This window comes from Medicago sativa, chromosome 4, assembly GCF_051527215.1.
Source record: "Medicago sativa cultivar Bolivia chromosome 4, Bolivia_mono, whole genome shotgun sequence".
In the NCBI taxonomy this organism is placed as follows: domain Eukaryota; kingdom Viridiplantae; phylum Streptophyta; class Magnoliopsida; order Fabales; family Fabaceae; genus Medicago; species Medicago sativa.
Window position 1 is genome coordinate 12,008,955 of NC_140752.1, and position 70,779 is coordinate 12,079,733.

At 32.2% G+C, this 70,779-nt stretch overlaps 7 protein-coding genes, 2 non-coding genes and 1 pseudogene across 11 annotated transcripts; 3 read left to right on the forward strand and 7 right to left on the reverse strand.

Annotated features, from left to right (window-relative positions):
* The first annotated feature begins 7,779 nt into the window (after positions 1–7,779).
* On the forward strand, positions 7,780–9,035 carry PSRP4 (plastid-specific ribosomal protein 4). The gene is made up of 3 exons (XM_085758729.1): positions 7,780–7,981; positions 8,090–8,154; positions 8,802–9,035. The coding sequence occupies exons 1-3, from the start codon at positions 7,810–7,812 to the stop codon at positions 8,934–8,936; spliced, it is 372 nt and encodes a 123-aa protein (XP_085614855.1). The 5' UTR covers positions 7,780–7,809; the 3' UTR covers positions 8,937–9,035.
* A 3,692-nt stretch (positions 9,036–12,727) lies between these two features.
* On the forward strand, positions 12,728–17,292 carry LOC146926354 (Carbohydrate-binding-like fold). Of its 2 annotated transcripts, none has more exons than XM_085758731.1 (6): positions 12,728–13,060; positions 13,764–13,815; positions 13,908–14,068; positions 14,468–15,010; positions 16,072–16,251; positions 16,740–17,292. In XM_085758731.1, the coding sequence occupies exons 1-6, from the start codon at positions 12,851–12,853 to the stop codon at positions 16,959–16,961; spliced, it is 1,368 nt and encodes a 455-aa protein (XP_085614857.1). In that variant the 5' UTR covers positions 12,728–12,850; the 3' UTR covers positions 16,962–17,292. The 2 variants fall into 2 exon arrangements, with proteins under 2 accessions (XP_085614857.1, XP_085614858.1); XM_085758732.1 differs by having other exon boundaries at positions 16,072–16,210.
* A 3,075-nt stretch (positions 17,293–20,367) lies between these two features.
* Positions 20,368–23,055, reverse strand: LOC146926355 (chlorophyll a-b binding protein CP29.1, chloroplastic). Its single transcript, XM_085758733.1, has 3 exons — positions 22,847–23,055; positions 22,269–22,624; positions 20,368–20,861 (listed from the first exon to the last, which is right to left on the reverse strand). The coding sequence occupies exons 1-3, from the start codon at positions 22,995–22,997 to the stop codon at positions 20,499–20,501; spliced, it is 870 nt and encodes a 289-aa protein (XP_085614859.1). The 5' UTR covers positions 22,998–23,055; the 3' UTR covers positions 20,368–20,498.
* Positions 23,056–25,031: 1,976 nt separating this feature from the next.
* Positions 25,032–30,011, reverse strand: PDX2 (pyridoxine biosynthesis 2). Its single transcript, XM_085758734.1, has 7 exons — positions 29,917–30,011; positions 29,690–29,817; positions 28,929–29,016; positions 28,537–28,610; positions 27,624–27,815; positions 25,454–25,551; positions 25,032–25,364 (listed from the first exon to the last, which is right to left on the reverse strand). Exons 1-7 carry the CDS (start codon positions 29,969–29,971, stop codon positions 25,241–25,243), a joined length of 759 nt encoding a protein of 252 aa, XP_085614860.1. The 5' UTR covers positions 29,972–30,011; the 3' UTR covers positions 25,032–25,240.
* A 1,455-nt stretch (positions 30,012–31,466) lies between these two features.
* On the reverse strand, positions 31,467–35,414 carry LOC146926357 (E3 ubiquitin-protein ligase AIRP2-like). Its single transcript, XM_085758735.1, has 5 exons — positions 35,073–35,414; positions 33,848–33,998; positions 33,551–33,617; positions 32,917–33,151; positions 31,467–32,021 (listed from the first exon to the last, which is right to left on the reverse strand). Exons 1-5 carry the CDS (start codon positions 35,150–35,152, stop codon positions 31,814–31,816), a joined length of 741 nt encoding a protein of 246 aa, XP_085614861.1. The 5' UTR covers positions 35,153–35,414; the 3' UTR covers positions 31,467–31,813.
* A 3,965-nt stretch (positions 35,415–39,379) lies between these two features.
* Positions 39,380–39,452, reverse strand: TRNAA-AGC (transfer RNA alanine (anticodon AGC)). The gene has a single exon. It is a non-coding gene; the product is annotated as a tRNA-Ala (tRNA).
* A 1,203-nt stretch (positions 39,453–40,655) lies between these two features.
* On the reverse strand, positions 40,656–44,282 carry LOC146926359 (selT-like protein pseudogene; annotated as a pseudogene). Its single transcript, XR_015007930.1, has 3 exons — positions 44,253–44,282; positions 41,468–41,797; positions 40,656–40,994 (listed from the first exon to the last, which is right to left on the reverse strand). The product of XR_015007930.1 is annotated as a selT-like protein pseudogene (transcript).
* On the reverse strand, positions 44,225–44,297 carry TRNAA-AGC (transfer RNA alanine (anticodon AGC)). Its single transcript has one exon. It is a non-coding gene; the product is annotated as a tRNA-Ala (tRNA).
* Positions 44,298–45,583: 1,286 nt separating this feature from the next.
* Positions 45,584–49,702, reverse strand: LOC146926361 (selT-like protein). Its single transcript, XM_085758736.1, has 4 exons — positions 49,297–49,702; positions 49,067–49,155; positions 46,594–46,909; positions 45,584–45,916 (listed from the first exon to the last, which is right to left on the reverse strand). Exons 1-4 carry the CDS (start codon positions 49,468–49,470, stop codon positions 45,824–45,826), a joined length of 672 nt encoding a protein of 223 aa, XP_085614862.1. The 5' UTR covers positions 49,471–49,702; the 3' UTR covers positions 45,584–45,823.
* A 6,748-nt stretch (positions 49,703–56,450) lies between these two features.
* LOC146926362 (omega-3 fatty acid desaturase, chloroplastic-like) lies at positions 56,451–60,764 on the forward strand. The gene is made up of 8 exons (XM_085758739.1): positions 56,451–57,319; positions 57,871–57,960; positions 58,072–58,138; positions 58,440–58,532; positions 58,798–58,983; positions 59,088–59,168; positions 59,418–59,555; positions 60,201–60,764. Exons 1-8 carry the CDS (start codon positions 56,841–56,843, stop codon positions 60,384–60,386), a joined length of 1,320 nt encoding a protein of 439 aa, XP_085614865.1. The 5' UTR covers positions 56,451–56,840; the 3' UTR covers positions 60,387–60,764.
* Positions 60,765–70,779: the final 10,015 nt, after the last annotated feature.

Genomic DNA, 70,779 nt, shown 5'->3' on the forward strand with positions numbered 1-70,779 from the left:
ATGTATGAAAAAAAAAAACATTTGTTAGCATTGCGGTAAAATGGAGCTATGATTAAACTAAAATAAGCATTACAAATTAAGATATGTGAGGTTAAGTAAACAACTCAGAATAACAAAACAGCATGTGGGAAGGAGACTTCTCAAATATCATACTTTCACCAAGAGTGCATATTAGAGCTAATTTAAAATTAATTCAATGGAGTAAGAGATCCTAATGACTTATCATAACAATTTTTTCATGACTGTTTCTACGCCTTTCAATTGTCGATGCACTGTGAATCAGCCTTCACAGATCATTATTAATCTGATCTGGCCGGAACACAGCTTGCATAATTTACAGCAGTTGCACTTACATACAGCAAGCAATACACCAAATGTGCTAGTGCAGTAGTAGCACTTACATACAGCAGCAGAACTTTGTTTCACTAATCCGTTTATTATCGTTAATACTTTCTGCTGCAACGAACCGGTAATTTCCAAAAAAAACCCTCCTTGAGTACTCCTAAATGTGCTAGTGCATCTACTACTGAAAACAAATCCAATTCCCATACAGCAAATGGATAATTGCAAGGCCAGGGGCCAGCAAGAACAAAATAGCAATCATCCAAACTCACATAAATCCATAAACTACAATCAAGAAAATAACATAAGCACCATCTCCATGTTAATCTATAAATGCTACTGCTTTTATATATGTCAAGTGCCTTTTACATTATCCACCAAACAGAACTATCGTTAACAAAATTATAACTATGGTGCAGAAAAATAAAATTGTGTAATATATAATATTAATATACACTTCAATGTTCAAACTAAAATAACCTAGTAACTTCTTTTCAATTTTGTTTTTAATGTGATTCATAAGTAGTAACCTAGTAAATACTATATCAAACCTTCAAACTTTGAATTTGCAAGAGTATAGCAAAATAGGGAGAGTTTGAAGTTGATCGGATGACTCAGCAATGGTTTTATTTTTGCGGCTGATCGAACCTTCCTCACATTTGATCAGTGTTCCAAAGAAAACAAAATCTTTGTCTGAATCCATTTTATTTTCCTTCGTTCGGTGAAATGAAAATGTAATTAAAGTCAAGTGACCAAATAAGTTCTAGATGAAAGCTAACTTACATTTCATTCTAAAGAAAGCAATATAAACAGAGAAAATGCAGGACCATAAGCAAGAAAAGTAAAAATACTTAAATAATGACATTACATAAGATATGGGAAACCAAATATTGTTTACAGCCACAAAAGGAATTCAAGATCTTAAACATTTTTAGCAACAAATATAATTCAATTATTCGACCAACCAAACATAAATGCAGAAAACCTATCTAGTTATAAAAACAAATTTTTCTTTCCCTCAAAAAAAAAAAAAAACTCTTGGCTTACCCGACTTCTAGTAAAGCCTATATCTCTTGCTAACATATGATTTGTTTCAGAGTACTTGGACAAATACAAAAACAAAAACATAAAATTATAGTTAGCTTCATTAATACAATGTGCAAAACAAATGGTATACAAAATTGATACAAAGCTTTCGGGAATCAACTTTAATATGCAAATAAATCAATGGATAAACAACCAAGTTATACTAACCTATCTCATATGTAATAAGAATCTTCATTGTGAAATCACAATTAAAAAAAAAATGGGGTTAGAAACAATTCCTTACATGTAAATCCTTTGAGAAACCAAAGAACATTTCATTGGCAACACGCATATACGATTGGTCTTCTATATCGAACAATCACCCTTCTGGCGCCGTCTTCGGATTTTTGCGTTCAAGAGATTCAGTCAACTATCTCACCATTGTTTCCGACGCTAGTTTCATGCGACCATGCGACCTCTCTCAAAATGAAATTGAAGAAATAAAAAGATGATTAAACGATTGAAGAAAAAGGAAAGAGGGAAATCTGAAACCAATTGGTTTGGCCATGGGGAGGGCAGCAAGGTCGTGGGGAGAGAGAGAGAGAACTGACCGTGGCAGTAGCAATTGATTTTATGAGTTTCTTGTAATGATATGATGCCACAGACGGTGGCGGTCAAGTCGACGACAGTGAGAGATGACAGGAGAAATACGACCGTGAAAGTAGAAAAGACATGGAAAGAGAGTGGAATTTTCTTCATTGGCATGGAGAGAAAGTGAGAGAGATAGGTGTATTGCAATGAAGCCAGGCATAGAAGAGAGATTTAAAAAAAGGAGTGTCTTAGAATTCAGAAGGTTGTGGAAGATAGATGGGTACCTTGTATAAATCAATTTGTATTTGTTGTTGCATTGGAAAACAAAAAACGCATAGAAAAAGAAAACTTGTTAATGCAGGAGAGATAGGAAGTAATTTGAAATTCAAATTTGAAAGAGGGAGAGCGCCAATTTTTTAGGTTTAGGGTTAGGGAATTAGGGTAAGCATGTTTGCTAGGATTAGATATAAAGATACTTTAACTTAAAAGATAAAAAGAAAGTGGAACAAAAAATTGTTTGTGTGCTGGAAGTTTGAAAGGAAAATTAATGTTTTTGTCAAAGTATAGTTCCAAGGTAAGACAAGTAATAATCAAAGTCTTGAAAAGTTGAAATCCATAATTACTTACCCGATTTACTTTTAAACCTGGCTATTTCACCCATAAAGCTAACATTTGGACGGGTTTCTGCTCACCCCTACACAAAAGTGATCGAATCATCCCTAATAAACAAATATACAACACAAATATGATATTGAACCAACCCTAAAATGTAATGAAAAGAAAAAAATGATCTTGAATAGGATAAAAACAGTCGCCATAAGTGATGGTTCAACAGAATCCAAACTTGAAGCATCAAAAACTCGTTGCATAACCCAACATGCCTGCAAGTGCAAAACCAAATTGCCAAAAAAAGTAAACATGTGACATATTATGACAAATCATCAACAACTTCAAGAACAAAACACATGACGCACATTGTACTCGAATTAAGAAAACAAAAAATCAAACTCAACACACATGAGAATTAACTCACATAGACATCAACGCGCGCAACACTGGTCAATGAAAACCAACATGGTGATTGTTATACCCTAATTTTGGACCTAAAAAATACTTATCCAATTCTTCTTTTTCTTGCATTACAAGCTATTTGAACTGTCTCTGATCAATTGCATCTTTTTCTGCATTTTATTTCAATGTTATTTGCAAAATTTACATAGAAGGGTATTTTAGTCATTTCCTACGTCAAATTTCTCTCAGTCTTTCAATTTTGTTTGAGTCCTTTCAAGTAGTCTGAATAAATCTCTGTTCCATTCTATGTCAAAATCCATTTTAAAAAAAATTGCATTTGAATTCATTTTGAGTCAGTTTTGCCCCTAGGGGCATTTTAGTCTTTTCAAGTGTCAAGACTCTGTTCAAATCTTAAAAATTGTCTCTGAGTCTTTCAAGTTGGTTTAAATAAACTTTTGTTTCAAATCCCTGTTAAAAATCCATTTTAAAATCGCATCTGAGTCATTTTTAGTCATTTTAGCCCCAGGGGCATTTTGGTCATTTCACACGAAATTTTGGCAGAGAGAGGTTACTTTAAAGTACCTCATTTAGGCCATTGGTTCGTTTTAGTCCGTTTTGTCAGTTTTAATCGTTTCACTTTACGTTTAGTCAATTTTACCAATTTTAAATTCAATTTTATTTTATTTTTGCACTTTAGTCCTCAAAAGTCCCAAAAATTGCATTTAAGTCCTCTTTGCTAATTTCAAGTTTTATCCTTTAAGTTTTTTGTCTATTTCGTTTTTTTTCTTTTTAGTCTTCTTAAAATTTTATTTCCAGTTTAGTCCTTTAGTGTCCTTGCAGTATGGTCCTTTATTTGGTACATTTTGCAGAAAGGTCCCAAAGTCTAAAAAATTACAAATTGGTCCCCAGGAGTTTCAAAATTGCACAAAGGTCCTCAAAGTCAATTTCCAGCCAAGTCAGAATTAGTTACGGTCCAGAACAGGTGTCCAGGTCTCATTGGATCAGAGTTGACAAGCTGGCCTATAAATGCCAGCCAATTCATCACATGTGTCAGAATGTACCATTCACTCAGTGCCAAATCATCACAAACAGATTCACACTTTCTCTCTCCTTTCTGTTACGATCAAGAACACAGAAACACCAAGAACACAAGAACAATCACCAAACCCTAATTCTCCAGAATCACGAATGGAGCATAATTGAAGAAGTTCTTCACCGTTCTCAGAGACTCGAAGACGAGCCTTCATCATCGAACGGAATTCTTCTGCAATTCAAGCACCAATTCTCCACCAGAGGGAAAATTCGTACGATCACAGAGAAGTTTGGGGAGAGAAGAAGAAGGAACAAAGAAGATTCGAATCAGAGAAAGAGAAAGGGGAAATTCATTGATTCAGTTCAACAAATCACTCACCAGAAGCTCAGAGGAAATTCACGAAGATCCTCTTCGCATTCTCGCTTGAATCTCCAGGTAAAGTCTCAAAACCTTCTCGTTTTTGTTTCGAATCGTCATCGAAGGTTAATAAGCATAAATAAACGGTGAATCAAAGCAGAAATTCCAAAAAGATTCGAAAGATTTGAAACCGAAACCCTAGAAATGTAGTCTGTGAGGATTCACCGTTTATTTTGCAAATTCAAGCGCATAACCGTAATCAGTGAGAAAAATAGTGTAGATTAGGGTCTCAGTTCAAGGAGTTTCGAAAATTTTTGAAAACCCGAAGAACCGCAAGATTCAAACCTAGATCTGCTTTCATCAAGACCTTGTTTCAAAAAATCAGTATCAGAATCATAAAGAGGAGGCTAGAACGAGCATAACGGTGTAATTTGTTTTCAAAAAAAGAGGTCTCAGGTACGGCGGCGCCACCGGCAAGCCACCGTACCTGCACCGTTGTGCTCGTCGGAGAAGACGACGGTGTTCTAGAGAGAAGAGAAAGCCTTAGGTGTAGAGAGAGAAAGAGAGGTGAATTGTGAGGATTAAACCGGCCTCTAGTATATATAGGAGGTGAACCGGATCGGTTCACATAAACCAGTCTGGTTCACCCTTGGTTCAACCTTTTCTTTGATCTTGACCGTTTGATTCACTAGATGATGACGTGTATGGCCTAGATTTGTTCCTGTTGTGTACCTGATCTGTGTTACTATGCGCCTTGCAATTTCAGCCTTCAGATCTAGGGTTTTGATAGACTTGGATCAATCCAACGCCTCTGAGGCATCTGGATAGTCCAAGATCCATCTGTAGCCTTGGGCCTGGACTGGATTTTTTGTGCAGATTCTTTTCTTTTATGATTTCTTGCTATTCCTATACTGCCTTTTGCTATTTGAACCTTTTACGTGTCCAAAACTCTCCATAAAAATTCCAAATAATTTTCCATAGGTTCTTGATGATATTCTTGATGTTTTTATGACATTTTCACATAATAAAATTTGATAAAAAAAAAATATGTATAGTTTTCTTTCTTATTTTTGTTAGAATTAGTAATTTTCTTGCACTTTTTAGTCTAAAATTCCTAAAAAATTCATATAGTTTTCTTGATAGTTTTGTAGCATCTTGTGACAATTTTTACATATTAAAATTGGTTAAAAAATAAGGTATTAATTTTTCTACTATTTTTGTGATATTTTGTGCTAAAAATGAGTGAAACTTTGCTTGATTTCAATCCCAATTGCTTGATGAGCACTTGTGACCTATACCACTTGATTTCATAGGGTTTTAGCTACTGTTTGTGTTTAATATTGTTGCATAATGGTGAATTTTGGTTGGTTACTTAGCTTACAAGTTAGTTGTGTAGTTAAATAATGCAAATATGCTTAAAATTTGTTTTAAAATGCCAAGTAAATCATGTTGCCTTAATTCCCATTCCAAGGCTTGATTCTAAACCTTTAAAGATGTATTGGGATGTAAGAATTATAGGTCACTTGGTTCTTGCATTTTATGAACAAATTTTAGTCATGTTTGCACTCACTTTGCCTTTATTTTGGTTTGTTTTCTACCCTTCATATTCTAGTGTTTCTCTTGCCTTATTTCCTTTGATATTGTCATGTGTTACTAACTATTTCATTTCATGTCTCATATTCTCCATAAGCATTCACATTTCATTCCACATCCCATCTCTTTCTCCACTTTAATTTCTTGCATTTTAAGTTTCAATTTCATGCAAAAATTAGAATGTAAAGATTTAGGAATTCTTGTGGTATTTTACTTTCATGCTTTTAATTTCTTGGCAAAGAGGCCATAGAATGTATCTAGGGTATGATGTAAAGGACAATGGACTCTAATAATGTACACCGACACAAGCACCGACACATGCACACACATCACTTTAGATATAGCTAGAATATGCATGTTTAGATGTATGTCTAGGATTGTATGTTTAGATGAATGTTTAGGCTTTATACTTAGAAAAATCAATTTTCCAAAAAAATGTGAACAACATCACTCAAACTATTTTCTAAATAAACCTTGGGATCAAAATCCCATTGTATTTTCCTTTTTCATTTTCTTAATCAAATTTCAATGAAAATAATCATGTTTAGACCATATTTTGCAAATGACTAATTCCACCTCACAATTTTATAATCTCATGCCCTTGAGGTCTCTTTCTATTCTTCAAAATCCAATTTTCAAACTTAAAATCAACCAACAAAAACAAAAACATTTCGGAAGAGAACTACGGTGGATTTGATCCCTTAAACGGGTACGTAGGCAAGAAACAAAATTCCTTCAATTCAACTAAAATAAAAATTCCAAAACATTCTTCTCCCTCCAATTCTTCACTTAGAACACCTTTAGGTTTAAATAAACACTTTCAAAATAGCATTTAAAAGTAAAGCGCACGCGTAGAAATTAAAGACGGTTCCTATAGGATACTATAGTCGTTATGGGTGCCTAACACCTTCTCATAGCGAAAACAACTCCCGGACCTCGATTCTCAAGGGTTTTGCTTACTTTTTCCCTTCCCAAGAAAAAATAAGATATCACCGGTTGGAAAGGTTCAAACGTAATCAATGTTTGACACCCGAAAACCAAGATAAAACACTGATCACGACAATAAATGACAATGAACAACAAGCCAATATATGTGAACTATCAGATCCAACACAAAGTTGAAATAGAACGAAAACCTAAATAGGAGAATTAATTACAAGAGCAACTTAGGATCTTCGAAGTTAATTTGTCTTGAACGAAGAATCTAGGAACTTAGAAACACAAAAACTAAAGGCGGCTAAAAAGTTGAGCTAACTAGCAACAAACAAAGCCATTAAGATTCATAAATACATATGAGAACCCAACTTCATATCGAAGACACCATTTTGGATCAGGAACCAATCATTAAAGCGCGATAAAGAAAGAAACCAAAGTATGTCACGACAGTGGAGGGCGATCGCACCACCAGGCAGAGGATCTACATCTCAACGAAAGAGTTTTGGATTGTAATGAAAAAGTGAAAAAGAAGGAGTGTGTGGCGGTAAAGAGTTGGGAGAAGAAGAAGAAGAAGACCCTCATCTCTTTCTAGAATTTTCTCAAATATGTTTTTTAGCTCAAAAGGAAAGTAATTTTCAAATATCTCAATTAAACATCCTTCAAAAAAAATATCTCAATTAAACAAATTAATTTGTGTTTAAGAAATTAATATTTCCTTTAAAAATGTATATATATATTTTGAAAAAAGAGGCAAATATTTGAAATTTCATGAAAAATGGACAATATTAAAAATCAACCATTGATGTGATTTACTAATTACATATTCATTCTAAACCATTGGATCTAAAAAAATCGCAGCACATATATTCCTCAATCAAACCAACCTTATCATAGTGTCTTTGTTATCTATCCTCTCAGTTATGGCCATGGCATCATCGCTGCTTCTAGCATCACCTTCCCCACTCTCTCTTCAACTCCACGCTTCCTCTTCTCACCTTTCCTTCTCTCAATCCCAATCTCTTCATTCACCAATCATCACTTCATCAGTCCCCACCCTCTCTTCAACCTTGTCGCTTTCACCAACCCCTTCTGGTAATTTTTTCTTTAAAAAAATGGAATTTTTGTTAAGAATTTGGTTTGTTGTGTTTGAATTTTGATAACCCATTTTTTTATTTTGGTTTTTTTTTTGTTTTCTTGTAGTGTATTGTGGCAGAGGTGATAGGAAAACTGCTAAGGGGAAACGGTTCAGCCATTCGTTTGGAAATGTAATGTTCTCTTTTTTAATTTTATACTTTTTGAATTTCACATTTATTGAATTTATTGAGTGTATGTTCGGTTAGGCATTGACAAGATTTGATTTTGATAGAATTGATTTTGATAGAGTTGATTTTAGTTAAAAGCAAGTTGAATGTACATTAATTCATGTTTGGATAAGTGATTCTTATTAATTCGTATAGTTTGAATTCTTATTAATTCATAAATGATGTATCCTTTTATAAAAGGATACGCATCGTCAGTGTAAACTAGTTTTACACCTGCATGAAGCATTTGGTAGTTATTTTTCAAAAGTGGTTATAAAATAGGCTTACATGGCAATATTATGATTTCTTATTAGACAAGTGTAAAACTGTTTTACACTGTTAGTGTATATCCATTTAACTCATATGTTTCTGGTCTCTAGTACCGACTTTGTAGTCCATGAAGAGGGACTAAAAACATGTAGTTTTCTAATTTGTAGGACTGAGAAGTAAATACTGAGAATAAAAAACAAAATTCGAGATTATTTCATGGACTAAAAACATATTTAATCATTATTATTGTTTGTTGAGGATTTTTGTTGAAATTTTTGTGGATGTTGTGTTTTTCCTAGTTCTAATGTTATTTTGTAAAATATGTTATTTGATGTTATCAGGCAAGGCCAAGGAACAAGAACAAGGGAACAGGACCACCAAGGATTTATGCTCCACCAGATGCTACCAAGAAAGAGAAGCTTGAAGATAAGGAAGTGATTAAGATTGAAATTAACGAATCCCTCTTTTCTAGTTAGTTGATTTTAGTGTTGCATTGTAATTTTTTGAGTCTTTCATGATTTATAGTTTGAATTATGGATTCCATTTGCAATATACTATTTGGATTTTGCTTGTTATCCTTATTTGAGTTCACTTTGCAACCTTATTTTAGTCTCTATTATGTAAGCTCTTGCTTTATCATATTGAGAGTGGGATTGGAGACACTCTTATAGTCAAGGTTTAAAATCCTGGTCACAGTGTAGGCAAAATGTCGGTCCAATATTTGTCATGATGTGGTTGGGGAGACATCAAAAACCTCGATGTCATGAATTTTTCTCCTTAGGATTTGTGCTGTTGTAGATGTCTATCAACCAACTAAAGTTTCTTCCTATGGGAAAGAAAAGTTTGAGATGTTTGTAGAGTGATAGCATTCAATAATGTTGGAAATGTCATGTTTGCTGAATTAAACCTTTGCTTCTGGCTTCTGCAACGTGTATGCTGTTGTTACACAGTCACTCTTATGCGCTGAATTGCAGGCATATGTTGAATAGTTTTCCATTATGTTAGATTGTGTTAAATTAAAAGTAGTATAGAGACCTGGTGAAGTTATTTGCATTATACTTTTAGAGTGTTGTTTGATTCATGTTGTCAACCCCACAAGACTTTGGTTGTTATTGTCTTCTTAGAATAGTTTAAGACATGCAACTTGGGTTATCATCACTATTGAAGATTAAGAGCAAAAGATCAGGCAGATTTAAATGCACCAGAAATTGTTGCATCTGTCTTTATCCTCTTTGTTAGCTTCATCTTCATGTTGTTTGTCACCTCATCATATTACGACAGTAGAAGTTTGTTGCTGTTTATGAAGAGAAAAAACACATATTTGTGTAGGTTATTTGAACTGGATAATGCTGGTTTGGCAAAACATTTTGAGTATTTTAGAGCCTACTCAGAGTGTGAATTCCAGGATTCCTAGACAGTGATTAAGGTGATTGCATCCACCCATTTGTCGAGAACTGGAAGAGAAGGTCGATTAGCCTCAAAGGAAGTTATATATGATTCGAGCTTTGGTTTGAGTTTGTGTTCCAGTTTGGAAGTTCATAACAATGTTTGGAGCTATAGTCTGCTTTTGCTCAAACCACGTTGAAATGTCCATTTTTCATGCCAACAACTATTATCACCTAAAATGTTATACTTTTGCAAATGACAATTATCTGATACAACTTACAAGTCTTCCAGGGATACTTCTTTTTTGAATTGTTATGTCTAATTTGTTTACATCAAAAGTCAATAAGAATTTGTTAATGAATCATGAGTAACTCATGATATAGAATGGTGAATTAACTTTTTAGCCCTGGAATATACACATTTTTAGGTTTTATTTTTTAATTAGTGGGTTTATGCCTGAAAATAGGAAACAGTTCGCTTGGTTTTGTTTTTTTGATTTAGTTCATGTGATATTTATTCATGTTAAAATTTTAGGGATTAAACTTAACATGGTTTATATATTACAATAACTAATTGCAACATACACAAATATTTAGAGAGGCTAAAAACAATAAAGACTAAAATCATATTCTCTCATGTTTCGTGGACTACCTCTCAAAAAAAAAAAAATGTTTCGTGGACTAAAGCAGAAGGAGAATCTAGTATAATACTGAAAATAAATAGAGTTATTTAAATCTATATAGAAAATATCATTACTGCATTATGATATTTAAGTATAAATACTCACACCAAACACTTGAATGGCCATGCAAATAGTTTGTCTACCTTTCGTGTGCCTAGCTAAGGCTGCTCTACCTTCATACACAAAAATCAAATGAGAGTAAATCAAAAAGAAAAGAAAATTTAGAAATTGAAAATGAATCTCGGAATTTTGTTATGTTTTATTAGAAATTAGAGTTGTAGAAACTACTTAATTGAGGAAAGTATTCAACCACAAAGAGTCTGTCCAATGATTCTTTCAAAGGGTGCTTGACTTGAACCCAATGGCTCAATTGAGATTCATGATTCTCTATTGGAACAAATAACTAAAGCTTTGATTAATTCAAATGAAAGAAGAAATCAGTGAACGTCCAGTGTCAACATGGGCGGATCTGGGATTAAATTATTAGTGGGGCTAATTTTTTTTTCTTCAAAAAAGTATGACTAAAATTTTGACGAAATAAATTATACAAATAATAACATTTGTATTAATCGTAACAAATCGTCAATCATTTTGTTCCTTGTGTGGTAAAGTTGTTTATATTTTAGTGAATTTAACTTTTCAATAATAATTTAAATGACATCATAAAAATGATAAAATAATTTAAATAAATTCGGAGTAAAAAATCTCAATCCAAAAATGGGTCTTCCCTTTATATATTTTTTTTATAGATTAGATAATGCATGACATAAGTTGCAAAATAAAATCTTAATATATATATATATATATATATATATATATATATATATATATATTCATATATAATTTATATTGTTTATATTATTATCTGAAAAAATTAAGAAAATTGCAAACGAGAGTAGAGTTGAACTTGAAAAAAATTAAGAAAAAAAAAATTAAGAAAATTGCAAACGAGAGTAGAGTTGAACTTGAAAAAAATTAAGAAAAAGTGCAGAAAGCGAGAGTTGAACCTGAGACCTGAGACATTCAAAGTTTGTACTCAAAACCCACACCACCAAGCCACAGCTGTTGAATTGCTAATGTTATGAAATAGAAGATATATATTATTTAAGATTGGCTTTGTATAAAAAAAAACAGTATGGGCTGGGCCTGGGCTGGTGTGGCTATTGCCACACCCTGCCTTGCTCAGGTCCGCCCCTGAGTGTCAAGGATAATCTGATGTAGAGGGTAATTGGTAAGATGGTAAGGATGACATGATTCCAAAAGCTAAATGTGTGTTTATTGTCCGGGTGAAATAAAAGTTATGGTCATTTTTTATTAACCCTCCGGTTTTCAAAGGAAAGAGATTATGATAATCTGAAGTTCGGTTGCAAAGTAAGTAAAGTCTCACAAAAATTTGTTCTTCTCAGGAATCAAACTCAGACCTGTTGAACAATTCGTTTTTGATGAAGTTCATCAATCATTTGAGTCTGTTTGCTCAGTTAAAGCTATTGTTTATTCATACATTGAGTTAAGATTTGTAAAATATGAATTCCACCATATATATAAATATAAATATATGAAACATTTATGCATCCTAAAACCTACCATAGAATCAAAATTGGTGTTTTAATTGACTTATTTAAACTTATCTACAACATAAGTATTTGTTTATGAGAGATTATGCAAATAACTTTTGAATCATTGCAATTTTTACAAAAACTATCAATTTTAACTCCAACAATATCTTATCACCATAATTTTGTAAAACCTACCGTAATTCTAAACATACTCCCTCCGGTCACTATTATAAGCAAATTTTGACTTTTTAGGTTCATTCAATAAATGATGTATGTGATTTATATTGTAGACCACATACATCATTTATTGAATGAATCTAAAAAGTAGAAATTTGCTTATAATAGTGACCGGAGGGAGTACAAATTAAAAAAAGATTATGACCATATTTCATAATTAATTTCCAACAAAACTAACACACATGGATTTCATATGAAAAATTGAACCAACATTTTCAAATCTTGTATCACAAAACCTAAATTATCCGTGAATTGCACAAGTTTTCTGAGTATCTAAAAGACACATACTTCTAGATACATTTACCTTATTCAATCGGTGCATGACATATATATATAGTATTATATTATCCAAAATCTAATAGGTTCCACCAATATAAAAAGGACCCCACATAACCTCTCAAAAACCACCAGCATCAGATAGATTCTGCAACATCATTCACAAAACAACAAAATCTAACCAAACATCATTGTGTTGTGTCTCAAGTACCTGTGTTGTGTTGTGTTGTGTTGCAGATCAAACTTCACTGTGATGAAACCCTTTACAAGTTTTAGTTCTAAGCCTATAGTTCATAAGCTAGGATCTTTGTCTCCTAGTGTTGCTTTTCATGTTTCTGATAAACCCTTTTCTTGTTTCACTCTTTCCTTCAGAAATGAACAAAAAAGTTCCATTTTTTGTCTCTTGAAGCTTGTACAAAACAAGGGTATTTGCCCTTTGCATGCTGTGCCATCTGAACATCAGGTTTATTTCTTTCTGCTTATTTTTTCCCCAATTTGTGTTCTTTATTTGAGTTTGATAAATGGGTTGTATTTATTTGCTAGTTTTTTTGTTTCCATGAGTTTGTTCCTTTTGGTTTTAATCTATGATGCTTAATAATTATCACTTTTTATATAGTTATGTATAGATAGATCTTGAAGTTGATGCTTACAATTTGATTTTAATGTTATACTTTTTGGTTATGAATGAGTAATTCTTGACATGATTGATGATGCCACTTCAACAACAAAGAACAAAAAAAAATCTTTCTCCCTTTTAAGAAACTTTTGAAGTTATTCTCTTTTCCATCCATGTCAATGATTGAGTATAACTGTTTTGAAATTTTTCTTTTCGTATTTATGTAGAATTCAAGAGGATATGAGTCAAAATTAATTGGTTTTTCTGTTTTTAGTGGAGTGAAAGTTGTTAAAGAAGTGATTATCTGATTGTTGTATATACATTAAGGGTCTATTTGGAATGAATTATTTGAGCTTATTTACTCACATAGGCACTTGTAAGATTGTTTAAGTGAACTAATGGAAACAGCTATTGACATCTTTGTAAGCTGTTTTCAACTTATTTGTGTAAGCTCGCTATGATAGTTTATGAAAACAGCTTATAGCTTACGCAAAATAGCTTGATTTTGGTATATTTGATGAGAGATTCTTGTTCTGCATAAATGTTACAGGAGGTAGAGTTGGAAATTGTTGAGCCTCAAGTTCAACAAAGCGAACTAACAAGTAGGTTTTAATGGTCTATTATTATTCTTTTTCTTCTGCATGTCTTCCTTTAGGACTCAAATCCCTAAAATTTTAATTTGTGTGTTGTGCAGATGAAACAAAGTTTGTTCGTGTTGAATTTCAGCTACTAAAAGATTGCGACTTTGGGGAACAGTTTCTAATAGTTGGAGATGATCCTAAGCTTGGTTTATGGAACCCTTTAGATGCATTACCATTGACATGGTCTGATGGCCATATATGGACTGTTGAGCTGGTATAGTAATACTATTCAAATCATTAAGATATTGTTTGGTGGAAAACATTTTTAAGGCTCGAAATCGTTATTGTTACCAAATTGCCAGTTACGTTGTTTTCACTTTTTTTATTTTGTTTCCAAAATGTTCTCGAAACCTGGCTGGAGCAGTCCTTGGCTAGACTTCACCTCCCGACCGAACTCTGGATTACCAGAGCCCTTTCCGATGGAAACCAGAGTTTTAAGACCAAAAGAGTCTTGTTTTCACCGTTAAATCTTTGAAATTAAGAAACAAAATGATAACAGTGTGACAATTTTGTAATTTAAAAGTGAAAGAACAGAGAAAATTCAAACTGAAAAATGTTTTTAGAAAGCAGACCGTTATGTAGTGGTTGTTTATATTTTTCATCATGTGTTCAGGATATGCCGGCTGGAAAATCAATCCTATACAAGTTTATACTAAAAGGAAAAGAAGGTGATATTATTTGGCAACCGGGGTCGGATCGAGTAATCCAAACATGGGAAACTATGAACAGAATAATTGTTCTTGAGGATTGGGAGAATGCAGAACTTCAGAAAATAATAGAGGAGGATACACTTTCTCAACCAAATGAAGAACCTCCGGTTCTACCAGAGAAGCCAATGGCTATGTTTGCCGAAAATATAGGTTCCTCGGAGGATCTCACAGAAAGTAAAAGTCAAACAACGAATAAAACGAATGTTGTTCGAAAGAGTGACAAATCTGAAGATGGTTTTCAAAATGATCCTGCAGCGTTAAAGAATAAAAAAGGGACGATTGTGGAGGGAAGCTTAATCGATTTTGAAGGAGGTCCTGTTCTTGTACCTGGCCTAATACCGTTGACTGAAGAAGAAGCTGGTCCAAGTGAAGTTGTTGAAGAAGAAAAGACCGTGGTAGAGCCATCAGTTGAACCTTTTGAAACTCAGGATCAGAATATACCAGAGGTAACCGCTTGATGAGTGTGCCGCTCCTTTTCAAATTGTTTGATTCCGTTTCTTTAAAAGCTCATTCGGGTTTGCAATCCACTTAGAGAAGAACTAATTAGGTAGTTATCTGAAGCACCTTGTTTTGTTTGTATCATCATCTATGTTTATCATCAATGAAGTGAGTTTTGTTCAAATCCAACGCTCATCATCACCTTGTTTCGTACATATATAATCAATGCATCTTACGGCCAAAAGAAAAGGGGAAACATTGCTTCCAAATTGATTGTTATCATTAATTAAACATATCTTAACCACTATAATGAGTTCATTAATAATTATGCTAAACAAATAATTAAGCTATTATTGTGAGAGATGTTACCATGAACTTTTGGCTGTTGAATGACACAAGCCATAACAACACACAATTTATTTTAATCTGAAATAAGCTGGCAATGTTCTAAGTCATGGATGCAGTCGCGATCCTTGATATTGCGGAAAATCGCAGTCAAGTGTGGTTGATGCATGCAACCTCAGTTGTGGTCGCAAAGACTTTAAAAACTTTGATGTTGCAACCCAGATCACGGCCGCAAACCTTTTTGTTAAAACCCTGCAGACCTGTTACAAAAACTTAACAAACATTCCATCTAGCATTACTAAGTGTCTGTTTGGAACCAATTGCGGTGGCGCTGTGATTTTGTTAAAGCTCAAAAGTGTAGCTTTTGCCAAAATCACCCTGAGTCGCCATGATTGTGTCAAATTCACCGCCAATCCAAACAAGCACTAAAATTATATGCAAACGTAACAATGCCATACAAATTTTCTCATTTTATAATACATAAACTATTCAACATTGAGTAAAATGTATCTGATGTGTTTTCATCGATAAGCTTCTGATGAAAAAACAACAGGGCTTCACTTGTAGGCTTTAGTTAGGCTCAATATGTTTTACCAGTAATCATTTAAACCAATGTGTAAACTTGCACATTTTTTTAATATATGGTGCAGCTGTTAAATAGTTGATGCTATTGTTAATGTCTCTTTAATGTTGTTTTTCATGTGCTTCAACTGAAAATGCTCAGTTAAGCAAGGAGCAAGAATCAAATGATGAAACTGCACAAGAGATAAGTTCAACAATCAATGATGATCTAAATTTGCATGAAGAACAGTTTCATTTGGCATCAACAATGGAAGAAGGGTCAAACTCAGAGCCAATTCATGGTAATGCCTTGCGAAATGACATCCAGTGGGGCTTCAAAACGGTAAAGAAGTTTATAACGAAATTTAGATTGTTTTGATGTCAAATGTGGTTGATGTATGCAACCTCAATTGTGGTTTGCGTTGCGGTTGCAAAGACATCAAAACCATTGATGTTGCTGCTCAGATTTTGGACATCTTTTTTTAAAACCCTAGACTTGTTGCAAAGACTCAATGATCATTCTATCTAGCAGTGCTAAGATTAGATTCAAATGTGACAATACTATACAAGTTTCCCCGTTTTATTTACAAGAACTCTTCACCATTGACTAGAATATATCTGATGTGTTTTCTGCAATAAACTTCCTGTGATATACCGTTAGGGCTTCACCAGCTTTGTAGGGTTGAGTTAGGCTCGATAGTTTTTACCATTAATTATTTAAAGCAATGAGTAAACTTGCACATGTTTTAACATATGATATTAAAAAGTCGATGCTAGTCTTAATGGCTCTTTAATGTTGTTTTTTCATGTGCTTCAACTGAAAATGTTCAGTTGAGCAAGGATCAAGAATCAGATGACGACGCACCACAAGAGAAAAGTACAAGTACTACAATCAATGAGGAACTGAATTCACATGAAGAGCAGTTTCATTTGGCACCAACAATGGAAGAAGAATCTAACTCAGAGCCAATTCATGGTAATGCCTTGCGAAATGACATCGAATGGGGCCGCGAAACGGTAAAGAAGTTTCTAACAAAATTTGGATTGCTTTGATGTCTCCTTTTTACAGAACCACTAGGAGAAAGTTCTTCATTGAAAATGATCATGAGTTCTGTGATTGTTCTCGTCTTTTTGCCTAAATTTTTATTGGCCTGGGAAAGATGGATAAGAGCTCAAAGTGTTTCATGGTGATGCATGGCTATTGTTTGTTGAATTCATGCTATCTTTTGAAGATAATAATGTTTGTTGTATATTATGCTGTCTTGTTACATGGATTGTATTATTCTTTCAGTTTTGGCTACTTCTGTATAGTGATATTAAATTACATAGATTGTGTATGGATCCACTTATCTTTTAGTATAAGTACTTACGAAAGTGTTTGAAAGATCTTACAGATATAGCTTATAACTAAGGTTATTAAAGAAAATATATATCTGAATCGAACCGAAGTGAATGGTTCCGAAAAAAGTAACAGTTTGCAAACTGAACTGAACCGGTTCGGCTTGGTTCTATTTGTGAATGTGTTTTGTTTTTTGTTTTTTTGTTTTTTACAAATAATCCTAATATTTGATTTGACTTGGTTTTTCATTTACTTTTCAACAGTCCATGGTATCAGTTAAAAATAGCAATTTCGTACAATTCAGTTAAAAAAATCAGTTTGGTTCGAAAAAGTACATTTTGATTTTATAAAACATAGTTTTCAGTCAGTTTGGAATCACAAAATCGGTGCACTGAACTACAATTCAGTTTGGTTCGGTTCATTTCCATGAGTTATGGTAACAGTTCGATTTGGTTCGGTTTTCTTTCTAACGAAACCATGAAAGGCTATACTTATAACATGTATATATGTTATCTGTAGCTACCAACAAAGTTTGAATTTCCTTTCAACAAAAAATTTGATAAAATAAAGTTTGAATTTAGCAGAAGGAGCTAGACTGCACAACATGACAAACCAAGATTAGAATCTCGGCCGAAAAATGTATCCACCATGTTGTGATGTGTCGAGGACACGTATGCCTAATGTCTTTACATTTTAGATAAAGACGTGGTATCCAAATTCACTTGTGGTTGATTTTAGCCTGACGCATCGATACATTCGAGTGTAAGTTCCCGATGTCTCTACTCAGTACAATGCTAGTAGCTTTTTAAATTAGAATAATTTGCGTTTATTGAGGAGTTTTGAGTAACATGTTATCTTAACGTTGATATGTGAACTCTAGCTCTCCAAGGAAGTTGTGTAATGAATACAAATGATAATCAAAGTTCATAGTTATCAAGACTGCTTTGGAATGTTAAATAGACATGAGATGTGAATTGTTGTGAAGTTAACAACGTACGGCAGTGGGTGTCATATGTAACATGCATCTCCATGCTAAAATTGGAACTTGGGAGCCTCATAAATGAATAAGGGTAGTGTTAACTTGTGCCCTAAGGGCACATGTTAAGAAACCCAAAAGAAGAAATATTCTTTAAAATTTTGTGCATTCAATTCATTAAAAAGTTAAATATTAAATGCAATGCACCTATTCCAACAAACTCTTTCTATATTTGATTCATTAACTTGTGCCTTAAGGCACAAGTTAACATTCCCCAATGAATAAATACCAGTACTAGTACATTTTTAAATGACTTTTGTCATCAAACCTAGTAGCATGAAGTCATCTAACGTGCCTCAGAATTTGTTTCATTTATGAGGATAGATGTCAATTTCTACCCGGACATACTCCCTCCGGTCACTATTATAAGCAAATTTTGACTTTTTAGATTCATTCAATAAATGATGTATGTGGTCTACTCCACATACATCATTTATTGAATGAATCTAAAAAGTAGAAATTTGCTTATAATAGTGACCGGAGGGAGTATCTCTCTAGAGACTGTCTGCTTGGGGCCCACATGTAGGGATTTTTCTCATGTCTGAGATTGAGAAATATTTAGAAGATAAAAAATTAATTTTTTTAATTTTAAAAATATTACAACAATTTATGTTGAATTTGAAAAATTCTTATTTACTCTTTAAAGTCTCTCTTCAACGCAATCTTTAAGTTTCCACATATTAGATGAATTTTGTATTACAAATAAAAAATAAATTGTCTAAAATCTCATTTCAAAATCTAATATCTCACCAATATTACAATAAAACTATGAATGTATAGATCGTAAATAATGCTATAATAATTTTAAATATGTATTATTATTTAATTAAATTCAAAAGTTAATGAGTAATCCAAATAAATTATACATCCCTGTTTTTCTTTCAAGTAGCTAGGGTTAGAATTCACGTTTTAAGATGAATAAGGTTCTAACATCGACATCTACATATAACAATGTATTGTCTCTATCAACCGAGTTATGCTCATGGAAACATTATACAGTCCATGTTGAAAAATAATTTAAATTTATTATCTTTATAATTATAAATATTTTTAATCCAAATTTATCGACATCCGCTGTGGAGTCCTTGTGGGATCACCAGTATGAGTGTGTTTGGTTGTGTTGAGAAATTAAGAAGAGAGTCTCTTCAAACTAGTGCATCATTCATACACTTTAAATTTTCTTATTTAAAGAAAGAAATAAATAAATATATATGTGAAATACAGTAGTAGATTTAACGTGTTGATTAATATCAACATTTTTTGTATTAACCATTTAGTTCTTAAAGGAATAAGACTCTAATAGTCTGGAGTTCGATTGTGTGGTAAAGACCAATAATTGTTCCACTCAGTAATGGAATTCGGGTTCAAAATTTAATTTATATACATTGTTCCACAAATCACTTTTGTCATAAAAAACAAGGTTTAGGTTCATAATTCGTATCCAAACTACATTGTAGAGGAAGGAGGAAGACACAAGTCTCATTTAATTTAGATCAAATCAAAGGCAGCTAAGCTACCTCTCCCCTCTGGCTAGCATTGTTCTGTACGTGTTCACGTTGACATTGTAGAGATACTGATTTATTGTGAGCTTGGTGATCAAAGTTAATGCATGCTCCAAAAGTATTGCTAGAATTCTTTTTAAGGTGTTTAACTTATGAGATTTGTGATTAATAATTTAATCAGAAACTATTTTTTTACAAAAAACTTCTCTCATAACCCCAACACTTCGACCTAATGTTTAAAACCCATTTTGTTTGGGTAACAAGTTATCAACATAAGACTCCACAATGTTAGAGATGGCATGACTCACTATATCTTTAGATTAATCTAATGTTCCGACTCCTCCTTTTCCCACTTTATTGATTTCTTGCACGCCCTGTGCAGTTTGGATTATATAATTCAAACGACATAAACATTTCATAAAAACCTCCAAAACAAGTTAATACATTTTGGATTTTAGAATCCGAAAAAGGCGCGAGAAACTCAGAGTGAGAAAAGTAATGACCTAATGTTCCTCATTGACCTCAAATTTCATGCTTAGTCAACATTTATAGTAGAACACTTCCCATCCAGCAGAAAAAATATTAACCTTAACTGCTCCAATTCACATTAGGAATTTCACAAGTACTAATTAAACTAACCACAATGTTTACAAACCAATGCCAAATAGCATTTATATATATAGAGGTTGAACCATACATGAGTTAATCAAGAACTAAGAGGAAGAAAAGGTATCAATGATGGTAGTGTGAAGAGGATCACTCAAATGAGTAGCCCAATTGTTAAGTGGTCCTTTACCAGTAGCAGCAGCTTGAACAGCAAAACCAAGGAAAGCAACCATAGCAAGACGAGCATGTTTGATTTCAGCCAATTGAAGTGTTGCTTTCTTTTCTGGATCAGATGCTAAGCCAAGTGGGTCAAAGAATTTTCCACCTGGGTATAGTCTCTTTTCTGCATCAAGTTCAGCATTCCTCTGGAATTCAATGTATCCAATTACTAGAACTTCGATCCAGATTAGTGTTGTGATGGAGAATGGAAGTGGTTGTCCAAGATATGTTGATCCTTCTACTAGCTCAACCTGAAAAATCATACCAAAATTTCATAATTTAGTGAATGCACAAATTGATTCTTCGTTTCATTTTGTTCTAATTTGAGTTTTCTGTAAGGTAAAGTACATTTCTAACAAAAAGTTAAGAGCAAGATCCTCATATTATATGATGGGGAACAGTACCCATGAATCACAAACACTTTTCAGATTAGACATGTCCTAGTGTCGGGCACGTGTCGTGCCCGACACCAATACGACATCGACACTCATAGTTACACTAAATTATGTGATTTTCTCAAACTATTAAATATGTCGGCGTGTCAGTGTCCGTGTCGTGTCCGATATCCGTATCGTGTCCGTGCCTCATAGATGGTACCTTATATGATAATAGAAATGTGCTATGATAACACACTAATATTGAACATTTTTTTAATCTTCTTTTTTGTTCTTTACCAATATAATGTAAAATGAAAAATCAAAATAATCAAAATGCTTCAAGATATGGTAATTAGAAACACACCATAAAACCTATATTCTTTCAAATTATAATTTGTATGCATGGTTAGCGTATAAATGTTTTACACGTGTATTTTATCATTTGTTGTCACATCATTTAATTAGTATTATAAGTCATGTGTCTTTAAAATTATTAAATAAGGTGATACATATTATTGGATGATAGTATAAAATACTTTTACATTGATAGTATATAAATGTCAAACTTTTTTAATACAAAAAATGTCTTCCTGTTTATTTTAAGTTTTGAAATATCAAAACTTATAAATTTGAAATGTGATTAGAATGCAAAATTAATTTTAAATCAAAACTTATAAATTTGAAATGTGATTAGAATGCAAAATTAATTTTAAAACTTGTGAGAAACTATTTGATTTTTTTTTTTGTAGGCTTCAATTGATTTGATTTTAACTAGTAAACATTGTATTATTTTTATACTCTATACAAAACAAACATGAACCTAAAAAACAAAACAAATCTAAAAATTGTTCAGATTTCATGTTTTCCATAAAAAAACATAAAACATGCATGCATCTACAATAGAATCTAACCAACATAACATGTATAAATCATCAAACTCAAGCATGCATGCAATGCAACCAAACACATACTTTGAACTAAAGACATGTCTTCTGATAAATGATACTACCTCCGTCCCGGTATAATTGACCTACTTTGGTTTTTCACACAGATTAAGAAAAGTGTATAAATAAAGGGGAAAGTGAAATATATTGTATTGGGAATGATAAAAGTTGTATTGAAAATTGAAATGAGTCAGTTTTTTTGGGACACTTTTTTTTAGAAAATGGGGTCAGTTATTCCGGGACGGAGGGAGTAATTACTCAACAATAATAATACTAATACTTGATTAATAAACACTAAACAGCAAATTTATAAGAGATTTGACAGAACCAAACAAACCTTTCCAGCATCTTGCCATGTAACACCAGTAAGCCATTCAACAGTAAGAGCACCAAGAGTAGCAAGCATAGCCCATCTACCATGAATCAACTCACATTCCCTAAACCTCTGAAGTCCAAAAACCTCACTGTAAGGCTGAAATGGAGTTGATTTCACATCAGCAAACTCCGTCCTAGTTCCGATCACATCTCCGGCAAGATTCTTTGCTAAATTCTGATCAAGCGAGTCGAGATCAAATTGCAAATACTCTGCTGGTTTCCCCAAACCGAATGGATCAAATCCGTAATCTCCGACCAAACTTCCGTCTAGCCACTCCGGTGACTTTGCTCCGGGGTACCATAATGGACGATCAGTACCTGTTAGATATAATTAAAGATTCGTTAGAATTAATTTTATATTAAGTTAATTAGTTTCTAGTATTTTTTTTTTTCTTTCTACACAAGTTAGTTGCTAGTATGATATTCTAAAATAACTAATATAACCAACTATCAACTAATTATAACTAATAAAAAATAAACTAGTTATAACAAAATAATATTACAGTAATTCGAACAAATCTTTAATTATATCTAACGTACTGGGACTTGATCTCGATGGTTTCTTTGGTGCGGCTTTCTTCTTTCCGAAGCCAAATCGGGCTTGGATCCTACCCGAGTTGGATTGAACTTCGCGGAGGCGGGTGCCGATGAATGATGAAGTGGCTGCAGCGGTGGCAGCTGCGGCGGCCATTTGGTTTATGCTAATGTGAGCAGGGTGGTGAGAGTAGAAAATGGAGTGTGTTGTTTGTGAGTTTTTGAATTTGGGATGAGTGATAGTGTTGTATTTGATGTGGTGGTGATGAATTGGTGATTATGGATAATCTTTGGTTTGGTGTTTGTAGCCGTTGGATTAGGGAGAGTATCCATCTGAGGGTGATGAAGTGGGATAGCTTATCCTCTTGCTTATCTGGTGTTGGTGACATGGATTTTGATGTGGACCTACTTTTTGTCCTTGATCGTGATTGCTCCGAGAGAACTTGTGGCTGTGGTTCATTGATTATATGCAGAATTGTTAATATCTAATTCTTTTTGTGTGATTAATTATGTGTTATCAAGTCAAGATCGCTTAGCTAAGATAGTACGAGTTTCTTTTAGCTTAATCAAGGACCTGAGTTGCATGCAGCAATGTTAAAACTCTTAGCGAGTGTTTACCGCCCATTTGAGTTCCACAATGTTCGAGGAATTAGTCTCTGCAGTTGCGTGTGGAGAATACTCAGTTTACATCAGAAAATTATGTGTTATCTTTTTTTCCTTTTTCTCTAAAGAGTCTAACAGTCAACTATTTGTAGATATAAATCTGTTTGTTTTTTCAAAAAAATCTGTTTGTTTTTTCGTTTTTGAGGTGATATATTTCTGTTTCTTGTAGATATATAAAAAATAAAAATAAAAAAAAGGTAATTTTGATATCTAAAAATTTATATCAAAGATATTTTTTATGAGAAACTACTATGCACCTTCTCATTTTAAAGAACTTTTTAGAGTTCTTTAGATTCTCTTTAAAGAAAGTAACAAACAGATGAAAACTTTAATAAGTGGTTATTTTTGTAAAAATAAATAAATAAGAAAAAACCATAACAAATAGACTCTTAATCCTTAAATTTCACCGTAGTTTTTTAATATATCAAAATTACGAAAGCATTTTGTAATGTGCATTTTTTAAGTCAACTTGAATCTCGAATGCATGTTTCTTTACTTAGTTTGTTTATTAAATGTGTAATTCATAGTTAATTTGGTACAAGTTACTTGCAAAATGTGGTGAACTAACATTTTGAAAAAACTGATATACAGATTTACAGGCCAAAATGATTTTCTAATCATTTGAAAGTTGTAGTTGAAAGTGTTTTCTTTGCAAGGAAAAATACTTCATTAAGCAACACGAGAAACACAAGGAGGAGGAATATCCTCGGATACAAAACAAGCCAAGACTGGAGGAAAATCTTCAATCCAACCTGGTCAAAATAAATTTGGGTCTGCTTAACTAAAAATGGGTCACTGTTGTTATTTATTTTTTGAAGTATTATCATATTTCTACTAAAATGAGAAAAGAGATGGGAGCTTTTGCTTCAATTTCAAAACCAAATACTACAGTTTTCTGGAAAGTTCGTATCCCACCATCAACTAGCGGGAGAGAGGGGCAACTAAAGTCAGAGCAAAGCGTTATTTATATATAGATTGACCTAACATAAGTTATTAGCACCTAGAAGATTCAAACCTGAGACTCGGAGAATAATACACTCTGAGGTCAGGAACCTACGTCAAGAGGTCAACTTCTCTTCCGCTTTGAAAAGAGTTAAATTTCACGTTGACACCCTACCGGTAGTTTTTTTTTTTTTTTACTGAACATACCCTAGACGGAATCTAGCTAGCTTCTGGGACTGTTTCTATTCTTCATTTTTTTTCCTGCAAACACCCTACCAAAATCTAGCTTTCAGGTATATTTTGCTTCTTTTGAGCAACTTGGGGAGGAAGAACCATAATCCCAAGGTAAAGTGGTGCAAGTGAATCAATCCATCTAATCTTTCTTTTGGATCAAAACCACACATAACTCTTAAGTAGAGAGACCAAAAACGTAATTTGACCAATATAAATGACAAATAATTGATATTCATTGTTCAAATGTTCAATACACATTGCAGCTTGGACACTGCAGAAACAAATAAAAATGACACAGGTATAGCTATAAATTTATAATGATCGATTATCAATGGATTAAAAACAAATGAAATGCTGTAATGAATATTTTTGCAACACTTTTAAATGCAAATGCAATTATAAAGTAGATAGATAACTACAGAAAACACCAATATATACTATATCCCAAAAAGAATATTAAACTTTCTTCTAAGATCTAACGATTCTCAGGTAATGTTTCCAAAGGAAATTTTATAAATTAAAAAAACATCCATAATCGTTAAAGAAAGTCATAGTGTGGTCCTATTGAAAGATAGGAAGGTCGTTCTGTGATTGTAGCTTATTATTTGTACTCACTTCTGCTGGAACAACGCTACTCGAGGCCTCTTCTCGGGTCACATTTCCCATCTTCAAGAAATAACTATGCCTGCAAAAATATAACATTTGAAGTCCACTCCATATATCATATAACATTATAACTTGTAAGGTTCAAACGGCAAAAATCAAATAATCTACCATCGAGTATCAGCTGTCAATTCAGGATGAAAAGCAGTCGCCAGTATGTTCCCTTGTCGCACAGCAACTATAACTTTGCTTTTTTCATCCGCATTCTCCTGTCATACCATATATATTTAGAAACATATTATATGTCATGGTGAAAAATCGTCAATGCATAACTAAGTTATTATATCCAGTGGCAATAGGAAGTCAGTCCGTGTTACGTATATGGATTCTCTTCTGCCTCTAGTACAAAAAGACAAGTAGGAGAGCAGACATATGGATTCCGATCCACTCCTTCCAAATACTCTTTACATCCTCTCTATCACTCTCTAAACATTCTCTACTTTCTCTCTCTAACATCATTTGTCTTATTGAGAGGAAGGAGAGGATCCAAATCCCAGCAAAGAATGTTGGGAAGGAGGGTTACATAATGTAGAGAAATAGATGAATTATGAGAAAGATAAGAGACTGGAGACTAGAAAAACTATGATCAGGAAGATTGACTCCAAATCCAAGCATCCATCTTTTCAAGTTAAGAACTAAATAGCATAAATGTTCGATAGAGGATTACTATTAGACCATTTTTATAGTTAAGTGGTTTAAATACCGTACGTAACAGTGCATTATAACATTGATTTATATATCACCTGACCCAAACATAGATGTCCCTCAAGCAAACAAGTTTAGATTAAATGGTACATGTGGCTGCTACTGGGTAAACACTCCTCTAGACTCCAGTAAAATTCAGGTATACGTCCAAATCCATTCTTGCTAGTTTAAGAAATTAATTACAGCATATATATACTACATTGGAAAAACAGTTTTCCAATTCTTCAACGAGGGAACTAAACTTATCATCTTTCCATAGAAAACATAGTAACCACTAGGCAGAACAAAATTCAAAATTATTGTCACCTTGCGCTAATCCTATAAACTTGTGATTCTGCTACACGTATATGATGGCATTCATTTATTCTAACAGTCAAAACATGTTACATAGAATGCCAAAAAGATATAGTCAATCACCTGCCCATGTTCCGATCGATGTCAGTATAGACAACTAAGCCTAATAGTGAAGTATATCAGTAGCTCATTATTTATATGAATATGAGACCAACATATAAGACTGGAAATTTACAAGGTAACAGTAAACATTTTTATGGGCTGCTTTCTCAAAAATAAGGAACTTTTCCAAGGAGAATAAGTATATATACAAAACAGGAAATTTCCACAATAGGACATCCAGGCAAATAAAGATCAAAACATTGTATCCTTAAAATAATTTATCTAAACATTGTATCCTAAAAATAATTTATCTATAACAAAATTCCATTTTTCTACACACTCTTTTCATTTGCTCGGATAATACTCTATAATCCCAATAGCAACTTGGAAGTTGGAAGCAATACAGCCCGTGGCTTTATTAGCAGTATATGCTAGAGGTAATAAGCATGAGTAAAAAAAAACCAACTCGGCAAGCCTGGTTAGTTAATGTGTTAGAGAAGTAGTTGTATTTGTTGGTTAGCTCACTAACTGCAATAGCAGAGGTAGGAAATATATATATGGAGATAACTGAGACAAGTCAACTGATCAGTTATTTTTGGGTGGAATAGATCAGCCTCAGGAAGTTGTGAGATCATTATTACTCTTTCTAACCTGGATTGTCCTTCAATTCAGGGAGAAATGGGGTAAAAACAATGAAATTTACATCTTTTCCTTTATTCTTCTTTTAATTTCTAGAATAATCCCCTCCTACCAGGGCTTAATATCAACCCTTGTGGATATCACACTAACGATTAACGAACATAACATAACAACTGGTTTACAAGCCTCCTATCCCTAGTTCATTCTTTATGCTGTCAACAAGCCCGAGAAGGACATTATCAAAATAAAGTTCCAGCATGTATTCAACCGTGCTCTGTGCATAATGTTTTCATTAATCTTATCATCAGACAAACTATTTAAATTCTAAAAGCCCTGAAACAAATCACCATTTACAACCTATTACTTCAATTCACAAACAGTCCATACTATTAATAAAATATAAGATGGTGAAATATTTACTATTTAGTGACAACTGATAAAAAAACCTGAGAAGTTATAAAATTACAAAACCGAACTCTACTGATCTTAAATTCGCAAAGGGGGAGCTAATAGTTTTCTATAGACCATGTCAAAAACTAACCTTTTTATCTTCAACAGAGGAATCAGAACTCGCCACTCTGACAGAAGGTACAGGATAATCAGCTAGGACTTGAACTTCTGGCCCTACGTCAATAATTGCTGGGGCACGAATAAAAACTCCACGGAATGTTTCAGGACCACCTTCCTTGGAGACGAGCTCAGGTACTGCAAGCTCCGTTTCAAAGCTTTGAATCTGAGTAAACATGTCATTTGGTTACATCCAAAATTATATCCTCTCCCGGAATTTCATTTAGAACAATAATATTATATATACATCCATAGAAGAACTCTGTGAATAATTCTTCCTATGACCTATAGTGGACTGGATGTACAGAAGCAAACCCATCCTTCACATAGCCTCTTCTAAGTTCTGATACGATTGAAATTTGCAAGAATGATTGATCAATTTTTTTATAATTAAAGTCTGATAATAACAATAATAATAACCCAAGACCTCATAGATGAGATGCACGGGTTTGTTCTAACTTAAACAAGGCCCCAGGTTCGAACCCGAACTTGTGCATACAACTGCGCTAAAAATCTTAATGAGTGTTTTCCGCCCACTTAGGTCCCACAAAGTTCGAGAGATTAGTCTCCGCTGCTGCGTGCGGAGGATATTCGGTTTACACATAAACAAATACTGCTAATAACTAACAAAAGGGATCCTAAATGATAAGATATTTACTAACAAGGAAAGAGATATTGGACTTAACCAATAAAAGGATAACGTTTAATATTTATTCAATCAATAAATCAAAGGATTATGTTTATTATTATAATCAAACCTATAAATGAAACAAAATAAAACAATTAAAGTAAAAAAGAATAAGAGAAAAGGAAATAAAATATAAAGCTGGTTGTGGTCTCTAATATTACTACCCCACAAAAGAAGCCACGTCAAATACATGAATTACCTGGCTGCCAAAGAAATTCCTGTGCACAGTGCAATCAAGTCCACCAACAAGTTCTTGTCCACCAGTCTTCTGTCCTGAAATCATGTTTGTCATTTGAAGTTTTTGAACAATCGTTAGATTTTTGTGTGACGGGTAAAATAAGACAAACATGTTTAATATTTCTCAAACCCAACCTAAGGGTGGAAAAGAGAAGAGAGAAACAAGGTTTCAAATTGAGGCCACAGTCGCACTTGAAATTACGTAATAATCCATGATATTTGTAGGCAGTTACAAATACGGCAGATGCGACCACAATTACAATATGCAGACACGGAGAACCCAAAATCCACGATGTTGTGGCTGTAACCGTGATTGCTAACCACAAATTAAAACATTGCAGAGAAACAACCCACCTGTAGCTTTATCGGCCAGGAAAATTAGTCCTGCACAGGTTCCCCAAACTGGCTTTCCCATTTGCACAAACTCTCGCAAGGCCGGAAACTGATAAATTGAAACATTCAGCATTAGATTATGATCATATGCCAGAATCATGACCTGATTTGATGATCATAAAATCACAATATTTGCGTATAAAAGTTACAATAATTATGTCCCGACACTGCAAACATACTTTACATATATACATTTAGTGATATTTAACTATTTTGTCGGACATACCGAAACATCCACCATAATATTCGACTATTTTGTCATATATACTGAAACAACCACCATAGTATTTAATTACTTTGTCGTATATGCAGAAACACCCGCCATATGATAAAATATAAGTAATAACCTACCTAAAGTAAGTCTATACTTGTCTGCATAATTACTAATTATTAAATTCTAATAAAATTAGTTCCTAAGAAATATTATATCACTCATATTAGAGCATGCTAGGTTTTCAATTCATCGTGCACGATTATCATTTATCGGTGAAAATGAGTCATACTCAAGAAAATGACAACTAATTTGACTGACAAAATGATTTCCTATTCATCATGCAAGATTATGAAATGATAAAAAAATCATGTATGATTAAGTAAAATAGTACTAATGACGATGACGATTTTACAACCACATATGAAAATACATCCAGTGAAGTTACAAGAGGTAAATCAAGTAAATTGATTATTTACGCTATAAATAAATAAGCTGAGAGTGTATATACCAGATTGAAATATTCAGCGAGTTTAGCCATAGTGGTGCTTTCACCACCAGGGATGATTAAGGAATTAATGGTGAGAAGCTGTTCTGGTTTTCGAATCTCAACTCCTTTCACACCCAATCTTCTTAAAACTGCAATAATAGACACAGAAAAATGTTAGTAAAAGTGAATGAAGAAGGAATGAGAAAATTGAAATAACAGAAAAGAAAGAGTGAAAGTGAATAACATGCCTGCTATGTGTTCGTTGAAAGAACCTTGTAAAGCGAGAACACCAACCACCGCCATATTGTGGAGAGTGAGTGTTTATGTTTGGTCCTCTCGTTTTGGTTTCAGCATGCGTTGTGTTGTTGTTACTATTATACTCGAGTGGGAATCATCACCCTCCATTTTTTTATTGACGTGATTGGGCTGCTGCCTCGTAAATGCTCTCAAAATCATAGGTTGGTGATATTAGTGTCATTGTCAAACATATAGGTTTAGCAAACCTAATTGAAATCATACTCTATGCGGTCAAAAGTTTTGACCTTTATTCACTGCTGTCAATAAATTCATACTATTGGAGCCGTTCAATTAAGATCGGATGTTAAAACTTAATCTTGATATTTTTTTATTTTAAAATAAAAAGTAATATTTCTTTTCTATAACCAAGGTATTGAGATCAGACAACCACTAATGTTTTCGACTATGTAAGTAAATCGATGATTGTTGTGGATCTAATTTCCAAAAGTTTACCTTGTTCATTCTTACGCGAAAAGAAAAAAAAAGTTTCGGCACATCAACAGTTGTTAGATCAAGATTAGACACTATAGATTTTGATACGATTATAAATTTGTTTTAAAATTAAAATATCAAATTTGAAATATAGACAATTTGATCTTGATATGACAAAAGGATATGTTAAATCTATGAACGTTGCATACTTTTGACGGGAGGGACCTGGTCTTCTAAATTGAGGGTATACAACATAGATGAGATGAGATGAGTTGGATTGGGATTTTGGTCAAATCCAATACCTAACATAATCAAATTCATTTTGCTTAGATTGGATAAATAATCCCTATATTTTATGGAGAAAAATAAATCGATAGCAATTAATATCAATTTTCACCTCTTCCTAACAAAGTGTTTTAGGTGGACAGGAGGGTTTACACCAAAAAGAAAAAAACAATGTGTTTAAAAATTGAATCGATTGTTCAATCGGTTGAACTTTGAACCAAAACTCAGTACAATTTGATTATTTTAGTGTACGATTAGGGACAACTCTAAGACCATATTTAGAGGTGAGGGGAAAAAAGTTATTCCCAAGAAGACAACTCTAAGAACATATTTAAAGATGAGGGAAAAAAAAATTACTCCAAACATTGATAAACTACATGAATGAATAATCATTCGTCACCATAATTAGAATCCACATACCAATATGATTGATGAGGGTAACATGAGACTCAAACACTTTAAACAAATAGTAAGAGATTCGATCACTCACTCTTACGTGTAGAAATAATCTGGTTAGAAGAGGATAATTCACATTTGAGTCCAACAGGTTTTCCTCTGGATGTTAGCCATTGTTAAACATCCCTAATAACTTGTAGCTATAACATGATTATAAAATAAAATAAAAAAATTTACCCACCTTAATTACCAATATTCCACAGAATCATAAAAGGTAGTCCATATATCTTATAAGCAAGACTTCTGGCCTAAAGAAATATAATGGAGTTAAAATATCATGTGACTAAAAAGGCATCAAGTATTTGCAGTGTAAAATTCCAGCACACAGTGACAAATAAATTTGAAGTATAAATTAGCTTTCGCTAAATGTAAATAAAAAGTTTCAAGGACAAGTCTCACATAGGTAGCTCGACTAATGAGCTAACTAAGGGACATAAATGAATCTTGAGAAGGAGGTCGAGGGTTCAAGCCCTAAAAACCAACATTACCACTAACTTAATCACTAAGATTTGACTATCCGGAAAAAAAAAATAGTTTTTTTGAGGATAAGACATTTACAATCAAAGGTAACTTGAGAATGTACACTGATTAAATAGCCTGTTTAAACTCTTCTTGTTGACTGAAATCATGTATCTCGCCGGTGCTCATGCAGATCAGAATTCACTAAAATGGAAATCAGAAGTCTTGATGATAAGAGATTAATATTTGATCCGGTGAAATCAGAGGCAACTTGTCAATGCGCATAAATAACCTTTTTAAATTCTCCTTGTTGATTGATTCCAAATCATATATCTCCCTGTTGCTCATGTAGATCCAAAGGTCACCAGAGTTTACTCTTTTAAGACTGTCGCGGCAAAAAGGGCAAGATTGAGATCTTGTATGCCTAAAACAAACAGCAGAAACTTAAACCTTAGAAGTGCAAACAATGTCAGTAGAATACCTTTTCCAAATAGTCAATCACATTTCAAAAACATCTGAGATATAAATCAGAATCGTAATATTTATTCTCAGTTAAAAATATTTCCTTAGGATGAAATTATACATCTCTCAAGGGCTTAGGTGAGAAACTATTAGTGGATTGCAGAAAATCACGGTTTGTTCAAATTCCGCTACACAGCGTACCGTGGAACAATACTTTGTACTAAACAGTTATCGCCAAACAACAACAATTTGTTTGGATTCTGCTTCACCATTTGACAACAGTGTAGTCATTCCGACCGGTGGTGACTCGTTTTTTTCAATATTAAGTTCTATTCTAAGCCTAAAACAAATACAATCAGTTTGTTTCTGTTGTACTTTCAGATTTGTCCAAAATATTTTCGTATACATCAACGCATATGTATTAAATTACAATTCTAGATGGTTAAAATCTTAAATAGTTTTAAGGCTTGTTTGGATCAACTAACTTGGATTTATCGACTAGCATAAGCACTAGTGAAACTATTTGAGAGAGCTTACTAAAACAGCTTATGACATGTCCATAAGCTGTTTTTCAGCTTATCTCTCTAAAATCGTAAGGATAGCTTATGAACATAGCTTATAACTTATATGAAAACAGTTTGACTTTATTTTATCTTTTGTTATAGAAATAACTTATTCATAAGCACTTATATGATATAAACACTTATGTTATAAGCGCTTAATTAAACCATTTATCAAAACAACTTTTTCTCCATCACCAACTCAAATATGCACTGTTTTTGGGGAGATACTATACTAATATTGAAGAATACCCCTAACAAAATGTAACTACTTGTTGTAAGTCACAGTCTACTTACCAGTCATTATAGCATCTCATACACAAAGAATGGTAGCAATTGGGTAACACAACCTTGTTGTTCATCTCCATACAAATCGGACATTCTTCTTCTCTCTCTAAATCGATTTCAGATAGCTTTCCTTTTCCAATCACATCTTTAGACTTGTATTTTGTAGCACACAAATCTTTCTGTTTCCTCTCTTCTACATCAGTGATTCCTCTCTGAAGTTGTAATAAAGAGGGAAATATCACACCTGTTATGAAAAGCGTAAAAGCAATCGCATTTGAATTTCAAGTCATCGTTTTATAAAAGAATGCAAAAATATATGGCATGGATTCAAAATTGCCGGGGATAAACTGACATCAAGAGGACCTGGTTTGACTTAAGCTACAGCTCATTGTAAAAATTAATGTTCCTTTGCTAGCTCATCGTAATCAGAGTCTTTGATCTTAGTAGGGGGCTTAAGGTATCCTCACGGCTTAGGCCATTTAGGCCGTTATGAGACTTATACTCAAATCAAATCGACATCAGGACATTCAGATTTTTTACAGACGGGGTTGTGCTACCTCTCTAATGGATGACTCCAGGAATCAGTTTCAAGTTCTTTTCTTGGAAAAATTGAAAATTTATTTCGACATGACTAATCACTTACCATAAAACTCCTTTAGACTGGCTTTTCTTTCATATACGGACATTGTTGTCTTCCCATCCTCAAATGTCTGCAACAACTCCAACATTTTATTAAAAACTTGACAGTAAAATGACGGCATTGATACATCTATTTACATTGTTCCTCAAGTCGTAGCTCAAGTGGTCAACTTGAACAATGAAATGAGTTTGAGAAGAAAGTCCGGGGTTCAAACCCTAGCTATTAACAACTAATATCTGTCTTTCCGAAAAGAAAAGAAAAGAAAAAGGTGTATTCAAGATAGAGGTGTAGCAAATGTACCTTGTATACGAGAACTCTAAGCAATCCTAATGCTCCGGCAAGATGGCAATCAGTCCACTTAAACATAAAAAGGAGAAATTGAGCAGCTGGGCTATAAGATAATCTCATTTGAAAGCGAGCTCCATCAGTTTCACTTGGATAATCAGAAGCTCTATACCAATGAATATATGGCAACAAAAAAAAAATCATATTTTATTCAGAGATTGTCAACACTGAACTGAAGAGGGGACATTAACTTCTAACTAACAGGTTTATTTACTTCAAACCAGAATTTCACAGCATATGATATGCCCACAAATTTTAATAACCACACAAAAACTTCTTAATAGCATTTTCACAAAAGAAGACTGAATTCCCAAGTAAACTTATGTCATGTTGATATGTCACAACAACTAGAAATCTTGTGTATTAATGTTGAAGCAAAAGTTGTACCTATAACAGAAAAATAAAGCTAATGTTGAAAGTTACAGAACATGTATCATGAGCTTGCTTCAAAAGATAAAAGTGAAAAGTGATGAACCCCGTTTAAAGCACGACACAGACATGGACAACGGACAACGAATACCGACACTGGCAATAATTTAAGAAAATGGAAATGATTTTATCTAATAACAACTTCGCAAGTGTCAGTGTTGTGTCCGACACCAGCACGTTTCAGACACTTGGACACACCTTCAATTTGAAATGTGTGTTGTATCCAACACTGACGGACACGCACGCCTTTAATTTGATGTGTCAGTGCTGCATAGTCTGCCCCTAACACCATTGGTAAAAAAAACAGAAGCTACACTCTAGTCATCTTAATTAGATTTTCTTTACAGGCTACAGCAAAACGAAGTTAAATTACTATGGAGAACACCAGAAGATTTCATTGTTTTCGACGCTCGATCTTCAAAAAAAAAAACCTTAAAATACAGGTTGAAACTTTAAACATAGACATAAAGCCAAAATAAAAGGATCATGCTTTTTAAGGAAGAAAACACAACAAACATTTATCATCAAAAAAAACAAAACCAAAAAAAAAAACAATTTTTTTCCTGAAACCATAACACTACCTTGAATATGAACAAACAGAACACAGATTACTCCATATTTCAACAATCATAAAAGAAAAAAATGCAAAAAAAAAAAAAAATCTTTCTTGCTTCAAAACAAAGAAATTCAATATAATAACAAGAACAATAATTATACAAAAAAAAAAAAAAGGGAATTCAAGAAATTTTACAGTGTATTGGCAAATTGAATATCAGCTTCAAGAGCTTTAAGAGAATCCTTGAAAGACTTGCGCATCTCTCCCATCACCATAATCACTTTTTCTTCAACCAATAAAACTCAATGAAACCCTCTCATGACAAAATTCACTTCACTCAAAAACATGAACCGTTATTCTTTTTTGTTGCGAAAAATAAGCCACTAAGATAAAGCACTCAAAAGAAGAGAGAATTTTTGAGTGAGATTAGGAAGAGAAAAAAGTATAATAATAAAAAATTCTTTGAAGGGGTTTTGTGGGTTTTGGCTTGAAGCACACGTAACCCCTTTATGCATATCTCATCTATTATTTTATTGTAACTTGATTTATTACCTTATCTACCATTAATGTATGATTTTGTATTATTTTTCTTGGTAGAAGATTTTATATTATTTTGACTTGGAACATTTGTATTTTAATATTGAATGATATACTAATTTATATAATAATATATATTGATAAATAAAGTGTTCAAAGTAATTATTATAATGAAACAAAACTATTTGTAAAATATTAATGGAATTGTTTTTGAGTTTAAGTCTAAGGTGATATCTACTTTGGAATAGGACACCTATCCATTTATTCTAAAGAGTAATGATATTTTGACATCCATTTGATGACAACTTTGTTGACAACCTTGTTTTTCTCACTTCTTATTAGTCAAAAACAATGGAGAGAGAAAAAGGAAGAGAGAGGATAACAACATCATGTGAGTATGAGAGAGAAAGTTGTCCAAAAGTTGTCAAAAAGTGGTTGTCAAAATATCATTTCTCTATTCGAGTAATGATATTTTGACATCCATTTGATGACAACTTTGTTGACAACCTTGTTTTTCTCACTTCTTATTAGTCAAAAACAATGGAGAGAGAAAAAGGAAGAGAGAGGATAACAACATCATGTGAGTATGAGAGAGAAAGTTGTCCAAAAGTTGTCAAAAAGTGGTTGTCAAAATATCATTTCTCTATTCTAAATATCTCTAAACAAAGTATTTGTTGGATAAACTCAAAAAAGTATTTGTTATTAGTATGTTATTTTATTTTTTTTACAAAGCTAATCGAACAACAAAAACAGAAAAAAAGAAAAACTGATCTAGATCTTCCTAAAGAGGAATTCCGTAGCGTCTGTCCTGAGAAGGGGAAGGAGATCTTGAGGACAAGAAATATGCACTGCGAACTTAGCATTTGTCGAAGCTTTCAGCTTAGCCATGAAATATGCACATTGATTTCCTTTTCCTATGATGGATAATTGTTACTGGTATGTTGCTCAAAAAAAAAAATTGTTACTAGTATGTTATATGAGCTGGATTACAGTAAATCATCATAAATTACACTGCTAAAAAATTTAAATATTTTTTCAATCAAGTGATTGAGCTCAGTTAGTCAACGAGCTTCCCTAAAATGAATCGTTTGAGAGAAACCAAAAGGCTGACACAAAATTAAATATTTTTACAACAAATAATTTCTTTTTTAATAGTAAATGTTAGTATGTTAATTGTTAAAGAAATGTTAAAAACACTCTTTCCAGCACTCTCTCTAACACGGTGAGATTTAGCTTGGGAAAGGCAAGTTGTTTCCCATGGAAAAGGCTGGTTTTTAAGGACAGCTGGAGGTTGTCACCTGTTGAGTCCAAACAAAAAAAAACTGTAGCTTTCATATTTTAATATTGTCTATCCTTTTACTAATTCACCACCCCTTTTATCATGACAGCATAAACTACTTTTACTAACAATTTATTTTAATATACACCATCTTATTTTGTATCAGAATTCTTTTCTAACTCAGACATAAAACTGTAAGTTTGGTGAAGTTCTTCGTAGAAAAACCCAGCAAAGCCAAAAAACCAAATACTCTCCTACTATTGTTTAACGAAAGATTCCTTGAAAACATCAATTTTTCTTTCACTTGCTGAGAGAATTTCGACAATGGCAGTTGGAGAATTTCCTTAAAATTTGTTCAACCACACCCATCAGATCTAGAACAACTATTGTTTTTAGTCAAAGAAATGTATAGTTTTTCACAATATGTACGATTTACCCACTTAATATGTACAGTTAAAAAGGTTATGGTTCTATTGATGTGGTGATTTTCTAAATCTGTACATTTTCTTCTTGTTGTGGTTTTTTAGATCTGAACTTTTAGTAAGAAAAATTGGTGGAGATAATGAAGATTCCTTTGTAGAACACATGAAGATGAATAATTAATTTTTAATTAAAAAATATGTTAAATTAAGTTGACAAATCTTAATAATCGGGGTTTTTTTTTTTACTCATTCTTTTATTGGATGAAACTCATGTGTGTCTCACCACTTTATGTGGGATCTATTTTTAATATGTGACCCGCATAAATTTCATCCAATAAGAGGGCGGGTGTTAGAAAGAGAGTGTTCATAAGACTCCTCTAATTTTTATGTTCTTTTTGCCCGTTGTCAAAACTTAATGGTTGTTTGTTTTTTCGGTGAAATTAAAGTAAACTCACGTCTAGGCCACTGCCACATTTTGTAGCTTCTCTAGTTTCACATTGTACTCCCTCCGATCCTAAATATAAGAGAAAATTCTTTTTTCAGATACATTGAATAAATGATGTATTTAGTTCATATTATAGTCTAAATACATTAATTATTCAATGAACATAAAAAAAAAACTCTTATATTTAGGACCGGAGAAAGTACATGCTTTGAAACGCGAGAAATTGAACGCATAAGCTATTTCAAACATATACTTAACCATAAACCTCAATCTTCTAAATCTTAGCTCAAACCATTTGAAGTACTATAGAAAGTATGAATTAATGTACATTCGATTTTATTATCACATGATAAATTATATATAGACCTTAAAGAAATGTGATGTTACCCTTAAAAAAATTGATGTTATTTTAATAAAGAATGAGTCATTTGAAAGAATGTTGAATCCGAAATCTAATTATAAATAATTATCGATAAAATTTTACTACTTTTTTCCTTACTAAGATCCTTTCATGATAATCCAAGAGTTAAGATCAAAAGTTAAAAGGAAAAAAATAATACTTCAATTTTTCCCTAAAAAAGATAATAATAATACTTCAATTTCATAGGACAGAACTCCTATTAAAAAAAAAAAAAAAACATCAATATATTTCAGAATTATTGTAAGCTGCCGACAAGTCGACAATTACGCCCTCCAGATTTATATCCAAGAAAATAGTTACATCGTCACTTGGCTTTCAACGTGGCTGTTACTTTGTCCCATTACTCCAACTAATTAGCCTTTTTTTTTAATTTTGTTATTTATAATAATAATTTAGGATGAGGACGATACCAAAGTGCAAGGGAGGAAAGGTTTTGGGTTTAACTTTGTCCCATTTCTATTTCTTTAAAGGCGTTAGGTTGGAGGTGTTCAAACTCTTATAATAAAAAAAACAGAGGTGTTTTAAATTCAAGACGTCTCAGATTTGAGAATGTATTCTCACAAATATATTTTCTCATTTAATGGTGTAGATGTAACAATGAAAAAAAAAGGAGATAATTCCACGTGAGAGAAGAAGGATGACGTCTGAAACACATTTCAGTTTGGAGAAGACGTAGCTATTAAAAAAAAAAAAACTTGGATGTATTTTATTCTCATATTTTTGGGAACTAAACTTTTTTGGTACAAATATTTATGGAAACTAATGGGAACTTTATTCCTACCGTTTTCTTCGGACAAAAATCCATTCATTATAATATTTTATACACATGAATAAAATGCAGTAAACTTATAACAAACACAATTAGTTTAACACAATTGATAGAGATATTGTACAATACTCCCTCCGTTTCAAAAATAAGCAAAATTCAATTTTTAGGTTCATTCATTTAATGATGTATGTGGTTCATATTACGGACAACATACATCATTAAACGAATGAACCTAAAAAGTGAATTTTGCTTATATTTTAAAACGGATGGATTATATGTTAGAATCGGTCGAACTTCGTACACTTCACTCACTCACTTTAAGAAGTGAATTTCTAATCGGTTGACTACCCGACTAATTGATTAAAAAAAAACAAAGGAATGAATATTTTTATGATTATATTTCCTCGAATCAAGAAAAAAAAATTGACAAAATGATTTTAGCCAATGGGAGATGTAGAACTATAATCGACGAACAGGATTTTTCCATTTCGTACTATAAAAACAAAAGCACGAAAATACGAAACAAAACAATAACATGGCAGAGACTCGCTTTACCGTTTCGTGATAGAATGATGATAATAGTACGAAAATACGAAACCCAAAAAAATAGCAAAAAATGTAAAAAAATATGGAGATGCGGGGTATCGATCCCCGTACCTCTCGCATGCTAAGCGAGCGCTCTACCATCTGAGCTACATCCCCATGTTGTTAAATATCGCTATATATTTATATTTATATTTAATATTATTTAATGTATTATTTAATGTATAAGTTACCATTCTTACTATTATAATTATAATAGGATCAACAGGACAGTTTAGTTTTTGAAAACTGTGAAATAATTAGTTATCTTTTCAAATTTAAAGAATTCAATAATTTAGTTATTTCATCTAAATATCACTTTAAAAAATGTTCAGCAAAACTAAGGTAGAAAATATATTTATCTTGATTTGTCTTTTGTTGCATCAAGAGTCAAGACAAATATATACTGCTTTTAAAATTGTAGTGTTAAATTCATAAGAATAAAGATATTCTTCAAAATAAGCGACTAAATCATTATTCTACAAAAAATTTAGACAAATTCTAGTGTGATTATTGACAAAAACAAATCATGACTTTTAAAAATTTAAAATTCTTATTTACAGTAGTTATATATTTTGAACCGATTAATTTGGTCTCAAGGAGCTAAGGTGATCATAGATTTTTAATTTGAGAAAGTAACCACTTTCAAATTTCAATGATCAAAGTGCATACCCACAATTTCAAATACTAAACTGTTGTGCACACTAACTTCTTGTTATTGCTATCACTTATCAGCATCCTCATTTTACACTTAACAGATGGTTGTATGATAAAAATGAGACAGAATTAAATGGAACGATTATCCATCATGTATATACATTTTTTCCATCAGATTATGCTATCTTGCATAATTAAAGTATACACTTCAGGTCACAGTGTTAGACAGTGTCACATGATGAACCCAAAACATCTCAATTCTAGCAGCACGCTTAGCTGCATTGAGCCGTGATTATAAACTGCTTCAACCAACTTAAGTTTTAAATTGTAGTTTCCGATCCTAATTATGACCGCAACATAATCTGAAGTCATCAATATATTCAAAACGCACCGCGACAGCAAATATGGTCAAAGCTGTGTTTTTGCAGTTTTCTGTAAAAATCACATATCAAGATGTGACCACGACTGCAACTACAATTGAAAACCTTGTAACTCACAGCCAAAACACAATTGTAACAACAAAACAACAATTTAAAACCCTCTTAATCATGCAGAAATCTACATAACCGTATTTGTGGCTCAACCTCAACTCAAAATGGCCTCACAAGAACATTTTCTTTTTAAACTTTACTTTGTAAATAGAGGAACTGTGCAAATATGACTCTCTTCTGATAAACTTAATTCAAATCATCGTGTTTAGTTTCTCTGTGTTTGTCACTCGAGGAATAATGTCATACATCACTACTCTACGATAACTCGTTAACATTAGAAAGATAGAGAGGCTCAAAAACACAAAAGTTAGAACTTAAAAGAAGGGCTTGATCAGTATTCAATTCCTTACCTAACAGTGTACATAACAAATTACACAAACTAAATAAAAATTTGATTTCTGTATGGTCCATTTACTCTGCTTCAAAGCATGGGTGTATTACCGATTCTTCTGCCAATAAGTTCCTTCAACTCAAATTCGCCAGGGAATCTGTTCTCCTTCAGCTTGGAAAAAACCTATGAGATGCAAATCAACAAGAGGATAATGAAGTCATTAAAGATATTCAAAACTTTTATAGGTAGACCCAAGTGCAATTTACTCAAAATAAATGTTTCAATAGATCCATACGACTTTGGACTTGTTTCTATAAACAACTTAATTAATTGCTTATAGCGCAAGTGTTTTATGTATTAGCTATTTCTATATCAAAAGATAAAATAGATTCAAACTATCATCATAAGCTATCCTTATGAAAATAAGCTGAAAACAACATATGGGCATGTCATAAGTTGATTCCATAAGTTTTCTCAAATAGTCTCACAAGTGATTATGTCAGTAGATAAGCTCAAATAAACCAAACAGACCCAATTTAAAAATTCAGAGTTCCCTCACAGCATTTATTATTAATGTACACTGTCACATGTTAACACCATCATAAAAAAAAAAAAAATGACACCAAATCAATTGCCACCATTAACAAGGGACTTACCAATTCGCCATTGAAATATACTTCGAAAGCACCGGAACTCTGTAGGAAGGATTGAACAAAGTTTGAAAGAAGCCATATGCTAGCAATACTTCTGAATTTATTGGCACGCAAGGAATAGTACAATTGTGGTGGTGTCACTCCCAATCTCGGGAATATCTGGTCACCTGCGGTTATAGCTATAATAGCTCCAGTTTGCAACACTGGAACTACTTTGCTAAGAGCACGCTTCGGAAATGGAGGCGGATAGTTAGCCAAAACAACATTAATCCCAGGAAATAAAGATTCCAGAGTGTTTTTCACTGATACTGCATTTCCCCTGCAGAAAATGTCCTGGAAATTAAACAAGATATACTAAAGTTTGTTCTTACAAGCATTTGTTTTACTTGCAAATATAAGGGCTATACAAATGAAACAAGCTAAGGAAGAATGCAGCTAAAACAAGCTAAGTCTAGATTGAATCTGAAAACTTACAAGTTCAAATAATAGCTAAATTCTTGGTATTATGGATTATGGAAAGATTACTGTTGCCACTAACATACGTAACTTAGGACCAAAAATCAGACTTCTAAATAGGACCAATGGATGAGTGCATGGTTTGGCAAAAGATACTACGTTTGAAATGAAAAGCAAGGACCTATATACTTCAACAATGTTAGAATGAAAATGTTTGGTTCTTTGGACAGCACAAGCAGAAAGAGAATTATTTGTCCTTGAGATTTATTGATTATTAAAAGAAAAGGTACACGAGAGAATACTCTCCTCACACCAGATAACCAGTCAATACTAACAGTTTGCAAAAGATCCCTAAAACACAGAATAAAGTACATATATACAAAGGTATAACTAATTCCTATTGATCTATATTCCTAAACTTCTTCCTATGGTAGTATGGTAGACTTGCAAGGACCTCGTAGTTGGGTCATTAATGTTTTTTCTAACAGAAAATCAAAACTATATTTTCCATCTATTAGTATAAATAACCACTGGCTAACAAGACCTGACTCAAATAGAGACCGAGATAATAGAATGCCAATAGATGTTGTGCCTCATTTGGAGTGAGTTTAGATAAACAACTTAATGAGCTTATTTGATAAGAACTCATCATATAAGAACTAATATAAAAGTTGATAGTATCACTAAAAATCACTAAAAAAGCTATTTCTATAAACTCTACATAAGCTCTACATAATCACTAAAAAAGTTGATACTATGTAATGAGTATAAACTCTACATAAGCTATTTCTATAAACTATCACAAGGAGCTTAAAAGAGTAACTTAAAAAACTTTTAGACAAATTACAACCTATTATTAAAGCTCTTTCAAATATTTACATAATCACTTGTGTCGTAACATAAACCAGAATAAACTCGTTCAAATCAAACACCTCTTTGACAAATAATTAATACTAGATACAATTCAGATATGCACAACTTGTTTGAATTAATGTAGAATCCACACAAGTAGTAATATTTTTAATCATCTGGTTTTGACTTTTGCTCTTGTTTCCTTTCCGTTCTCCTTGATGATGTCTGAGAAGAAAAGAAAGAGTGGTAAACCAACGAGAAGGATTATTGTAAGCTGCCGACAAGTCGACAATTACGCCCTCCAGATTTATATCCAAGAAAATAGTTACATCGTCACTTGGCTTTCAACGTGGCTGTTACTTTGTCCCATTACTCCAACTAATTAGCCTTTTTTTTTAATTTTGTTATTTATAATAATAATTTAGGATGAGGACGATACCAAAGTGCAAGGGAGGAAAGGTTTTGGGTTTAAAATTTTAAATAACATTTACAAGTTACAACCCTATTACATTTCTATTTATTTAAAGGCGTTAGGTTGGAGGTGTTCAAACTCTTATAATAAAAAAAACAGAGGTGTTTTAAATTCAAGACGTCTCAGATTTGAGAATGTATTCTCACAAATAGATTTTCTCATTTAATGGTGTAGATGTAACAATGAAAAAAAAAAGGAGATAATTCCACGTGAGAGAAGAAGGATGACGTCCGAAACACATTTCAGTTTGGAGAAGACGTAGCTATTAAAAAAAAACTTGGATGTATTTTATTCTCATATTTTTGGGAACTAAACTTTTTTGGTACAAATATTTATGGAAACTAATGGGAACTTTATTCCCACCGTTTTCTTCGGACAAAAATCCATTCATTATAATATTTTATACACATGAATAAAATGCAGTAAACTTATAACAAACACAATTAGTTTAACACAATTGATAGAGATATTGTACAATACTCCCTCCGTTTCAAAAATAAGCAAAATTCAATTTTTAGGTTCATTCATTTAATGATGTATGTGGTTCATATTATGGACCACATACATCATTAAACGAATGAACTTAAAAAGTGAATTTTGCTTATATTTTAAAACGGATGGAGTATATGTTAGAATTGGTCGAACTTCGTACACTTCACTCACTCACTTTAAGAAGTGAATTTCTAATCGGTTGACTACATGACTAATTGATTAAAAAAAACAAAGGAATGAATATTTTTATGATTATATTTCCTCGAATCAAGAAAAAAAAAATTGACAAAATGATTTTAGCCAATGGGAGATGTAGAACTATAATCGACGAACAGGTTTTTTCCATTTCGTACTATAAAAACAAAAGCACGAAAATACGAAACAAAACAATAACATGGCAGAAACTCGCTTTACCGTTTCGTGATAAAATGATGATAATAGTACGAAAATACGAAACCCAAAAAAATAGCAAAAAATGTAAAAAAATATGGAGATGCGGGGTATCGATCCCCGTACCTCTCGCATGCTAAGCGAGCGCTCTACCATCTGAGCTACATCCCCATGTTGTTAAATATTGCTATATATTTATATTTAATATTATTTAATGTATTATTTAATGTATAAGTTACCATTCTTACTATTATAATTATAATAGGATCAACAGGACAGTTTAGTTTTTGAAAACTGTGAAATAATTAGTTATCTTTTCAAATTTAAAGAATTCAATAATTTAGTTATTTCATCTAAATATCACTTTAAAAAATGCTGTGAAATAATTAGTTATCTTTTCAAATTTAAAGAATTCAATAATTTAGTTATTTCATCTAAATATCACTTTAAAAAATGTTCAGCAAAACTAAGGTAGAAAATATATTTATCTTGATTTGTCTTTTGTTGCATCAAGAGTCAAAACAAATATATACTGCTTTTAAAATTGTAGTGTTAAATTCATAAGAATAAAGATATTCTTCAAAATAAGCGACTAAATCATTATTCTACAAAAAATTTAGACAAATTCTAGTGTGATTAATTATTGACAAAAACAAATCATGACTTTTAAAAATTTAAAATTCTTATTTACAGTAGTTATATATTTTGAACCGATTAATTTGGTCTCAAGGAGCTAAGGTGATCATAGATTTTTAATTTGAGAAAGTAACCACTTTCAAATTTCAATGATCAAAATGCATACCCACAATTTCAAATACTAAACTGTTGTGCACACTAACTTCTTGTTATTGCTATCACTTATCTGCCTCCTCATTTTACACTTAACGGATGGTTGTATGATAAAAATGAGACAGAATTAAATGGAACGATTATCCATCATGTATATACATTTTTTCCATCAGATTATGCTATCTTGCATAATTAAAGTATACACTTCAGGTCACAGTGTTAGACAGTGTCACATGATGAACCCAAAACATCTCAATTCTAGCAGCACGCTTAGCTGCATTGAGCCGTGATTATAAACTGCTTCAACCAACTTAAGTTTTAAATTGTAGTTTCCGATCCTAATTATGACCGCAACATAATCTGAAGTCATCAATATATTCAAAACGCACCGCGACAGCAAATATGGTCAAAGCTGTGTTTTTGCAGTTTTCTGTAAAAATCACATATCAAGATGTGACCACGACTGCAACTACAATTGAAAACCTTGTAACTCACAGCCAAAACACAATTGTAACAACAAAACAACAATTTAAAACCCTCTTAATCATGCAGAAATCTACATAACTGTATGTGGCTCAATCTCAACTCAAAATGGCCTCACAAGAACATTTTCTTTTTAAACTTTACTTTGTAAATAGAGGAACTGTGCAAATATGACTCTCTTCTAATAAACTTAATTCAAATCATCGTGTTTAGTTTCTCTGTGTTTGTCACTCGAGGAATAATGTCATACATCACTACTCTACGATAACTCGTTAACATTAGAAAGATAGAGAGGCTCAAAAACACAAAAGTTAGAACTTAAAAGAAGGGCTTGATCAGTATTCAATTCCTTACCTGACAGTGTACATAACAAATTACACAAACTAAATAAAAATTTGATTTCTGTATGGTCCATTTACTCTGCTTCAAAGCATGGGTGTATTACCGATTCTTCTGCCAATAAGTTCCTTCAACTCAAATTCGCCAGGGAATCTGTTCTCCTTCAGCTTGGAGAAAACCTATGAGATGCAAATCAACAAGAGGATAATGAAGTCATTAAAGATATTCAAAACTTTTATAGGTAGACCCAAGTGCAATTTACTCAAAATAAATGTTTCAATAGATCCATACGACTTTGGACTTGTTTCTATAAAAAAAAAAAAAGGGCAACCCGGTGCACTGAAGCTCCCGCATACGCAGGGTCCGGGAAGGGGTCCCACCATTTGGTGTATTGTACGCAGCCTTACCCTGTTTTTACACAAGAGGCTGTTTCCAGGACTTGAACCCGTGACCTTACAGTCACATGACAACAACTTTACCAGTTGCGCCAAGGTTACCCCTCCGGACTTGTTTCTATAAACAACTTAATTAATTGCTTATAGCGTAAGTGTTTTATGTATTAGCTATTTCTATATCAAAAGATAAAATAGATTCAAACTATCATCATAAGCTATCCTTATGAAAATAAGCTGAAAACAACATATGGGCATGTCATAAGTTGATTCCATAAGTTTTCTCAAATAGTCTCACAAGTGATTATGTCAGTAGATAAGCTCAAATAAACCAAACAGACCCAATTTAAAAATTCAGAGTTCCCTCACAGCATTTATTATTAATGTACACTGTCACATGTTAACACCATCATAAAAAAAAAAAATGACACCAAATCAATTGCCACCATTAACAAGGGACTTACCAATTCGCCATTGAAATATACTTCGAAAGCACCGGAACTCTGTAGGAAGGATTGAACAAAGTTTGAAAGAAGCCATATGCTAGCAATACTTCTGAATTTATTGGCACGCAAGGAATAGTATAATTGTGGTGGTGTCACTCCCAATCTCGGGAATATCTGGTCACCTGCGGTTATAGCTATAATAGCTCCAGTTTGCAACACTGGAACTACTTTGCTAAGAGCACGCTTCGGAAATGGAGGCGGATAGTTAGCCAAAACAACATTAATCCCAGGAAATAAAGATTCCAGAGTGTTTTTCACTGATACTGCATTTCCCCTGCAGAAAATGTCCTGGAAATTAAACAAGATATACTAAAGTTTGTTCTTACAAGCATTTGTTTTACTTGCAAATATAAGGGCTATACAAATGAAACAAGCTAAGGAAGAATGCAGCTAAAACAAGCTAAGTCTAGATTGAATCTGAAAACTTACAAGTTCAAATAATAGCTAAATTCTTGGTATTATGGATTATGGAAAGATTACTGTTGCCACTAACATACGTAACTTAGGACCAAAAATCAGACTTCTAAATAGGACCAATGGATGAGTGCATGGTTTGGCAAAAGATACTACGTTTGAAATGAAAAGCAAGGACCTATATACTTCAACAATGTTAGAATGAAAATGTTCGGTTCTTTGGACAGCACAAGCAGAAAGAGAATTATTTGTCCTTGAGATTTATTGATTATTAAAAGAAAAGGTACACAAGAGAGAATACTCTCCTCACACCAGATAACCAGTCAATGCTAACAGTTTGCAAAAGATCCCTAAAACACAGAATAAAGTACATATATACAAAGGTATAACTAATTCCTATTGATCTATATTCCTAAACTTCTTCCTATGGTAGTATGGTAGACTTGCAAGGACCTCGTAGTTGGGTCATTAATGTTTTTTCTAACAGAAAATCAAAACTATATTTTCCATCTATTAGTATAAATAACCACTGGCTAACAAGACCTGACTCAAATAGAGACCGAGATAATAGAATGCCAATAGATGTTGTGCCTCATTTGGAGTGAGTTTAGATAAACAACTTAATGAGCTTATTTGATAAGAACTCATCATATAAGAACTAATATAAAAGTTGATAGTATCACTAAAAATCACTAAAAAAGCTATTTCTATAAACTCTACATAAGCTCTACATAATCACTAAAAAAGTTGATACTATGTAATGAGTATAAACTCTACATAAGCTATTTCTATAAACTATCACAAGGAGCTTAAAAGAGTAACTTAAAAAACTTTTAGACAAATTACAACCTATTATTAAAGCTCTTTCAAATATTTACATAATCACTTGTGTCGTAACATAAACCAGAATAAACTCGTTCAAATCAAACACCTCTTTGACAAATAATTAATACTAGATACAATTCAGATATGCACAACTTGTTTGAATTAATGTAGAATCCACACAAGTAGTAATATTTTTAATCATCTGGTTTTGACTTTTGCTCTTGTTTCCTTTCCGTTCTCCTTCAGTTCCTTTTCAATACCAAAATAATAGTAATATTAAACAATTCTTCCGACAGGTTCTATGTCTATGATGAACCAGTATTTAAAAATTACTAAAAACTCTTAACGGCAATCTAACACCTCTTAGAAGTAAAAGCTCACAAATCACAATCCTCTTCGATCTTAAGGGCCGAGACAATGATATGGTTGGAGTTGGTTTGACAAAAACAAAGAAAACATATATAGGTTTTCCCTTGTTTTTGTCGAACTGGCAATAATTAAGTTATCATCTCATCCGCAAAGACAACGAGGACCCGTGAGTTTCTATGATATGTCCCTAAACGAGCTACAACTAAGGAACTATGAAAATTACAGATTCTAAATTAAGAAAGAGAAAGAATAGAAACTATCTAAGAAAATTAAAGGCATTCTTCACTCACATTGGTTGCCTAAACATGAGACTATGTAATGCTTATATAAGTTGATGCATACACATGGTAAGATAACTACATCAGCCACACAATAAAAATGCTACCAAACAAACTAATAGAAAGTGCCTAAAAGATCCCTGATAGGATCATGGAGGCTAAGGGTGTGTTTGTGAGTTGGATTTTGTCTGGTTTTGGAGGAGAAGACTTTGGAGGGCTAGGTCTATATTTTAAAATATCAAATACACCCCCCCTTCAAAGCCCTCCCCTCCAAAAACCAACTTGCAAACACACCCTAAAAGAATAATGATTATTGGGCATTTGGGTGCATTGTCCTATCCCTTTTTTAAATTAAGAACCCTAATTTCATAGTTTTCTTAGTGATAGCTTAAAAGATCCTAACATTCTACTACCAAAAGACGAAGTTCGTCATCATTGAAATTTCAAACAATACCAACTAAACTCACATATATTACCTAAAGAAACATTGAACTCAATTAAAGAATTAAACCAAAATCAAAAGAACTATAGATAAAGTAACATACTTGTAAGAACAAGAAGTGCAAAAGTCAATGCTAACAGTGTTGCCAACACCAATTGGACCAACCCCAATTGGGTCAATTCCACTTTGTTTCTGCATTAATACAAACACATAATCCACATAAAAAACCAAAATTGAAAAAAAAATAATCAGATAAATAATAAAAAAAAAAAGTGAAATTTAAGCATAAGGAAAGAACAAATTAAAAAGGGTTGTTTTGGGAAATTGAAAAACCTGTATGGGAAAATCAAGGGGTTGTTGAAGATGCGGTTGTTGAGGTTGAGGAATTGGGTGAACGTGATTGTGACGAGATGGTTTAGGAGGCGGTGAAGGAGAGAAAAGGTTGATGATGTCTGAGAAGAATAGGAAGAGTGGTAAACCAACCAGAAGGATTTGCGTGCGATCCATTGTTGCGAGGGAGAGAGCTTTGGGAGAAGAAGAATTTGATGGGAGAGTTTTTTCGAGAATTTGAAGCTCAAAGTTATACTGCTAATAACTTTGGATTTGAGTAAATACTTGTTTTCTTTTTTGTAGTGAGTAAATACTTTGTTTGGTTCACTAGGCTTGTTAATCTTTTATCCAAAAATTTGTTTTGGTGTTTTAATCTTTCTTTTTTCATTTGTTTTCAAATAAGTTTGTTGCATTTTACATATTACACACACACACACACACACACAGACATATATATATATATATATATATATATATATATATATATATATATATATATATATATATATTATTGTATTGTCATTAATTTAGTGATTTTTTTTTTTCATTCTACTAATCATATTAATGCTCGTGTTGATGATCCAAGTAAGAGCCCTTGACAATTTACAGGTCATATAGGTTCTTGGAAGAGGGAGGCCGCAAAGACTCTTGGATTTTCTTCAAACTCTTGCAAATGATGTCTAATTACCATGGTGTATTCGTGGTGATTTCACGACATTATGTTTAACCGTGAGAAAAATGGGAGGGTTGACCGAGAAGGGGGGTAAATTAATGGGTTTCGCCAAGCAATGTCAGATTCTGACTTAACAGATGTGCCTATGGTTGGCTATTAGTACACATGGTTCAAGAGTATTGGCACCTCTAGAGCAGTTGAGGAACGCTTGGACAAGGCACTTGTGAATGAAGGGTGGCATGCGGTCTCCCCAAATGCACAATTGGAAAATTTGGCACCTCTTACATCTTATCACTATCTTATCTTATTGAATCTTGAACCAGGTTCCAGAATGGACGCGCGGCGCAAATCCAGATTTGAGAATGCATGGAGTGTTGAACCCGGATTAAGAGTTATTTTTAAGGAAAGCAGATTCAAAGATGTTGTTAAGGAAAGCTGGTAGAACAAATTTCATCATTCGGTGGTACCTAGGGTGGATGTATGCACAAATGTTTTGTTTGTTATCTTGGAGTAAGAACAATTGTAACAAGTTAAAAGTATATATTGAAGAATGTCACAAAACAAAGTAATTCACGTGACCCTCAACAACTCGCTTCTCTTGACAGAGAATTAACTAGTTGCTAGTTCAAGATGATAAATATTGGAGGCAATGAGCTAAAGCCCACTGTATCAGGATGGTGACCTCAACATATAAATTTTCCATGTGTCTGTTACAGTGTGTAATAAGGTAAATCATATAACATCCTTGGAAACTGATAGAATAACAGGTGATACAAGCATGTGTTAGTTAGCTCGAGAGTATTTTAAAAAATTATTCCATGGGCAAGACAACGTGTATAGGCCGATTATGGATGCTCTCACGTCGATAATTGATGATAATGACAATATAGAACTAACTGCTCTGTTTCATATTCATGAATTCAAGATGCCATGTTTTCTATACATCTTGATAAATGCTCTAGACGATAAGGTTTTAGTCATGGATTTTACCAGCAATTTTGGAGCATAATATAATGCAGATATATTCCAAGAATGTTGTCGTTGGTTGACTGAGTACCAATTTCCTCCCACATTGAACACATCCAACATTGCCCTCGTCTCAAAAGGCCAACAACAGAAGATGATGAAGGAATGGAGACCAATTGCATTATGTAATGTGCTACATAAGTTGTTCTAAAAAGTGTTCGCTAATACGTTGAAGTGCGACCATCACAAATGCATGTATGACAACCAATTTGTGTTCATATCCAAAAGGTCGATATTAGACAATGCAATGATCCCATTCGAGGCCCTCCATCATATAAAAATTGATAGGCATAATAGCAACAACAATGCAGTGCTCAATTTGAACATCAACAAGGATTACATTCAGATTGATTAGGTGTATCTGAAAAAGGTGATGTTAAAAATGGGTTTTGCACCAAAGTTGGTTCGCTAAATTCTTATGTGTGTTAAATCTGTGGAATACTTTGTGATAGTAAATAATACCTTGGTTGGTCTGATTATTCCTGAGAGAGGCCTTCGCCAAGGTGACCCGCTCTTTCCATATCTTTTTATCCTTTGTGCAGAAGGCTTTTCAGCGCTTATCAGACAAGCTGAGAGGAGGGCGATTCACATGGCATCCATCTTTGTGATAATCCACCGATGATTTTTTCTATTTTTCCGAGAAACCAAAGTCGAGGTAGAAGTCATTAAAAACATTATGACAACTTATGAAGATGCACCAAGTTAAGATATAAGCCTTCACATGTCTAAGATTTATTATAGTACGACGGTAGCTGAACAAATACAAGCAAATATCACACACATTCTCGATGTGCAAGCAATACTTATAATAGGTAAATTCTTGGGATTTTCATTCATGATATGGCGAAATAAGCAAGCTCTTTTTGGTTACATAACATTAATGATCGAATTTGGAACAGAACAAACTCATGGAGGAGCAAGTGATTGTCAACAGCGAGGCGTGAGGTGGTGATAAAATTTGTATTACAAGCTATTTCAACATATACTATGAGTATTTTCCTGCTTCCGAAAATTTTGATTGACTGTATTGAAAATGCATAAAAATATTGATCATTAAACGTGTATTTATTTTTTTGTCAAGTAGTCTAGTAGCGAAAAATTCACTTATTTTTTTAAGGAGAATAAGTGAGGTGTCCGAGGTTCAAACCACAACCTTTACATATATAATACAATGTCCATATTAACTAAGTTAAATTCACACCGACGTACAAAAAGTGAAAATTATTAGGATACTCAGGAAAGAAACTTGATATATCATCATATTAATGAATTAATCACTTTTAAATAGAAACGATGATGATAGTGATGTTAGCTATGAATATGTGTATTTAATTATATAGATACTTAGAAAAGGGTTTTGTTACAAGTCACCCTTTGGTGGTGTCTTTTAACAAGTCACACCTTAAGGTGTGATTTTCACTTTTTAGTTATAATTTTGCTAAAAGACACCTTCATAAAAGTAAGTTGGTGTCTTTTCGCAAATGCTCATAGAGTAACTTGATAAAAGACACCTTCATAAAAGGTGTTTTCTATCATAACCCCTTAGAAAATGATTGATGAAGTTTAATCTCAACATTTTAGTCCCATTGTTATTCTACATTACTTTTATCACTTTTAATATTGAACAAACTTTATCAACCAATCACAAACTATTTCAAACTTAAGATTATAATAAACTTTGTAGAACATTATAATATTATAATATCACTAAGACCATCCATAATAGTGGGTGCTTCACCTATTTAGCACCACATTAAATAGGCACCCCTATTGTGGAGTATAATATAGGTGCCTATGAATAAGGATGGCTATGGAAACACCTTCTATCTTCATTTTTTGTAGGTCCCATTTAATAAAATTTAATATAATAAAGAAATTGTGTTGAAATGTAATGATTTATAATTATTTGTGGGACTTATTTAATAATTTCTTTTGAGGTGTTGGGTTGGAGAAAATTGGTGCTTATTAAGTATTAAGGAAATGAGGAATGCTAGCAACACTCTCTTTTGAGCATTCTCTCAAGCACTCACTCTTTTATTAGGTGAAATCAATGTATGACCCACCACTTTATATGGGTTCCATTTCCAAAGTGTAGGTCTCACATTGATTTCACCCAATAAAAGAATGAGTGCTAGAGAGAGTGCTCAAAAGAGAGTGTTGCTAGCATTTCTCTTAAGGAAATATGAGTGATATGGACATAAGGGACCCATTTAAGCACCCAATTTGGGGTGCTCTATTGTAGATGGTCTAAAAGTCCTTGCAAATACAATAAAATATTCATACTTACTTTTGAGCTACATCATGTATAACATAAAAATCACGAATATGCAGGCATTCGAGCTAGTTGATGAGCTACTACATTAACTCGTATTTTTTTTATTGACAAATACATAAACTCGTATCTATATTATATATAAATAAAACAACCATTTTCAACTCTTTTGGGTCGGATTTTCTTTTGAAAAATGCCCTTAATTTTGAATACAAATAACACATGTAACAAATAGATAATAATAAATTTAAATATTAAAAAAATGTAACAAACACGATATGAATATATATATATATATGCTTTTTTTTTCCTTTATCATTTAAAAAGTGTAAAAAACTAAATGAGTATATTTATACTTACTTTTTCATTATCCCAATTATACTCTTAAAAAACTTTTTCTATAATAAAGATCGTTGTTGGTGTCATTAAAAAAAAGACTTTAGATTATAATTTTTTTTTGTTATATTGTTAGTGTCATTGAAATAAAAAAAATCATGATTATTTTGGTTGTTATAACTTAAAAGCAACAGACGTTTATATTTTACATTTTAATCAAAATCAAAATTTCATAAAAAAAACACATAATAATAAATTTAAATATTTAAAAAATGTAACAAACACGATATGAATATATATATATATATATATATATATGCTTTTTTTTCCTTTATCATTTAAAAAGTGTAAAAAACTAAATGAGTATATTTATACTTACTTTTTCATTATCCCAATTATACTCTTAAAAAACTTTTTCTATAATAAAGATCGTTGTTGGTGTCATTAAAAAAAAAGACTTTAGATTATAATTTTTTTTGTTATATTGTTGGTGTCATTGAAATAAAAAAATCATGATTATTTTGGTTGTTATAACTTAAAAGCAACAGACATTTATATTTTACATTTTAATCAAAATCAAAATTTCATAAAAAAAACACATAATAATAAATTTAAATATTAAAAAAATGTAACAAACACGATATGAATATATATATATATATATATATATATATATATATGCTTTTTTTTCCTTTATCATTTAAAAAGTGTAAAAAACTAAATGAGTATATTTATACTTACTTTTTCATTATCCCAATTATACTCTTAAAAAACTTTTTCTATAATAAAGATCGTTGTTGGTGTCATTAAAAAAAGACTTTAGATTATAATTTTTTTTTGTTATATTGTTGGTGTTATTGAAATAAAAAAATCATGATTATTTTGGTTGTTATAACTTAAAAGCAACTGACATTTATATTTTACATTTTAATCAAAATCAAAATTTCATAAAAAAAACACCGTTAATAATTTTTAAACATTAGCGCAATAAAAAAACGTTAGTGTTAATAAATTCTACGAAATAACTAGAACTATAAATAGTCAAAAAATGAATTCAATCACTTGTAATATCTATTAGCTCATCAACAATTAAATTAAGATAAAATATGATGTTTCACCTGGTCCTTTTTATAAGAGATATTTGAATCAACATAAATTGATGTTTCTTATTAAAATTTAGACTGAATACATAAGTTTTTGCCAATTCAAATGTCTTTTATAAATAAGACCGGAGGAAATAATTTATCTTAGATTTCTTATTTATCACGGAAGGAAGCTTTTAACATATGTTTTATTGTTGTTGACTTTTTTTCAATAAAAGTGAACATGCAACACTTGTGGCACACTATATGTGTAATTTATATTGAGCAATGGGTAACCAACATGGATTGATAGGATGATATATATTTGAGAAGAAATGCTAGTAACACACATTTTAATTCATATTTTTTAATTGGTTAAAATTTACATGAGTCCCATCAATTTTATATGGGTCCCACATAATTTAGTGGAACCATATAAATTTTAACCAATCAAAAAATGTGTGTTAAAGAGTATGTTACTAGTATTCCTCATGTTTGAAATCTTAATATGTGTTCGTCTTAAGATTTCAAGTTCAGATCCTTTTGACGCCAATTTATGTGGGATATTCCATACATAGGAGTTTTGCAAGTGGACATTAGAGCATCCACATTGGTGAGGTCTTCACTATTTAAGATCCGGTACCTAATAAGTACCCCCAATGTAATTTTTTATTTTAGGGTCTTCTAAGACCCAAAGTCTCACTTAAGAGCATCCACAATGGAGACCCTCACATTTGAGGTCTTAAACGGGTCCCACATGGACACATAACTTTTTTTTTTATTTTTTAATAATAGCATCTAATAGGGACTCAACCACTCCAATGGAGATTATCTATCAAAAGGTCTAAATGAGTCTCACTAATAATTATTTATTAATGAAAAACAACAAAAACAACTCAAATAATGATTATTTTATTGAAAAGTTGTGTGGGGTCCACTTAAGATTGGGGTCTTAAGTGAGACCCTGGGTCTTAAGAGACCCCTAATTTTTTTTCCCACAATAGGGGTGTCTATTAGGTACCGGGTCTTAAATGGTAAATACCCTACCAATGTGGATGCTCCCTCAATGCTTAAGTGGACTCCGCATTATTTTTTCTTAAAATAATCATTGTCATTGTAGTATTGCTTTCAATTGCAATTTACCTTGACTTTTTTTTAATGTTATTTATTAGTGTGACACATATAGACCTTTTGTTAGAGGGTCTTCATTGGAGTAGTTGAGTACTTATGAGGTACTATTATTAAAAAATTATATAAAAATGATTTGTCCATGTGAGACCTGTTTAAGACTTCAAAATTGAGAGTCTGTATTATGTACTCCCTCCGGTCACATTTATAGGCAAAAAACAACTTTTTAGGTACATTGAATAACTAATGTATCTAACATATAAATGTGACCGGATACATTAATTATTCAATGAACCTAAAAAGATGTTTTTTGCTTATAAATGTGACCGGGTATGCTCTTAACATCGATCTTTCAAATTAATCACTCATTGAACTAAATACTTCATCCGGTCTCAAATATAAGAAAAGATTCATTTTTTAGGTTCATTGAGTAGTTAATGTATTTGGTCTACATTGTAAATAAAAAAGATTAATTATTCAATGAACCTAGAAAATGAATCTTTTTTTATATTTGAGACAGGAGGGATTAGAGAGTTTAAATATCTATCTCACACACAACATGACCCAATTGCTCGTAGGCCTCCACCCAACAACATCCCATGCGTGTATATAATCTCCAAGGCCACAACATGAACTACGTACGACATACCCTTTTCTTCTCCCTTCAAATTCAATCTCATTCACTCCTTAACCCTTTTGTTTAGATTTTTTCTGTCAGATTTCACAAACAAGTTGAGGTTAGGAACCGAACAAGTACCGTCACAACACAAACCTGCGGCTCTCATTCAAACACACATATCCATACCTAGATTGTTTCTACTATATCTTAAATTTCTCAAAAAATTATTGCTTTTATTCAATCCTTCAATTTTGGTTCACATATTTCCAATTTACCTTTCTACCCTTTTAAGGGACTTTCAAAAAGCTAACAACTTTAGAACCAAATCCAACAACAACTTTAGAACCAAATCCAACACCACCCTCCACAAAAAACTTCTTCCTTTCATACTTTAGTTTCACTCACTCACCAATGGCAACAATGTTTTTATCAGAATGTGGCTTAAGACCACTTCCACCATTGTACCCTAAACCAAGAACAAACACAATTTCATTACAAAAACCTTCAAAGATTAGATTTTTAAGCAAAACAACCAAAAGGGTATCTTCAGATCTAAGGTTTAAACCAAAAACATGGGAATTAAGAGTGAGTGCTCCTTCAAGGGTTGCAGAGGAAGAAGAAGAAAAAGGTGGAGGGGTAGTTCAGGAATTTCCAAATTTTGACCCTGGTGCACCACCACCTTTTACATTAGGTGATATAAGAGCAGCTATACCTAAACATTGTTGGGTTAAGGATCCTTGGAAATCTATGAGCTATGTTGTTAGGGATGTTGTTGTGGTTTTTGGTTTGGCTGTTGTTGCTGCTTATGTTAATAGTTGGTTTGTTTGGCCACTTTATTGGGCTGCTCAAGGAACCATGTTTTGGGCTCTCTTTGTTCTTGGTCATGATTGGTAATTTAATCTTATTTTTGTTTTTTTGTTTTGTTTTCTTAACCTTTAATATTGATTTTCAGTTCAGTTACTATTGGTTCAACCAATTTGGTTGTTTTTTCTTTAGTACTTTTAATGTTGATTTTTGCTCAATTATTATTGGCTGGTATTTTTTTCCTGGTGGCAAAGTTTGACTTTTAAGTTTGCTATGATAATTGATAAATATGGTATTTTTATTCTTGGTCATGATAGGTTGTTATAAATACTAATGGCCAATTTAGTCTATCTGTTATGTTTAACCTTTAATGTTAATTTTTGTTCAATTATTATTTGTTGGTTTTTTTTTCTTAGTGGCAAAGTTGTACTCTTTTAAGTTTTGATGATTTTTTTTTCCCGGATAGGAAGATGTTAATATATCAGTTATCTATCCCCATGAGCTTAACTCAGTTGGTAGGGATAATGCATATTATATGCAGGGGTCGGGGAATATATCAGCTATGTTAGTATTTTTCTTGTTTACCAGTTTATATTATGATAATTAATAATCATGTCTGGTGTTTTGGATATTTTAGTGGTCATGGAAGCTTTTCAAACAATCCTAAGTTAAACAGTGTTGCGGGGCATTTGCTGCATTCATCAATCCTAGTACCATATCATGGATGGTATGTTTATGTAGGAATAGTTGTTTTTCTCGTCTTGTAGTACTTTTTGTATTATCTTAATCTGCATTGTTTTTATCTAAGTTTTGAAAGTGCGTTTTACTAATTGTGCAGGAGAATTAGTCATAGAACACATCATCAAAACCATGGCCATGTTGAAAATGATGAATCTTGGCACCCGGTAAGCTTATATTCACTGTTCTAGTTTATGGCGAATATGTTTTTGTCCATGATTTCATATAAGAAACTTTATCGTTGACTAGAGTTTTTAAATAACTGCTAAAGCGGTGCTATAACGCTATAGTGTAGTGGGATTTAAACAAATTGCCATTAAAAATGTTGTGAAATAGTGACTATAGCACTAGCGTGCAGCGGAATTTGAACTAACCTGTAACCTCTATTTTCTGCTATTTGATATTGACATCATTGACTTTCAAAATTCAGAGTTTCTAATCCATTACATTTAATTCCAAATCTTGCAGTTGCCAGAGAAAATCTTCAAGAGCTTGGACAATGCAACAAAAATGTTAAGATTTACAATACCTTTTCCAATGCTTGCATATCCTTTCTACCTTGTAAGTTGTTATACCTAACTATTTTACCAGAATTTGAATATGTTTTGCTATTAGTTATGGTGTATGAATTGATCTATGAGGCACGCACACCAAACACGACACCGACATGTAAACATTGAAAATAGTTTTAGAAAATAGAAGTGATTACATGCAATTACAAGTGTCGGTGTTGAACACTCGGACACACATTCCATCTGAAGTGTATGTGCTACATAGAATTTTACATTTGTTGTTAATCTTATCTAATGATGGTGTTTGAATTCAGTGGAGCAGGAGTCCTGGGAAGAGTGGTTCTCACTTTGACCCAAATAGTGACTTGTTTGTGCCAAATGAGAGAAAAGATGTTATTACCTCAACAGTATGTTGGACAGCTATGGCTGCTTTGCTTGTAGGTTTAGGATTTGTAATGGGTCCAATTCAATTACTCAAGCTTTATGGCATTCCTTATGTGGTAAATTCCATTCCATCACTTTTTCTAACCATGAATTGGCCACTTTTTTTTAACTCTTTTTTATTCAAAATGAAGTACTAATTTGATATAACTTGAACTTGAAGCTTTTTGTCATGTGGTTGGATTTGGTGACCTATTTGCATCACCATGGCCATGAAGACAAATTACCATGGTATCGTGGACAGGTATCATTCTCCATTCTTTTCCTTATAAATTCTCTCATCAAATTTTTGTTGTTTTTCCTTTATTTTAATCTATTTTTAGCCGATAGAAAGAAAAAACCAAGCCTTTCATTTGGAATAAATTTAGAAGCAATTGGAGTTTTTCAGTAAAATTAAATTTTTCTTGAGAAAGTTTATTTCTTGTTTATGTGGAATTGAAAGTTTTCAAAATTGTCTTGTTTCTCAGCTTTATCTTTCATTTTGTATGGACAGGAATGGAGCTACCTTAGAGGCGGACTTACAACTCTCGATCGTGACTATGGATTGATAAATAACATCCATCATGACATTGGAACTCATGTCATTCATCACTTATTTCCTCAAATCCCACACTACCACTTAATTGAAGCTGTGAGTATCTCTTTTCACATACTCCGTATCCGTCCGCTCTTGATTATAAGCAAAACTAAATATATTTATCCTATTTTTTTCAAATATACCCGTGATTAATACTATTAATTTACCTTGGGAGATAAAAATTAAAGTTGGGCACATATAAACACGAGAGTATTTTCGGAACATCCATACACAAAATAGTCACATTAAATACACTACATATTTTCATGATATATATGAAAATAACAATAGAAGCTTATAATTAGGGACAAAAGTAGTATATTTATGGTATTTTAGGTATGACAACATCAAACAGAATGAAAGTTGTTCAATTTGATGATATTTAAGACTGGCAGTTATGCTTGTATATTTTTACTTATATTCAAGACCAGAGGCAGTGTTTGGATTCTATGCGTTCACGCAATCATTGATTTAGACCACTAAATCAAGATTAGACGGGCCCATATTTCAACTCTGTTTTTGGATTTGATTTACAAAAATCATAATGTAAACCGTCTGATCTTAATCCAACGGTTAAGATAGCGTGCCTGTGTCAAATGTGCGTAACTGCAGAGAATCTAAATACCTCTTTACACTATTCTTGATGAATGAATAATTGAATGGTGATTCTTATGAATTTGAATTTCTTTCCTCTTGTAGACTGAGGCAGCTAAACCAGTTCTTGGAAGATATTACAAAGAGCCAAAGAAATCTAGTCCTTTACCATTTCACCTCCTTGGAGATTTAATAAAAAGCATGAAAAAAGACCATTTTGTCAGTGACACTGGTGATATTGTTTACTATCAAACAGACCCTAACCTTGGTGGCTCTTCTACATCAAAATAAATATTTAATATTTATTTTTTCCTCTTGTAAAACAAGAGAGAAGCCACATAATTCATATGTCATATGACATAACACAATTTCATAAACTTTGAAAATTGTGTGAGCTTGAACTCTGATTGAGTCCTATAAATATTAAGAGTGAAATTTTCCTCATAAGAAAAGGGAAGAGGTGCTTTACAAATTGGACTGTTGTAACTTGGTGCTACTCATTGATTGAAGCAAAAGGTATATGTAGTGTATTCTTCATTGAAGATCAAGATTTGTGTAAATTGTTTATTCTTGATGAAGGGAGTTATGTCTTCATGGAAGTAATAATGTAACTTATCTCAACCTCAAAAAATTGAGTGATTATTATTGAATGGAATTGAAGCAACAAAAGTCACTTTCTTGTGTTTATCTCTTTGTCATGCACATTGTCAAGGTTGTGGTTCCGCTTATGTATTTTTCAAGAGTGGACCCAGTAAAGCACATTTTTCTTAATTCTACATTTTTGTCAATAATTTTCACATAAACTTGCATTTTTCACATGGTGTTTTTTAACATGGTGGAGTGTGATAGTGGTCCACTGTGGTCTGGTACTTAAAATGACAACTGGTTGTCTTTTTGGTTTTGTTTGAAGAAGCTTGGGGTCCTCTTCATTGGACGGAGAGTGACTTGATTGGTGTCGAGATAACAAAAAATAAGAGAACAAATATGCGTAGAATTTTAAAAGATAAATATTTATTTTCTTTTCTTTTTGTCATACCGACAATAGTCAAGTTACTCTCCCAGATCCTTTACACAAAGAGGATGATGAATTTCTTCTTTTAAGTAAAGACATCATTATCGTTACTGTTTTAAACGATTTTTAAGTACTGGCCTACCCCAGATCGGTGTTAAAAAGTGTGGTTAATATTCGCAAATAAAGATCTAGAATTGAATTCTCAATCACTATGGATAATTAGCTCTAAGAAGAATGTAGAGTTACAAAAATTGGTTAACATTATAGTTTAGGCCTATAATTTATACTACAATTTTTTTTTTATCCTGAAATTTGATCTTTTGAGTAAATCATGAGAATTAAGAAAATTAGTTGTAGTATTGAATTTATTGATAATTGATATTGTTTTATAATTTTATCCCTTGTGAGAAGGAATAAGTTAATGGGGTAGGGACAATGCGTTATATATGCAAGGTCCGAGGTTCAAAACTTGCAAAAAAAAAAAAAAAAAGAGTATTCATTAGATGTGACATAAAAATTTGAATGTGGTATTATAAAAAGAAAAAAGGAAAAAACTGAATATCCTATATTTAAATCAGTGTAAAATGTGGTTTCTTCTCCAACCAGACATATCCCCTGGTATCTGGAGACATTATTTCCAATAGCCATTATGATTAGACTAATATGCTGGATCATTATAGTGAATGGCCAATTGTTATCATAGGGTTAATTGCTACTCCCCTGTTCTTTTTAAATGTTACTTGTTATCATAGCATTATAGTGAAGAAAATTGTGTATTTTTTTTGTGTTGAAAAAGCAAAGAAAACTGTGTTTTTCCTTATTTACTTATTTATTGTCGCTTTCAAAGTTTAATTAATATTAACTATTGAACTTGTCAATAATTGAGAGAAATTAATAGAATGCGATAATAGATAATTAAGAGTAGTATATGTAAAATGTAAATAATGGTATCAAAATTAAAATATTTATTAGTTGTACAGGTACATGTTAAAAACTACAAAAACGACATATAAAAAGATCGAAAGAAATAAATAATTGATCTCGCATCGCAATAAATTTAGTGTATGGGTAAGAACGAATAATAATTTTCTCATAAAAAGTATATTGATGTGTGTGTGAGTGTGTAATAATTTCAAATATAAATAATGTTGATATTGCGGAAATAAATAAACTACTTGCATCTCAACCATTTGCACCACTCGTACATACCATAGCCCAATCATATTTCATTTGTAGGATATATCCTACTGGTACAACTGTTTTTGAATCGAAACTTGTTGATCCTCACATTATCAATGGTTAATCTTGACCATTAATGGTAACTATAAAGACTAATCTTTCGAGCCTAGTGTGACTTAAATGAACGATAAACTCTTCATAAGAATTTTAATGCTGCTGCATGCCCAAGGTTGGATTCCGAACCCAGAACCTTAAATTACTCATAAAGAAAATCATATGAGAATTGAAAAGTGACAAGAGCATACTAATTTTGATAAGTGATTTACAAACATTTCTTAATGGTGTCAAAAGGCATTCTTCTTAATAGTGACACTTATGAGTTTAAGAGCGTGTTTGGTTTAGCGACAAGCATGCTAATAGCGCGTAACCGTGGTTTTTGAGAAGCTAGCAGTTGGAGAGTTTTGCTAAACGCACGTTTTTTACTCTCTCACCGCTAGAGCAAACATACATATACTAAAATGTTCTAGTAATTGTTAGACCTTCATGAAAATTATATCTCTTCACTATTTTGATCATAACTTAAAGCTACAAGTATTTGATTTAGATGATCTTGATGGCATTGAAAAATTAAGAAAAAGATATACAAATCTTTTAAGTACTACTAGCTAAACCTAGCTCAAGCATGCATGGAGGAAAGTCCATTGAAGTTTTTCATTGTATCATGGTTAGCTCTCATGTTGTGTTGCCTTTTGAAGGTGAAATAAAAACAGAGACAACTAGACAAAGGGTAATAAACTCATTAAGACACCTCAATCCAATTTAGTCTTGCTAATTAGTGCCTCCAAGACACTAGTTAAGGAAATAAAAAAAAGAAATATTTGCATTAAAAATGTCATTTTTTACAATTTTAAAACCTTGACTACACAAATTTCAAAATATCAATACTATATTTAGTTTTTTTAACTAATGCCCCAAGAGGGATCAGTTAGCATTTCTATTTAGTCTATTAAAACCATATGAACTAAACAATACATACAAAGATAGAATGACAATAGACACACTGATCTTACCCCTCAGTTCCTTGTTATAGGGAGAAAACAAAATCAACTTTTCTCCCTCTTTAATATAAGCAATTTTAAGTACTTTTTTTTAAACGAAAAAATTTATTACCTGCACAAGAAACGTAAAGGCCAACAAAAACAACAATACAAAAACAACAGGGTGTCGTATATAGGCAGTGACGGATCCAGAAATTTTGAATAGTGGGGGCACTTTATATGGGCACCTTATATATAATTTGTAGCACCCGTGAATATATCTTGGTTGGTAGGGACATTGTGACATGAATTTTTCGTCACTAAACTACTTGATCAGAAAAATAAATATAAATCATAATTGTCCTTTATTATTGTTGATATTCTCAACAACATTGAATGATTTGTGATAATTTTATTTCATAATAACAAGTTATTGTTTTTTACTTCTAAAACATGAATGTTGTGTTGTTACTTGTTGTGTCAAGTGATTGTATGTGTGAGCCAAAAGAGAAAAGATTTGTAATATGTGTTGACTATATACAAAATATCATTTTTTTTACTATATTATACTACTATAGAAAAAGAAATTAATTGTCAAAAAAAAAAGAAAAAGGAATTAAGAACTTAGTGCAAGCACAAATCTACATAGGCTGAAGCCTGCATCCGTCCCTGTATATAGGCAGAACACCCCAACCGAAAAACCACCAAAAACCAAAAGAGGGGGTGGGGGGTTGCAAACAGCAGACCAGAAAACAGAAACTAAACCCCTAAAAAACACAGCAGGCAACTGAAACAGAAAAAACCTCCCTCCCAAACCAAAAAGCAGGAAAGGCTCAGGCAGAAAAAGCTTCAAGCACCCCCTAAGTCAGCAACACCATTATTACAGATAGCAGACATAGCCGCAATTTTAACAACTCTAACATTACTCTTCTCATAATGCCCTCATTAAATTATCATTAGACTTTTCAACACGCTTCATTTAATTTAATGTGTTATGCTAACAAGTATCCTAATAAGTGGCATTAAGGCACTTGTTAAGGAAACCAAAACTAATATCCCTTCCGTTTCAAAATCAGTGTCATTTTAGGTGTATTAGTTTTAACTTTTTAAGAAATACAATATTTTTATTTTTATCATCTTATCTAACGCAATTTTATATTGAATTCAACAATATTTTAACTTTTAAAAATTTAAATTCACCACTCTTCACCATTTCTCAATACAATATTTTTATTTTTATCATCTTATCTAATGCCTCAAGGAACTACAATTTGGTATTTCCTTAATGTGATTTTTCAAATAAAATGAACTTTTAGGCTTTTTTTTTTTTTTTTTTTAGGGAAAGGCTTATTATTTCTAAAACCAACTTTTTTTCTCCTATATTAAGCCATTCTGGATTTTTTTTTTACTCCCCATCAATTTTGTTGACGTGTCATGCTTATTAATGATGTGGCATTTATATGGCATGACTATGTTGGAATTACATTTTTTTCATGTCATTTTTTATTAAGAGTAAATTACACCTTTCTCTTCTAAGAGAAGTTTGAATTACACTCTCCTCCTCTCTTATGTTAAAATATACATCTCCCTCCCTTAAAAAGTAAAATTTATACTTCAATCCTCTATGAGATGCTTGAATTACAACTTCATCCCTTAATAATTAAATATGCATTACACTTTAATCAATTTTAACATAAATAAATATTTTCATAATATATAATAATTTTGAATCATTATTTAAAAAATAAATAAATTTGTTTCTTTATAATTTAAATGTCAATGATAATTAAATTTAAATATTTTGTTATTCATTTTATAATTTAGAGTATAAATTTTTCTTTTAAATAACAATACTTAATCGACTTTAGTAATTTTTCACATATTTTAATTTTATATGGGGTTATTTCATATTTTATAATAGGGTTTAAAACTATATATTAATGAAATTGTGAATAAAAAATAGCGAAAGATAGTTACTCAAAATTTGATTATATTAAAATAGACCCGCAATACTATTTTTCTTTGAAGTGTGTTAGATTATTTTTTTGCTAAATTATTAGAAATAAAAAAAATATTGAAGGACTAAAGCGTAGATTTTAACACAAGAGGGAAAGGGAATGTAACTTAAGCTTCCCTCAAGGGAGGAGAGTGAAATATTTTCTAATATATTTTGAATAAGATGAAAGAGAAGTGTATATTTTAACATAAAATAGGAGAGGAGCGTAATTCAAACATCTTTGAGGAGAGAGGAGTGCAATTTACTCTTTTATTAATTACGAACTCATTATATATTAGTTAATATAAATCTAATAATAATTTAATTTATGGAGTATTAAAAGAAAATACAATTGATCATATATTAGGTCAATGAATCACTCTCCTATAAATCTAATATTTTACCTATTAATAAACGACTTTCAACTTAAAACCAACAACGAGTTAGGGATAGTGGGAGTAAATTAAAAACATTCTCACACCTTTATTATTGTCTATACATTTTTAATTGCAATGAGCTTAACAAGGTTCCAAATGATAGAGCCCATGTTAATTAGGCTTTCCATTAAAAAACACACACGAGTTTGGCCAATACAGTATTCACGACCTCCCAAACATACAAAGAAGTCAACATTCAACAAAGTCGGTGCAATTTCCATTCTCTCTATCTAGGGAGATGAGATGGACCACCTTAGCTCTTTCCGACATCAAAAGTCAGCAACATCGGCAGCATTTTGTTTCAATATGACCAAACAACATGGACACATTTCAGCATCACAGGACTTGGACTAAATGCATGTTCCGAATAACAAACAATTCTTGAAATTAAAATCATCCCCTCAAAAATGAAAATAAAATGATACTACTGTAAATTTGTTGAGACTTTGGGTTGGTTTTAAAAAGAAAAATGCTACTACCTCCGTCCCGGTATAATTGACCTACTTTGGTTTTTCACACAGATTAAGAAAAGTGTATAAATAAAGGGGAAAGTGGAATATATTGTATTGGGAATGATAAAAGTAGTATTATTTAGTGTTATATTGTATTGGGAATGATGAAAGTTGTATTGAAAATTGAAATGAGTCAGTTATTTTGGGACACTTTTTTTTAGAAAATGGGTCAGTTATTCCGGGACGGAGGGAGTAACAAATTTAAAAAATTAATATTATAAAATTATCTTTATTTTTGAGAAAAAAATATAAAAAATTTCTTAAAACGTGTAAAGTCGAACTTTTATGTCAAATTTTTTAATACAAAATTTATCTTTTTTGTTTTTTTTTAACTAATATCACAGAGATACACCCTCCGGTCGCTAATATAAGCAAAAATCTACTTTCTAGGTTCATTCAATAAATGATGTATGTAGCCTATAATAAAGACCACATACATCATTAATTGAATGAACCTAAAAATTGGATTTTTGCTTATATTAGTGACCGGAGGGTGTACTAGTTAGTATGATCTTTTTCAAAATTATGATAGTTCGTCATGATTTTATCAAAATTATGGACAAGGTCAATCAAGATATGCACTAGGTAAAAAGAAATGATTTTTCTTTTTTCTATACATTTTCTCTTCTTCTCAATTAAGAGAATTTTTTTTTTTGCTGACCCAGTTACCAAAAAAATTTCCAAATCTGATCCCCTTTGACATTTAAATACAGAAATGACCCCCTTTCTGGATTTTTTTGTTTTTGTTTTGTCGTTTTCCTCATTACCGCAGTTTCAAATTGCGGTAATGAGCCACCTTTCTGACGCGCGCCAGGCTTGCACAGGTGAGGCAGGTTGACTGATTTTTTTAATTTTTTTTTATTCGTTACCGCAGTTTGGAATTGCAGTAATGAATTTTTTATTTTTTTTCGTTTTTTCTATTTTTGGCATTATAAAAAACAATATACCATTCATCCAAATTCACAATCATTTTTTCATACATTTCTACTTGTTTTGCATAGTAAAAATAGACATTAAAATCACAAAATTGCTTAATTTTTTTAAATGACGGAATTTTATTGAAGGTTAAAAAAAAGGTCATAAATACTTATAAAAGATTGGTTGAACACATAATACATAACTATATAAACTGTCGATTTTGAATGGTTGGACAATTTCTCCTAATATGACCAGGATGCCGACACAACCCACACAGTCTCGGTGTCGGTGTTCTTTCTTCCACCTCCTCGTCCATTTCAGTCATAATGCGAGTACTATTGGGTCGACCTTTCTTTAGTCTTCGCATGTCTGGATTATGACAAAGCTCTGGACCTTCGTATGGGGGCCAACGCCATGAGTTTGCACTAGACGGAGTCCGATATACCCATGAGGTTTATCCCAATCGTCAATACTTTCAATGGTATTGAAATATGATGCCAGATGCAGACATGTGGTCAGATACACATCCACCTAACGGCCTATTCATGACACCTCCACCCCCTTACTTTGACCAAAGCTTTAACCCATCCACCAACTACAACTGCGACCAGACTTATCAACCACCACCACAACCGACAAACCAATTCTTTCAAAACTTCCTAATTCCATATCCAACCTACTCTCAACATAGTCATCATGAAGAAAACTCCCAAATATCAAACTATTCATTTGATGACTTTAATCCAACTCAAAACACTTCAGAAACCAATTACCCAGACCAATCACAATACACCTCTTTCAACCTACCAACCCCTCCACAAAATGTACACTATCCCCAAACAAACTACGTACCCCAATGGTCACAACCACATACTACCATAGAAAGTCTGGCAGCGGGGTTTAACGAAGATGATTTCGTTAATGGAATTTGGACGAACTCTGTTCCACATGTGCAAAATGAGGTGACTATGCAAACTAATGATGCTGAAATTCAAAATGAGGAGGTGGATGAGGAAGAGGAATAGGAAGAGGAAGAGCCCGAGGAAGAGGAAGAGCAAGAGCAAGACCAACGACCCGTACGAAGAAAAAAAGATAAATAATGTGCTGCAGGAAGTCATAATTTAAATTTAGGTTGGCGTAAATGGTTACCGCGGAGAAAGTAGTTTTTATTTTTAACACAATGAATAATATAATTAATGTTTTTAAATTTATATTTTTTACAATTATCATTTATATTTATTTATTATTATTTGCATCTAATTTTAAAAAACATATATTGTGCCAAAAATAGAAAAAAGCGAAAAAAATAAAAAATTCATTATTGCAATTCCAAACTGCGGTAATGAATAAAATTTTTTTAAAAAAATCAGTCAACCTGCCTCACCTGTGCAAGCCTGGCGCGCGTCAGAAAGGTGGCTCATTACCGCAATTTGAAACTGCGGTAATGAGGAAAACGACAAAACAAAAACAAAAAAAAATCCAGAAAGGGGGTCATTTCTGTATTTAAATGTCAAAGGGGGTCAGATTTGGAATTTTTTTTGGTAACTGGGTCAGCAAAAAAAAAAAAATTCAAATGAAGATAACATGTTCCCGTAAGTATAACTTAATTGCCATTGACAATGCATTATTATATTGGATCAGGGTTTGAACCTCAGACATCTAATTTATTTACGTTAAAAAGTGAATTCCAGCTAATATGATATTTGACAAAAATAAAAGAAAGCAAAATATTTATTTTTAACTAAGATAATTGGGTAAAAATGAGAGAAAATATGAGAAGCTATAAATTATAAATTTAAACGTTACTTGAAGTACCATTAGTACATCACAATAAACACTAAGGTATTATTTGGATGAGAAAAGAAAGTATAAGGAAAGAAAGTAGGAGGAAAGATTGGTTAAGGAATGAATGTGAGTAGAAAGTGAATGGAAAATATGATGATTATTTTAGTTGTTTGGTATGAATGAATGTGAGTAGAAAGTAAAAGGAAAGATATAAGTGCATTTAGAAAATGACACATATATCCTTGGATTAAAAAATTAAAATGAGATACTACAAATAAAGTATAAGGGGCGGCATATTCATAAATAAAGTTGCAGCGTATTTGTAAAAAAAATCCCTGACAATACAAAATAAAATAGAAATTTATTTTTGAAAGAAAAGTAAAATAAAACTATTAAAAACATAAAAATGAAAAAAAATAAAGAAACACAAACGTTAAACCAAATATCTATCTCCCTCACAAATATATCTATAAAGCACGGGCATATACATCATTTTGCTTAAAAAGATGCAAGAGCATGGGGCCCACTCAAATCAATCTTTCCTTCTCAATCTATGGAAACCAAACGATGGAAATCCCACATCCAAAGAAACTTTCCATCCCAAAGGCTTCCATCCCTCCACTTTCTCTTGAAACAAACAAGCCCTAAATTCGTAAAAGATGAAAGAAACTCATAAATTTTTACCGCTACTAAATTTTGATCATATGAACTTTTTTTTTTTTTGACAAAAACAAAACGATATTCATTCATTCAAATTGATAGAGTACATCATCAGATACAAACATCGCTAAAAACGTAAAGGGTGAATCTGCGAACAAACTCACAGCACCCAAGTTAATAGCATAAAACGGCAAAATGCCTACAAATAATATGATAAAATCTAAGTCACCGAAATTCACATGCTTCCGGATCTGCAACGTTGACGCCCAAATCATTGGTTGAATTTGCAATTGACTGATGCCGATCTTTCAATAGGAACTAAACGAACACCGCGACAGGACGCAAAATCAAACGCCGCACAAGACGACGAACAACACAACGCCGCACTTAGACGACGAAATCACAAAAAAAAACACAAAAGAAAAACTTGATATACGTGAAAATCACTTATTTAAATTGAAAGAAAAGGGAAAAAAAGATGTAGAGAGGTGATTCTAGGTCAAAAAATGACCTAAAACCACCCCTCCTCGATGAACGAAGGAGAAAGAAATTTTAGAGAGAAGTTAGAGTTTCTCTCACTAGAAAAGTAGGGCCGGCTGGGAGAACCTAAGTTAGAATTTTTTTATTTTACTCAATATGTAAACAGTCTAAATAAAGAAAAAAATTATTTTGATCATATGAACTTATATACAATGATTGAGTGACTTAAGCCTTTATTATATTTACCCTTGTCCAATAAATTTACCATTGTTCAATAAAGGAGATCCCAAATTTTCTCTCAATTTCCTCCCAAAAAGTCTTCCAAGTAAGTATCTAATTGTACAATCATAATCACTCAAACATTGTGATTATGTGCAAATATGTGCTATCCAAAAAAGTCAGAGATAAAAATTAAACAATCATGATCCTTGAGAGGAACTAAAAGAGAAAACATGACAATTATTTAGCTCAAGGGAAAATTTTCAGGATTAAAATTTCCCAATTAGAAACAGGTGGGAACACAAAGGTGTAATTGCCATAATAGGAGATAAAATATTCCAATTAAGAGATAAACAATGATTATAATACTGTATCACTTAAATAATTAGAAGAAGAGCAAATAAAATAGTAAATGAATCAGACAAAATACACATGATTTTACAGCTAAG

Excerpts from the sequence above, each read along its gene's own strand:
- PSRP4 (XM_085758729.1), top strand. The coding sequence starts at position 7,810 with ATGGCCATGGCATCATCGCTGCTTCTAGCATCACCTTCCCCACTCTCT. Across the intron at positions 7,982-8,089 it reads GCTTTCACCAACCCCTTCTG|TGTATTGTGGCAGAGGTGAT; the intron begins GTAATTTTTTCT and ends GTTTTCTTGTAG. Across the intron at positions 8,155-8,801 it reads TCAGCCATTCGTTTGGAAAT|GCAAGGCCAAGGAACAAGAA; the intron begins GTAATGTTCTCT and ends TGATGTTATCAG.
- LOC146926354 (XM_085758731.1), top strand. The coding sequence starts at position 12,851 with ATGAAACCCTTTACAAGTTTTAGTTCTAAGCCTATAGTTCATAAGCTA. Across the intron at positions 13,061-13,763 it reads CTGTGCCATCTGAACATCAG|GAGGTAGAGTTGGAAATTGT; the intron begins GTTTATTTCTTT and ends TAAATGTTACAG. Across the intron at positions 15,011-16,071 it reads AGGATCAGAATATACCAGAG|TTAAGCAAGGAGCAAGAATC; the intron begins GTAACCGCTTGA and ends GAAAATGCTCAG.
- LOC146926355 (XM_085758733.1), bottom strand. The coding sequence starts at position 22,997 with ATGGCCGCCGCAGCTGCCACCGCTGCAGCCACTTCATCATTCATCGGC. Across the intron at positions 22,625-22,846 it reads ACCATCGAGATCAAGTCCCA|GTACTGATCGTCCATTATGG; the intron begins GTACGTTAGATA and ends TATATCTAACAG. Across the intron at positions 20,862-22,268 it reads CATGGCAAGATGCTGGAAAG|GTTGAGCTAGTAGAAGGATC; the intron begins GTTTGTTTGGTT and ends ATGATTTTTCAG.
- PDX2 (XM_085758734.1), bottom strand. The coding sequence starts at position 29,971 with ATGGCGGTGGTTGGTGTTCTCGCTTTACAAGGTTCTTTCAACGAACAC. Across the intron at positions 29,017-29,689 it reads TCGCTGAATATTTCAATCTG|TTTCCGGCCTTGCGAGAGTT; the intron begins GTATATACACTC and ends TCAATTTATCAG. Across the intron at positions 25,365-25,453 it reads TTGACAGCTGATACTCGATG|GCATAGTTATTTCTTGAAGA; the intron begins GTAGATTATTTG and ends ATATTTTTGCAG.
- LOC146926357 (XM_085758735.1), bottom strand. The coding sequence starts at position 35,152 with ATGGTGATGGGAGAGATGCGCAAGTCTTTCAAGGATTCTCTTAAAGCT. Across the intron at positions 33,999-35,072 it reads ATTCAATTTGCCAATACACT|AGCTTCTGATTATCCAAGTG; the intron begins GTAAAATTTCTT and ends TCATTGGTATAG. Across the intron at positions 33,618-33,847 it reads TTAGAGTTCTCGTATACAAG|ACATTTGAGGATGGGAAGAC; the intron begins GTACATTTGCTA and ends GAGTTGTTGCAG.
- LOC146926361 (XM_085758736.1), bottom strand. The coding sequence starts at position 49,470 with ATGGATCGCACGCAAATCCTTCTGGTTGGTTTACCACTCTTCCTATTC. Across the intron at positions 49,156-49,296 it reads CCCTTGATTTTCCCATACAG|AAACAAAGTGGAATTGACCC; the intron begins GTTTTTCAATTT and ends GTATTAATGCAG. Across the intron at positions 45,917-46,593 it reads TATATTTCAATGGCGAATTG|GTTTTCTCCAAGCTGAAGGA; the intron begins GTAAGTCCCTTG and ends TGCATCTCATAG.
- LOC146926362 (XM_085758739.1), top strand. The coding sequence starts at position 56,841 with ATGGCAACAATGTTTTTATCAGAATGTGGCTTAAGACCACTTCCACCA. Across the intron at positions 58,533-58,797 it reads TTGCATATCCTTTCTACCTT|TGGAGCAGGAGTCCTGGGAA; the intron begins GTAAGTTGTTAT and ends GTTTGAATTCAG. Across the intron at positions 59,556-60,200 it reads ACTACCACTTAATTGAAGCT|ACTGAGGCAGCTAAACCAGT; the intron begins GTGAGTATCTCT and ends TTCCTCTTGTAG.